This window comes from Lycium barbarum, chromosome 7, assembly GCF_019175385.1.
Source record: "Lycium barbarum isolate Lr01 chromosome 7, ASM1917538v2, whole genome shotgun sequence".
In the NCBI taxonomy this organism is placed as follows: Eukaryota; Viridiplantae; Streptophyta; class Magnoliopsida; order Solanales; family Solanaceae; genus Lycium; species Lycium barbarum.
Window position 1 is genome coordinate 129191187 of NC_083343.1, and position 71476 is coordinate 129262662.

Here is a 71476-nt window from a genome sequence, read left to right on the forward strand (position 1 = left end):
GGTTTGTCAAGTAAACTCAGAATAAATAGTGTCATAATTTGTTAAGTTGGCTGAGTTTTATGCCTTTTGAACATTTTTCATCTGTAAAATGTCCAAGTGCTATACAGGCTTTCTTAACTTGGACCAAATGGTAACGTCATCTCTTTACTAAGTTCTTATATGAAGGTTAGTTTATAGTATGTTATTATGATCAAACAATTTTTTTCGTGGTTTGTTGAAGTAGGTACAGCGCCGTGTCCAGCTTCGTATTGAAGCACAGGGCAAGTATTTGCAAGCAATTCTTGAGAAAGCATGTAAAGCTCTTAACTACCCGGCCGTGGAATCTACTGATCTGGATGCCGCCAGCGAACAGCTTTCTGAATTGGCAATCAAAGGTGCCAACAACTGTGATGGGATTGTCACAGTTTCTTCATTACCTGAAATAGTTACAGGTTTTGAGAACAAAAATGCTTCCGATATGCCTGCTAGAATTGGTGACTGCTTGCCATCAAATAGAAGCCTGGTTTCACCCACGCGCATCGGTGCTCTAAAGAAGAGACCACGAGCTTTTGCTAATGGAGACGCCTTGCCAGTGGAAAACAATATGGCGCAGGTGCAATGGATGATGACTAATTCCTGAGTAAAGTCAGTTATATGAATTTTTACTATCTATTTAAGCTCATTGCAGTTCAGTATTATATAAAATGTTCTTCTCCCCCTATCTGTTTTATCCAGAAAGATGAGACATGTTGAATTTCACATGCAACTTGTACATTCTTTATGTTTACTTGTTTGTATATTCTAAGTTAATCATTTCAAGTACCTTTTATTAGGAAGATCATTCATCTGTACTTGACTGTAGGACTTCCTAATGACTATGGTTGGAAAATACTATTGGGCCGGGTCCACTCATAAGTGGTGTTAGTCAACCCCTTAGTTAGCATTCAATTTAAACATTAAGAGGTCGTTTGGTTGGAAACAAGTTATCACATGATAACTTATCCTAAGATTAGTTATTTCATCCTTTCATAGGGATAAAATAACACTATAATCCCGAGATAACTAATCTCGGAATTAGTTATACCGTGATTTAATCCCAATAAAACATGGGATAAACTCATCTCAAATATAATCTCAAGATTGTTTATCCTTATCCCTCGTACTAAACGAGCCCTAACTGATTCCTTATAAATGCACCACTACGGGCGCAGGGGAAAAACTGCTTCGAGTGGCGATTTTATGAATGAAATCTCTGTTTTGGAAGAACCGCCCCATTTTGTCACAAGTATACTTGCAGCTGATCAAAGAGGAGAAGCTAAGCAGCGATTAATACCAGCTGGAAATACAACTAGTCATAGTATAGCACCTAGTTCTAGTCATAGTGTGGCACTTCGTTTTAATGTAATTTCTTATTCGCCACTTTCTCATCTTTTGTGTACTACTGACACATTGGGTTTAGACGGGCCACTGGCCAACTCTCCCTGTATTAATATTTAGTTAATATTACGTTTATCTTTCCTTACCCAAAAAAAAAAAAAAAAAAAAACAAGGAAAAAAAAGAATTTTCCTAATGTCTCTCGTGGAAGACGCGCCAAGGGTTAGCTATAGAAAAATATTCCTTGCATCTTTTAAAGGAAAATCTAGACTATGGAAACCAATTTGTGATAATCTCTACCTATCGGTAATTCAAGTAGTAGTTGAAATAGATCCGTTTTGGCAAGGAAAACCCCGTGTTTAAGGGAATGTTTGAATATCATGAAACAAAAGAACATCTACTTTTTAAATTATTAAAAGGAAAAAAAATGATTGACAAGAGGGTAAACAATGAAACCACTTACCAATAATTGCTCATTAAACTAGGATCATGTACCATATTGATTAAGTTGCCAATTCTCATTTATATTGGACAGTCAAACCTCTCTATAACATTATAGTTGGGTCCAAATTTTTTTAGCTGTTATAGAGAATGATTGTTATACACCTATAACAACATTGACATTTGAATAATATTTCATTGTTACATGCAAAAAAGATGCATAAAATCTATTTTTTTTAAAATTTTTAGTTGCCAAATTTTAAGGTTAATCACAGTTTGTATAACGAAGGAAAATCCTTTAATGATGAAAATATATACATTCATATAATATTCTTTATCATAAATAGGGTATTAAGTATCACATATTTGGTCAAAATATCTATACATATTATTGGTAATCATAGATAAACAATATTTATAAAGATGATAATTATTATATTACTAAAAAAAAAGGAAGATAGCTATTATATGGGGGTAATTTTACAAAGAACGTACTATTATAAAATTGATTATTGTTGTTATATGTAAAGTGTTGTTAGGAGAACTAAAATATAACATAAATAATCGATTTTAAAAAAATTTAACTGTTATAAAGAGTTGCTATTATATGTGAATGCTCTTATAGAGAGTTCTGACTATATAAGTATGATCATAATTCATCAATCAAATCTATTATTCTTTCCTTTTTAGAGAAACAACAAACATTAAGCTGAATCAATATTGTCTTCTCTCTGACCAAAATAATATCAATGCCAATAAATCACGATCCACATTTAATATAGTTTTGAGGAAAAAAAAAAGACTAAAAAAAGACAATATGTATGTAGTTATCTAAAATAATTGTTCTACAACAATTTATGTCGGATTGCTAGATATTTTTTCTGCTGGGAGAAGAAAAGAAAACGGCGTGAATGCAACAAAAGAAATGAAACACTTTGTCTTATATGTCATCACTCTTGGCAGTTCATCTTATCCACTTGACGAAACATTAAGGATCTTTTGATTTGAAATATATGAAAATTTAATCTCGATATAAAATATTGAATTACAGGTATAATGTTTGGTATAACAAATACAATGTCTGGTTTGTTATATCAAATTCCGTATATAATTTATGTAGAATTTGATGCGTGAAGCCTAACAATGTATTACTAATTGCAATAAGACATTTGAAAACTTATGTAATATTTTATGCGAGATATAGAGGGTATTTTAAGTGTTTGTTAGCTTTTAATTTTTTTTTCTACTTTTAAATAAGCTAAAAGTTAAAAATTTATTATGAATTTTAGCTTATAAACTACTTTTAAAAAGTCAATTCAAACACCCTTATATAATGTACGTAGGGCAATAATATGTGTCTTATCAATATAAGTTGAAGTCGTGTACTGTTCATCACTTTTCACATTATTATTCTAAGAAATATAAAATACTACTATATCATCTGGTTTGCATGGTCTCAAACGTAGCTTTCACATTTATAAGTGAAAAAAAAAGTTCATAATTGCAAGTAGTAATAGTTCATCATGCCTTTCTCTTTCTTCGAGGTTGGGAAGATAGATATTTAATCTTCTCAATTTAGTTGTTAGCTGAGGCTTATAACTCGTTTGGTCAGCTAACCAAGTCGTTAAATTGACATTAGTACAAAACTCCAAATGTTTCACAAAAAAGTAGTCAGACTTAAGTGCAAAGAAGGAATTAGCCCGCAAAATTTGAAGTCAATAGATTCTTAGAAAGTTGCGTTAAGATATAAAAATATATATTTCAATCCTATAATATTTAGAAGCAATAGTAAACTTATTTGTATGTGACCTACATGTAATGTGTTTGAGCCATACAAGCAGTTATTATTGTTTCTTTTAAGATAAACTGTCTATATCACATTCCTTGGGTGCGACCCTTCGCCGAATCTTTCTGCGATGCTTGCACACCCGTTTTTTTTCTCCCAATCTTATTATAGTAAATATATCGAGTCAAGGGTCTATCGGAAATAACCTCTTCTCTCAAAGTAAGGGTAAGGTCTGCTTACATTCTGCCCTTTTCAGACCCCATTGAATATGTTGTTGTTGTATAATACTCACTCCGTCCCAATTGAAGTGTCTTAATTTGACTAGACACGAAATTTAAAAAATAAATAGAGATACTTAAATTGAGACAAATCAAAAAATAAAAGTAAAACACTTAAATTGAAACAGGAGCAGTATAACTTTTTAAAGTTGTCATCAACGACCATGCACTTAATATATATAATTAAATAGACACCTCTATTTAACGTAATCCCATCACGCTGATATAATAAAATGTTACTAGTATCAATCTTTATTATTCAAAAAGGAATAATAAAGAAACTAAAAAGGCTCTAAGTTTATTATTCAAAAAGGAGTAATAAAGAAGCTAAAAAGGCTCTAAGAGAATATTTGGATTGACTTTTAAAAAATAGCTATAAGATAAAAATTAAAAGTCCCAAATAAGTTTTTTTTTTTTTTCCCACCCCATTTAGGAGGATTTATAGTGTTTTCACACTTCCCCTCCAGTGTGACTCGAACCCAGGACCTACCGGTCCACCCACGACCGGTAGGTCCTGGGTTCGAGTCACACTGGAGGGGAAGTGTGGAAACACTATAAATCCTCCTAAATGGGGTGGGGAAAAAAAGAAAAAAAAAAGTCCCAAATAATTAATTTTTAACTTTTAACTTATTTTTATACTTTTTAAACCTAAAAATAGACTCTTAAAAATATTTTTTATCTTTCCCAAACATTACAAAAACAAAAATGACCTTAAAAACCAATAATAATAAATGCTTAAAATGAGCACCCTCTAAAATGGATAGAAGTTGGCTACTATAATGATGACAATAATTTACGCACGTGGTATCTCCAGAAGCTACAATGAGCCGACAATAACATGACTAATAAAAAACATACTGCCATCATACGACATCGTTTAATCCTTCAAGAAAACAATATAAAAATACAATACAAAATACTTTCACCTGTGAGAAAAATAAAAAATAAAAAATCCTATGATCAAACCAACACAAAACATTCATTATTAAGGTACCCAAATCAAGAAACAACATTTTCCACTTATAAAAAGTTTAAATCTTTTATGGGATATTTTTTTTCTGGTTATTTTGTTCTTGGGTTTTCTTGAAGGAATCAATTAGTGATCCTTTAGTGGAAAAAGTTCAAGGTGACCCTTTAATTAGTTTACTAGTAAAGTTATATTTTTTGTGCAAGTTTATCAGGAAAAAAGTGGACTCTTTACTTTGTTTACTAGTAAAGTTAGAATTTTTGTGCAAGTTCATCAAGAAAAAGGTGACCTTATAATTAGTTTGCTACTAGTAAAGTTAGTATAATTTTTGTGCAAGTTTATCAGGAAAAAGGCGATTTTTTACTTTGTTTACAAGTAAAGTTGGAATTTTTACTAGTATTTTGGGGTAAAAAATATGGCTTGTGAAGGTAGTTAGAATCAATTGGTGATCTCTAAGGGAAGAAAGTTCAGATCTTTTGCAAGTTTATCAGGAAAAAAGTGGACCTACTAGTGAAGTTGAATTTTTGTGCAAGTTTATCAGGAAAAAGGTGAGACTTTTTTACTTTGTTTACTTGTAAAGTTTGAACTTTTACTAGTATTTTGTGGTAAAAAGAATGGCTTGTGAAGGTAATTATATGTGGAGTTTGAGTGGTATTGTGGCAGCTTTTGTTGATCTTGCAATAGCATATTTCTTGCTTTGTGCAGCAACAGTAGCATTTTTAGCATCAAAGTTTCTTGGTTTTTTTGGTTTGAGATTGCCATGTCCTTGTGATGGACTTTTTGGTACTTTCCCAAATGGGAATTTATGTTTTCATAGAGTCTTGATTGATTTCCCAGCTGAGAAAGTGTCTAATGTTCAACTCTCTATAAAAGCAAACTTCCCTTTTAATGATAATACTATTTTGGTAAAAGACCAGAATTGTGATTTGAATTGGAGATTAATTGGTGATAAAGAGAATAGTCCTCATGGGTATCTTGAAATGGGTGATGAGGATGGTTCACGTAATTCAGTATCAGATGCAAGAAAGTCACATAATATTGCTAGGATTGAGTTGAGTCCAAAGGGGAAAGGGGTGATGAATCAGAGACAAAGAGGAGGGATTCGTCGAAGAAGGCGTAAAGCAGCTGTTGATTATGGGAGATCTTCATCAGTTTCATCATATGACCCTCCATATGAAGACTTTCCACTAAGTCCTCCATCCCCTCCTAGTACCAACAAAGAAGGTAGTTGAATAATCCTCCATACAAATGCTCTCCTTTGAATGTTTGATGGTTTAGATGTCCTTGAAGTTTTTTTTTTTTTTTTCTGTGAAGTTTTTTCAAGCTTATTATTGCATCCTAAGCTGCCTTGGACTAGCTTGGGATTGAGGTTTAATAGTTGTTGATGTTATGGTTGCTTCCTAATGCTTTTGGGTGTCGTTAGGAGCCCTTGTTCCGCTGATAAGGGAAGAAAATCTGGAGACTTATTGGTGTTTGACTTAGGAACATGTGTCTGCATCTTTTATTCCAGAACAAAATGTTGAGTTATGAGATGCATTTCCTTTGTATTGCACTAACAAAATGCTTTATGCCACTTTTTCATATTTCTGTATAGTTATGTGACTTAAACGTCCCTTTTTGGTTATAAATGGTATTCAGAAATATTTATTTTACTATAAATCAAATGCTTCAACGCGAATATTTTGCCTCTTATGCCTTAGAATTTTTGGGTATAATTTGTTTATAGATAAAAGAAAAGGAGGAATTTTTTGTAACATTCAATTTGTTGAGCAGAATCAGTTACTTTTCAGTCAAATAACCATGGCAAAAAGAGGATACAACAGCAGCAACAACCTAAACTTCAACCCCAGACTAGTTGGTCAAAAGAGAAGATGCCTCAATTAAATATTAAGTTTTAATTTCCATGATTTGTAGTGTCCTGTATTTTACCTAATGTCAAAGCCTTGGGATTCTAATATGTATCAATCTAAGTGCTTCTCTTCGTGGTGAATATAGATGGTGGCAACCCTCCACTGGTTATGAGATTGGACCACAGAGACAGCTTTGAATTGAATGGACTTCCTGATGAAGTTGAGCACATTGAAAAGAACGCTGCATCCATTGAAGAGTTGAAGCATAACGGCCAACTGGTTTCCAGCTTCAATGAGGAAAACAGAACAAGACTCTTGGAACGGGCCTTAGAACACGAACAAGAAGCTCGAGATGCTCTTTGCCTTGAGCTTGAGAAGGAAAGAAATGCTGCAGCGAGTGCTGCAGATGAGGCTATGGCTATGATCTTTCGTCTACAGGAGGAGAAGGCATCTATTGAAATGGACGCCCGGCAATATCAGAGATTAATTGAAGAGAAATCTGCTTTTGAAGCTGAGGAAATGAACATTCTAATGGAGATCCTGATGAGGACAGAAAGGGAGAAACACTTTTTAGAGAAGGAACTTGAAGTATATAGGCAGATGACTTTTCTTGGAAATGAAGAATCAACAGTTGATAGTGGGAATGTAGCGGATGCTTCATCTGATCCTAACGAGGATCCAGTTCTTATGCTTCGGCAGATTAGTGCATCTTCTGACAAGGCACCGATTCACAGGCAGAAAAAAGATGTCAGCTCCCAGAAGCAAATTGACTTAGCAGTGTCCTCTTATAGCAGCCAAGAATTTCAGGAGAAAGAGATGGTGTTTACAGTTAACAACTTTGATGTGCCACCAGGGAATAGGCAAATACTGGACACTTTCTTGAAATCCCCTGAGGCAGGTCTTTCAAAACAGAAGCTTCCTGATCATGCCATTTCGGTAGAAGGGAAAGTACTAAAAGAAAATTCAGATATGGAAAGACATGACAGAGATTTGAAGTATCATGAGACAATTCGATATCAGGGATCAAACTGTCCATGCAATTTGACCTTGGATAAAGAACCTCAAGTTTATGATGTTCATGTGATTGTTGACGGGTCCAACTTTTGCAATGATGTCCCTATGGAAGCTTCTCCTACACAGGATGTAATTAGAGATCGTCCAAGTACTAGCACGTCTAATAGTCAAGTGGATCTTAAAGGCAGTGCGGACGCTGCTTCTGCGCTTCCGCCAGTGGGCCAATGTGGTAAAACTTTGCTATGTGATTTGCGGGGAAATCCCATGTCCTCAGTAGACAATGAAAGGCTGAACATTGAATCTAAATTGGGACGGCTTCGAGAGAGGTTAAAGATTGTGCAAAAGGGAAGAGAAGAACTTGACTTGTCTGCAGAGCATAGAGAAAGAGAAAAGATGCAGTTAAAGCTTTTGGAGGATATAGCACACCAACTTCACGAGATTCGTCAGCTTACTGAACCTGAGAAGGCTGTACGACAGGCTTCCTTGCCCCTGCCATCCTCCAAGGTATGAGACTTTCTTTTTTAGGTATGAGACTAGCATGTACAGATCTATTATGTTTGCGATGGTTAATAAGTTCATACATATATCTCTTAATTATATGCATGGAGGTGAATTGTTTTTCTTCGAGTTTACTGTGCCAAGAGCACTTTTTTTTTTTTTTTGATTAAGCACCGGGTGTCCGGGTCTCTTAGAGCCTCGACTAATCTCGGGGGTGCACAGGCCCTCGGCAGGGAGTTTCCCGCAAGTGCACCACGGTTAATTCAGGTTTTACCCAGTCCGATGGCCCTCAGAAATTGTTTGCACCCAGTGTACTGTGCCAAGAGCACTATGAATGTACAAATGTTCAAATCATCTTTAAGGAGTAATTCATATTAATATTGTCTTTGCATTGTCGCTGAAGTGTGATGTACAAATGAATGTCAACAAGTCATCATGTGATTATTTACGTCGTGGCCTCTGCTTGGAACTTTTTTGAGCATGGCTTCGTGGTCATTTTTTGTGTTGAACTTTCTTGATTGTCCACATAGGATCACTCCAAATTGGTCATGAAGATCCTGGAATCTGTATTCCTATGCTATTTCCTATCCTACTTGTCACACCCCGTTTCAACCCGGGTTTGATTTAGGAGTATGACATATTGGTGATTTCTAAATTGTTTATTTTAAGGAGTCGCCACCTAATTAATTTAACGGTGAATTAGGACACCTAGAGGTTAACTAAGGCAGAGTTAAAATCTAAACCTCAATTAATAGTCTGCTTAACCAATGTGATTCTAGGTAAGGGCTCTATATTATCCTAAAGGGAAGGGTTAGGCATCCTTTAGAATCCGTTAACTTACGGTTATCCGACCAAACTTAGGTTAATTAATTAATGGTGAGAATTTGTATGGGAGAGAATTTTGAGTGCTTACTTTAAATAAAACTTTACAAATATTGCTAAGGCTTTAAATAAGATGCTATTTTGAAAAATAAAACTTGTAAAAAACATTTTTGCATAAAGAGAGGATTTTAAATAAAGTCCACAAAATGTTGCTAAGATTCTGAAAGAAAATATAATAATGTTGTATAAAAATAGGCTTATAAATACATATTAATTGATTTTTCTACGATTTAAGAATATATTCAAAAGTAGCTAATAGGAATTTCTTTATCCTTTCATCATTTCTCATTAACTATGATAACTATGCTTAGATGAAAATATGCGTGATTGATTTGAATTTGAAAGAGTTATTTATAAAATATCCTTGAATTTATATTTGCGTATTAGTGGTGTTTTGAAATTAAGATCGCAAGAAATAAAATATGATTCCTCTAATGAAATATAAAGTCATGCTATTTTGCAAATCAATTATGCTAAATAAAATAAATATTAGACATTATAAATAGTTTTAACATAAAAGGTGAAAAAAGAGAGGGAATAAATTTTAGTCTTCCTTAAACTAACTACCCATTACTAAAACTAAATCTACTAATTCATTAAGATTCATCTAAGTTAAGAAAATAAAATAAGATAAGGTTAGTCATACAAAGAAAATAAAAATACACAACAATAAAATAAGAGAGAGAGAGAAAAAAAAAACAAAATGGATCCGGCCCATTTTAAGGCCCAACTGCTGGAACTGTTCACGTGATTGGGCTTAGGCCTAGTGAGTTTTCTTTATGTTGCTGCTGCGGATTAATCATGCTATTGGACTTTGGCCCAAAACTCGTTTCTTTCTTTTGAATATAGGTTGCGGACAGAACTGGACAGAGGGAGGAATAGGGTTTCGTTGGGCCTGGCCCCAACACCGAATGCGGAAGACGACGAATCTTGGACTCGTACGCAATAGCCATGCATAAAAAAAGAAAAGGATTAATATAATGAAGATATGCAAGACACGCTAAAAAAAGAGAACAAGTAATCGAAACAAAATAGACCATCACGTAAATAATAAACAAGAGTAGGACCTTGACGTGCCAATATAATAGAGCAATCTCAACAGACGACTGATTTATATGTGTATATATGTATATATTATGTATATACATATACATAATCAAACACCCTACACTTGCAAATGCACAAACATATACAGACTTAAACAAGGATAAACTCATCACAACATCCATATAGAGCTAAACTTTATTCCATTATTATTTAACACATTTTTAAGTATCAGCAGCTAACAAATGCACCAGCAACAGATCAACAAACCAAACAACAAGATAGCGACCCTTTTCATTTCAACAACTCATACATTTAAGGGGACACCAATATCACTGAGGCGAATTTCAATTCAAATCAATTTCTGGTTTATCAGAACCCACACTGAAGATGACAGGACACAAAGGTTACAAACATAGATTTCAAAGAAAAATTATACTTCAACCAAAATACACTTAGTTCTAATTTCAAGACTGGGAGTAACAGTCTACTCAACTGGTAAAACTAACATAACAAACAGTTGGTTTGCCTAATATATTTATAGAAAGGGATTATTTACTCTTGAATGTATTTAATCTTCAGAGATAAAACTAAAAAATGAGCAGCTAGACTGTTCGAGCAGCTAACTATTTTACCATTTAGACAATTGAACCAATTGGTGAAAGACATCTGAGATGGCACCTGAGGTAAATCAGTTCAGAAACTAAACTTTGTTTAGGCAAAATAAGGACATAAACTGACTTTCAAGTTTGAGTTATTTTGTAGTCTTTTACCAGAAGCCAGCAAGTACATTTCTTATTCTTTTCTTTAATCTCAACAATTTATAACACCTGACAGTATACAACAAGTATAGCAAAACCAATTTTACTTTCCCCATGACAATTTGATATTTCAAATAACAACAAAGGGACTTAGACTTAAGAAAAAGGAACTGATAACCATCTTATACCAAAAGAATATGATGTATTATATTTTTATGTCTTAATGTAAAGATAGTAGCCTCATTTTGTGAAAAACTTTGACATGGTTCATCAGTGATGTAACAAGTTTAAGAGATTTCTTAAAGAGAACTAAATCAGACATCATGATGCTACACTCAGTTCTAGATATTATAATGATGGGCCAATGACCAACACTAAGTGACCAACCAGGACAAGAAGTCTTAAAGCCATTTTTGCTAAAAGGGGGGAAATAAAGTTCAGAATTCACATACTAACAGGGGCAGAGTTAACTTCGAATACCTTTACCCATTTAAAAGAATGTATTTTGGGATATTTAGACACTAAAACCAAATAGAAAATTAACAACACAGGCCACAGAGTCATTAAAAGGAGCATTCGAAGGCCTTGATCAGTTTAATAACTCAAGTCACATGACTTTGACCTTCATGGGCACAGCCAAAAAGACTTACATCAAACTGGTACACAATTCATCATCATGGTTTAACATACAACAAAATTTAAACTTCCTAAAGCCAAACATCATTTGAAATAACAGCTCTATATTGACTAGCAACCAGATATATGCATGCTTAAAGAATACTTTATGCTCCTAAATACCAAACAGTTACTGACAAGTCATGTAGGGATCAGGTAAACCATCAAACATACTACATAAGCATTTTCAACGATTCTGACTAAACAAGATATTCAAGCTGGCACAATATGATCAAATTAATCACTTACACACGTAAACCAATATGCTAACAGGATCGTAATAGGAATATAACAAATGCCTGAGAAAGCTATACGCAGAAGTAGATCCAATCATGTACTTGATGAAATTTAAGACTAATAACATCAAAATCATGCCATATAGTAACTAAACGAAACAACACATAAAACACGATAACCTAACACATAATCAACTACAAATAACCAAAGAGACAGAACAAAATGCAAAGTAAAAAGAAAGGGGAATTACAAACCTTTTTGGGGTGCAGCGAAATGAATTAAATTTATGGCTTCCAATTGAGTTGACATTGAGAACCACTTCAACGAGAGCCGCATTATAAGGTGGGTGCCCGCATTCGGAGGTGGGTGCCTGAACTGAAATATAAGATATCCGCATTCGGAGGTGGGCGCTTGAACTGAAATATAAAATACCCGCATTCGGAGGTGGGTGCCTGAACTGAAATATAAGATACCTACATTCGGAGGTGGGCGCCTGGACTGAAATATAAAATACCCGCATTCGGAGGTGGGCGCCTGGACTGAAATATAAGATACCCGCATTCGGAGGTGGGTGCCTGGACTGAAATATAAGATACCCGCATTCGGAGGTGGGCGCCTGAACTGAAATATAAGATACCGGCATTTGGAGGTGGGCGCCTGGACTGAAATATAAGATACCCGCATTCGGAGGTAGGTGCCTGGACTGAAATATAAGATACCCGCATTCGGAGGTGGGTGCCTGGACTGAAATATAAGATACCCGCATTCGGAGGTGGGCGCCTGAACTGAAATATAAAATACCCGCATTCGGAGGTGGGCGCCTGAACTGAAATATAAGATACCCGCATTCGGAGGTGGGTGCCTGAACTGAAATATAAGATACCCGCATTCGGAGGTGGGCCTGAACTGAAATATAAAATACCCGCATTCGGAGGTGGGCGCCTGAACTGAAATATAAGATACCCGCATTCGGAGGTGGGCGCCTGAACTGAAATTTGAAATACCCGCATTCTAAGGTGGGTGCCTCAATTGAACATTGAAATACCCGCATTCTAAGGTGGGTGCCTGAATTGAAAATTGAAATACCCGCATTCTAAGGTGGGTGCCTGGATTGAAAATTGAAATACCCGCATTCTAATGGGTGCCTGATTTGAACATTGAAATACCCGCATTCTAAGGTGGGTGCCTGAATTGAAAATTGAAATACCCGCATTCTAAGGTGGGTGCCTGAATTGAAAATTGAAATACCCGCATTCTAAGGTGGGTGCCTAATTTGAACTTTGAAATACCCGCATTCTAAGGTGGGTGCCTGAATCGAAATTTGAATCCCCATCCACTTCCACAATACAGAAAAAATGTAAATCCACATCCGCTTCCACGTCCGTATTATACGGTACAAAATATAAATCCACGTCGACTTTCACGTCCGTATTATACGGTACAAAATAAATCTACTTCTACTTTCACGTCCGTATTATACGGTGCAAAAATAAATCCACTTCTACTTTCGAAAGAATAAATCTGTATCCACTTTCTATAATTATATGTATATTTTTTGTAATATAATTCTACTTCCACTTCCATGCTCACATCCACAATGTAAATGTAAATCCACGTCCACTTTAGAAATAGTATTGTAGAAAGGTATCCACATCTCAATCCATGTCCCGTTGTGACGGAAGTTAAATCTATAATTAACCCCCACAATTTGATATACGATGCAATATTCCGATCTTGTTATCTTATAAAAATACCTCATTCTAAAAGAATTTGATAACGATTTGAACATGTATGAAGTGATGACAAAATTGAGGAATTCTAACCAATAACCGGTGACCAAGGTCAGTGTCCATGATTATATGTATTTGATCCATCGAGGAATGTCACGAGCTAAAACAACTGTTAGTGATAAGAATATATAAATAGCTGGGTTTGAAAGAATTATACTCACAACCCTTGGTTGAGAAGATGAACTTGTGTCCACAGTTGCAATCGAAATTTCGTGACGAGTGGCATGACGCCCACTGTTCATACACAAACTGCTTTTACATCCATGTTGAAGAATATTTGTATTTGAAGAGAGCTAACTTTTGATCGTGTCCATAATCTAAATTTTAAGATGAGTCGAATATGCACAACCTTCATGTTAATTGAACCTTTTCATCAAAGAAAAATCGTGAGTTTAAAAAGAAAAGTGGTTGACTTGTGCATGTCGGGGAACTTGACCCTTGAGTTGATTCTTGTTTCGGTCGTATCCACGTTCTTCGATTTTCATCACATGTTTTGCTTTGGCCGGGGAGTTTCAGTTATACAAAGTGTATTTTGAAAATAAAAGTAATGAGATTTGGGTGACTTCGAAAGGAAATGCTTAGTGACTCTAATAGATAAAATGATTGTGGAGACTTGATTTTGAATTTATCCACATTTCCCGAAATATATTGGTGGACTTTTATTTAACATCGTTAAACGTTTAAGACCACTTTTATGCTACATCTAAAAATTTGTCCCAGTTTCAGTCTTGGAGACGCTTGATTCTGGACAATTGAAAAGTTAGAACTTATAATGAAAGTTTTTTGAAAGTGATTTGACCGACTTCAAAATTTTGTCCTAGTTTCAAGCCCTGGAGACACTTGGAAAAAGTGAGAAAGTTGTAATGAAATTTTTTGAAAGTGATTTGACCGATTTCAAAAATTTGTCCCAGTTTCAAGATACTAAGACACATGAATTTAAACGGTGGGAAGACCAAGTCTTGTATAAAAATCCTTATGTACTTTATAGGAACCAAAATGTTTGGACAAACCGAAGATATTAAAAAATTTAAGAATAGAAGGGCCGAACCCGCCTTGGGTTGCCTACGTATCTCAAAGGAATCAGGCCAGACGTAGTTCGTGATCAAAATAAAAACTTTTGAGTTTTGTTTTTAATAAAAGAGAGGACCGAACCCGATGTGAGTTGCCTAAATTGAAATGAGCTGGTCGAGAAGAGGTAAAATAGCTTGCTTGTTTTGAGAATCTGGCATAGGCAAAGTCTAACGAACCCCCTGAAATGGAGTCATATGTGGTGGAGTTTAAGAAAATGACCGATTTTGAAGTGCCATGTGGCTTAATTCAGCAAACTGCTATCTCCAAATGTGTTTCTGGTTCATTAAAGGATGTGGGATTACTTGTGATCGGTAAACTAAGAGATGACTCAGATGAAGTGGTTGCATTTATCAAACTTTGCTCCATTTTAGAACGAGTCTTTTTAGTTAACCAGGTGATTAGTGATGAGTCTGAGTCTGATTTCTTGGCTCTAGACCGTGTGAAATATGGATGCTCCGCCAGTTCTCCTTTAGCACAAGTCAACCTTTTGTTTTGAAAATAAGTTTAAAAAGAAAAAAAAGATAAAACAAGAAAAAGAAAAAGAAAATGAGTCAGTATACAGTAAGAACATATTATTGCATATAAACACATACATCGTGTTTTATAATGCAAGGGACCTCTTTATGCCAGAGGTAGGCCTAACGAACATTTGAAAGACAAACATGTCTTTTATGTATCATTCCACGACTCTTCCTAAAACTAATTTACGAGAATAATAAAAATTTATTACATGTCAGTTTAATAATACAATTCAAAGTTAATCTGAGATATCTAACACTTCATCTCCACTAATTTCTTTTAGTTGTCTTCAACTCTCCGACATTAATTGGATGCTCCACGACAACCTGCAACAAAATGTCAATTTTCTTGAAATATTTATCTATAGAGTCCTAGGTCCACATATTCCACATATTTGTCCTTCAAATAATGCACATAGATAGTGAATAGTGTCACTTAGAGTCATAGACTCATTTGGACATTTGGTAAGGTTGACTAATGAACTTAATACACCAAGGGTATTAAGCTTCCTAGGTTTGAAATGATGCATGTCCTTACAAGGTTTTGGTTTTCGCTCTACCTAGGTAGACTAAGAATGGTTTTCTTATGACACAAGGCTCCCCCAAGCGGACAACTTGGGAGTGGAAAGTCCGTGACCGTCGACTGCACCGCCGATCGACTAAATCCACAAGATAGATCCAACTAAAGGGGTAATTTAGTAGTGCACGGCCGCGAACCGCGAAACCGCTTTAAGTGTGTGAATTTGTGTGAATTTTCCAGGAGTGGAGGAAATATTAGCGGAATGCCAATTTATCAAAGCGGTAAATTACATAAAAAAATGCATATAAGGAATAAAATACGAACACTTAAAAGCATATAAAGCAACAATATAGGCAAAATAAAACAAAACAAACAAAATATCCCACAATTTATTTATTAACCTAAGTTGTTATGGTTAGAGCCTAAACTTCCCCAGCAGAGTCGCCAAGCTGTCACACCCGTTTTAACCCGGGTTTGATTTAGGAGTATGACATATTGGTGATTCCTAAATTGTTTATTTTAAGGAGTCGCCACCTAATTAATTTAACGGTGAATTAGGACACCTAGAGGTTAACTAAGGCAGAGTTAAAATCTAAACCTCAATTAATAGTCTGCTTAACCAATGTGATTCTAGGTAAGGGCTCTATATTATCCTAAAGGGAAGGGGTTAGGCATCCTTTAGAATCCGTTAACTTACGGTTATCCGACCAAACTTAGGTTAATTAATTAATGGTGAGAATTTGTATGGGAGAGAATTTTGAGTGCTTACTTTAAATAAAACTTTACAAATATTGCTAAGGCTTTAAATAAGATGCTATTTTGAAAAATAAAACTTGTAAAAAACATTTTTGCATAAAGAGAGGATTTTAAATAAAGTCCACAAAATGTTGCTAAGATTCTGAAAGAAAATATAATAATGTTGTATAAAAATAGGCTTATAAATACATATTAATTGATTTTTCTACGATTTAAGAATATATTCAAAAGTAGCTAATAGGAATTTCTTTATCCTTTCATCATTTCTCATTAACTATGATAACTATGCTTAGATGAAAATATGCGTGATTGATTTGAGTTTGAAAGGGTTATTTATAAAATATCCTTGAATTTATATTTGCGTATTAGTGGTGTTTTGAAATTAAGATCGCAAGAAATAAAATATGATTCCTCTAATGAAATATAAAGTCATGCTATTTTGCAAATCAATTATGCTAAATAAAATAAATATTAGACATTATAAATAGTTTTAACATAAAAGGTGAAAAAAGAGAGGGAATAAATTTTAGTCTTCCTTAAACTAACTACCCATTACTAAAACTAAATCTACTAATTCATTAAGATTCATCTAAGTTAAGAAAATAAAATAAGATAAGGTTAGTCATACAAAGAAAATAAAAATACACAACAATAAAATAAGAGAGAGAGAGAAAAAAAAAACGAAATGGATCCGGCCCATTTTAAGGCCCAACTGCTGGAACTGTTCACGTGATTGGGCTTAGGCCTAGTGAGTTTTCTTTATGTTGCTGCTGCGGATTAATCATGCTATTGGACTTTGGCCCAAAACTCGTTTCTTTCTTTTGAATATAGGCTGCGGACAGAACTGGACAGAGGGAGGAATAGGGTTTCGTTGGGCCTGGCCCCAACACCGAATGCGGAAGACGACGAATCTTGGACTCCTACGCAATAGCCATGCATAAAAAAAGAAAAGGATTAATATAATGAAGATATGCAAGACACGCTAAAAAAAGAGAACAAGTAATCGAAACAAAATAGACCATCACGTAAATAATAAACAAGAGTAGGACCTTGACGTGCCAATATAATAGAGCAATCTCAACAGACGACTGATTTATATGTGTATATATGTATATATTATGTATATACATATACATAATCAAACACCCTACACTTGCAAATGCACAAACATATACGGACTTAAACAAGAATAAACTCATCACAGCATCCATATAGAGCTAAACTTTATTCCATTATTATTTAACACATTTTTAAGTATCAGCAGCTAACAAATGCACCAGCAACAGATCAACAAACCAAACAACAAGATAGCGACCCTTTTCATTTCAACAACTCATACATTTAAGGGGACACCAATATCACTGAGGCGAATTTCAATTCAAATCAATTTCTGGTTTATCAGAACCCACACTGAAGATGACAGGACACAGAGGTTACAAACATAGATTTCAAAGAAAAATTATACTTCAACCAAAATACACTTAGTTCTAATTTCAAGACTGGGAGTAACAGTCTACTCAACTGGTAAAACTAACATAACAAACAGTTGGTTTGCCTAATATATTTATAGAAAGGGATTATTTACTCTTGAATGTATTTAATCTTCAGAGATAAAACTAAAAAATGAGCAGCTAGACTGTTCGAGCAGCTAACTATTTTACCATTTAGACAATTGAACCAATTGGTGAAAGACATCTGAGATGGCACCTGAGGTAAATCAGTTCAGAAACTAAACTTTGTTTAGGCAAAATAAGGACATAAACTGACTTTCAAGTTTGAGTTATTTTGTAGTCTTTTACCAGAAGCCAGCAAGTACATTTCTTATTCTTTTCTTTAATCTCAACAATTTATAACACCTGACAGTATACAACAAGTATAGCAAAACCAATTTTACTTTCCCCATGACAATTTGATATTTCAAATAACAACAAAGGGACTTAGACTTAAGAAAAAGGAACTGATAACCATCTTATACCAAAAGAATATGATGTATTATATTTTTATGTCTTAATGTAAAGATAGTAGCCTCATTTTGTGAAAAACTTTGACATGGTTCATCAGTGATGTAACAAGTTTAAGAGATTTCTTAAAGAGAACTAAATCAGACATCATGATGCTACACTCAGTTCTAGATATTATAATGATGGGCCAATGACCAACACTAAGTGACCAACCAGGACAAGAAGTCTTAAAGCCATTTTTGCTAAAAGGGGGGAAATAAAGTTCAGAATTCACATACTAACAGGGGCAGAGTTAACTTCGAATACCTTTACCCATTTAAAAGAATGTATTTTGGGATATTTAGACACTAAAACCAAATAGAAAATTAACAACACAGGCCACAGAGTCATTAAAAGGAGCATTCGAAGGCCTTGATCAGTTTAATAACTCAAGTCACATGACTTTGACCTTCATGGGCACAGCCAAAAAGACTTACATCAAACTGGTACACAATTCATCATCATGGTTTAACATACAACAAAATTTAAACTTCCTAAAGCCAAACATCATTTGAAATAACAGCTCTATATTGACTAGCAACCAGATATATGCATGCTTAAAGAATACTTTATGCTCCTAAATACCAAACAGTTACTGACAAGTCATGTAGGGATCAGGTAAACCATCAAACATACTACATAAGCATTTTCAACGATTCTGACTAAACAAGATATTCAAGCTGGCACAATATGATCAAATTAATCACTTACACACGTAAACCAATATGCTAACAGGATCGTAATAGGAATATAACAAATGCCTGAGAAAGCTATACGCAGAAGTAGATCCAATCATGTACTTGATGAAATTTAAGACTAATAACATCAAAATCATGCCATATAGTAACTAAACGAAACAACACATAAAACACGATAACCTAACACATAATCAACTACAAATAACCAAAGAGACAGAACAAAATGCAAAGTAAAAAGAAAGGGGAATTACAAACCTTTTTGGGGTGCAGCGAAATGGGATTCGAGCTTCCGATATACCTCGAAACACTTCGAAATTCGAACTCGCGTATGCTCAAATTCAAACGAACACTCGACAAGAACAAAACAAGATTTGATATTTTTGTGACGATACCGAGAAAATTGAAAACCGATGTTTTAAAAAAAAAGAACTGGAACAATCAAAGACTTATATTTTAAAGGTGAATCTGGCGATTCAAAGGCTTTGATTCTTGGGGATTTCCTAAAAAAAAAATCAATTTCTTTGGGGAATTTTGAATCGAGAAAAAAAAAAAGTTCTTGGGGGGTTTTCGCGATTCCAGAACCTGTCCTTAGAGGGTTTCTGCGATTCCAACGCTTCAATTCTTGGGGGAAATTTCTGAATCCAAAAATCCTCCCTGTGTTCATTCTAGGAACGATTATTTATAGCTAGATTTTTTAGGATTTGGGCTAGGGTTTTCCTTTTTGAGGAAGAGAGAGAGAGGAGCGTGAAGAGGGAAGGAGCGGGAGACAAAGATGAGTGGAGAGAGGGAGATGAGGCGCGGTAGGGACGAGGAGCGTGGTGGGGTAGCGGTGTGGGGGTCGTCGGCGAGGTGGGGACGAGGAGCGTGGGAGTGGGGTAGCGGTGTGGGGGTCGTCGGCGAGGTGGGGACGAGGAGCGTGGGAGTGGGGTAGCGGTGTGGGGAAGGGAGCGGAAGAGAAAGGAAGAGAGGGAGGGGGTGAGCGGCGGAGGTGATAAAGGAGAGAGAGAGAGAACCGAAGGAGGCGGAAAAAGAAAGGAGAGAGATAGGATTTTGGGTTAAAGAAAATAAGGGATGGGCTGGACCGGGTCGGGTTAAAAATGGGCTGGTTTGGCTAAAATATAGGCTGGGCAAAATTAAAAGAGTGGGCTGGTCCGAAAATGTTGGTTAATTATTTGGGCTGGGGTGAATTAAATGATGTCAGGTAAATCAAAATGTGGACTGGTTTTGTGAATTGGCCCGAAAATAGTATGAGTTGTGGGCTACTACATTTAAATAAAAGACCTATTTAAATAACTTGTGTTAAAATATTACTTAATATAAAATATGCAATTATTGGTGCTCAGATAAAAAATGGCGTTGTAATAGCCGTGCAATAATATTTCAAAAATCCACAATAAATAAACACTATTATTTAATTATGCAAAGATAAATGCGTGTGCGTAAGCTGGTAAAATGCCGAAATGATAAAAAATTGTGAATAATAATAATAATAATAATAATAATAATGGCTAGTAACTGTAAAGGAATAATGAAACGCCGGTATTGATAAGAGGCTAGTAATTATAGTAAAATACAATATATATATTTTTTAATTTTCCAAAAATATTAGAAGCGTAAATAGGTATTTTGGAGGAGAGGCGGGACAAAATTGGGTGTCAACAACTTGTCCCTCTTTGCCCGGTAATGATGAAAAGAGTTGTCGGGCAAAGACGTTGACTCAGTAGCCTATTTTGTCCCGGCTAAAGGAAACTTGAGAGGATTATGACCGAACTTCGGTCTATGAGTTGCCTACATATCTCGGGCTGCACGAGAATCAGGTCGAGTGTAGTTCTGGAACAATTACGACACCTTATGACTAATGAACCCCGATTGGCGCGAATCTTGCAAAATATTGTCCCAGTGTCGAATTATGATGACACGGGGTATTATGATAGAACTTGAAAATTGAATTGCTGGAATGCAAAAGAATACTGGTGATTAGAGACGAGTGTTCGAGGTAGATCTTTGACCCGTGTCGGGAAGTCTGATTATCCTTCCCGACAAATTTGCCCCAGTTCGCTGCCGAAGAAATAGTTCCACGATTTGATGTGTGATGCCAACTTCGATATTGTTCACAGCCACCAGCTAAAAACAATTGTTAGCAATAAAGAAATATATGTGTAAATAAGGCAAGGTTGGAGGAGTTGCACTTGTAACCCCTGTTTCGAAAGTTGAATCCACAATATGCTTTGGAGATGAATTAAATTTATGGCTTCCAATTGAGTTGACATTGAGAACCACTTCAACGAGAGCCGCATTATAAGGTGGGTGCCCGCATTCGGAGGTGGGTGCCTGAACTGAAATATAAGATATCCGCATTCGGAGGTGGGCGCTTGAACTGAAATATAAAATACCCGCATTCGGAGGTGGGCGCTTGAACTGAAATATAAGATATCCGCATTCGGAGGTGGGCGCTTGAACTGAAATATAAAATACCCGCATTCGGAGGTGGGCGCTTGATGACCGAGAGGCAAATGTATATAAGTATTTATGTTTCTATATAAAATATGATTTTCCTACAATTCGTGTATAAAATTGGTAAAAGGGCATTAAATGAGTAAGATGAGTATTAGAACGAGTGGTGCTCGGTGGCTAGCCCCGGGTATCCGTCACGGCCCCTAGCTGGGTCGTGACAAAAGTGGTATCAGAGCAGTTCAGTCCTAGGAGGTGTCTGCGAGCCGTGTCTAGTAGATTCTTGTTTATGGTGTGTTGCGCGCCACATTTATAAACAGGAAGCTACAGGACATTTAGGATGTTACCTCTCCTTCTTACTCTAGATCGTGCGATAGAGCTAAAAGATAGGAAATGATATCCCTTATATGCTGATCTTTGATTTCAGCAGGAGAGTGGTGTCGACAAGAGAAGGTAAATAATGCTACTGGAAGTTACAGAGTCTAATATTTCATTGAGGTTATGTATCAGAATTTGTATATACAGAATGGAAAACTAGTTATCATCAAGGTAAGTTACTGTAAGTATAGTAAAAAAAAATGGATTGAATATATATGTATTGTTGATAAGTTCAGTTATAAGGTGCCCACAACAGAAGCTGAAGGAATCAGTAACGGTAAGCAAAATATATGTTAGATATGGTATGAATGTTGCAGGTATGATTGAAATACAGCCAAAGATTAAAAGGAAAAAAAAACAGAAAAGTATAACAGGTACAGTTTGAGTTGGACATACGAGGTAAGTTCATTATTTCCATACAGTTGTTGATATTGGGAGCCCTGTGTGGCTATGATATGCTATATATATGTATATATGTTGGCCCTGTGAGGCATTGTTGGTATTTCCTGCGTGCAGGTTTTGGGATAGTAAGAAATACAGAGGAAACTCTGCCGAAATTTTCCTAGAATCCAAAGGAGATAAGATATAAGCTTGTAATATGTCCTAACAAGAAAAGATGATGTGCAAAAGAGTAATGGCAGAATGAGATTAAGCTAGGAGTATCGTTAATGACTACAAGAGTTGAGTTAGATACTATTGAATTGATAGTAATGGCAGTTATAAGAGTGGCATTGATACGGTAAAGAGAAATGATAGAGTGAACAAAGGAGATTAGTAGCACTAAAACATGACATGGAGGAGAAAGTGAAACTCCACTGGAGTAGCGATTGGATATATAAGCACAAGTAAAATACGATAAGTTTATTAGCAAAATAAAATAACAGCATCACGGAGATAGAGATACGAATATGAAGGGCTATAATGAATGTGAACACATTGCTGAAATGACTTATGTGGTAAGTGAAATAGGGATATATGAAGTAAAGATTTGAAGGTGAGACAACGGATTTGAGAATGGTACAAGTAGAACCCTAAAAGGGGGGAAGCGAGTAAAGATAATATAAGTATAGAGATTGAAATGATAGACTCCAAGATGTGACAGATATAGACTCTAAAACAAAGAGTGAGAGTTGTGCAGAAATAAGTCTAATGATGGGTAAATGAGTACGATTACGAATACGAATATGAATACAAATGTAGATACTTGTATATGTATTGAAATGTATGTACACAAATCATGCAAGAATGATTGTGTAACTTGCAAGTATTTATGCGTCGCCGATGAAACCAAGTGGGTACTCAAAAAGAGGAGTAAGAGGTAAGCAAGAATAGTGTGGTCATGGTACTCCGAGTCAGTTAAAGGAAAATATATGGAGAAATTTCGTAGAATCCCAAATAGTTTAACATTCGAGGACGAATGTTCCCAAGAGGGAAGAATGTTACACCTCAGAAAAAAAAAAAATTGAGTCCATGAAATAATTCTGCGGATGAACAGTACGGCGAACAGTAGACGCGGATGAACAGTAACACGGGAACAGTAGACGCGGATGAACAGTACTCGGTGAACAGTAAAAATCTGGAAAGTAAAAACCGAAAAATCTGATTTTTTTTCTTCATTTTTACCTCTCTCTCTCACCCTAAACTCTCTCTAAACCCTCCCAAACCCTCCTAAAATCTCTCTAAATTTTTCAAGTTAGAGTCCTCCAAATCAAACCAAGATTTCATCTTAGGAATTGGAAACTAGTTAAGAAAGGATTATAGTATTTGGTGCTTGATGTGTGGCTGATTATTGAAGCTTGGAGCTAGGATTTTAGTTGAGTATTCTGGGCAATAAGGTATGTAATATACTCTATTCTTGCTAATTAAGTTATTCATGGGAGAATTCTCTAGTTTAAAGTGAAGGGAATTATGTTATGAAGTCATAGATTAGTTGGTTGATATGATTGCCTTGAGGGTTGTTTTTGATTGGAACTTTGAGAGATTTCTAGGTGCTTATATTGCTATATGAGGTTGTTGATGTTGTTCTTGAATTTGGAAGAATAAAGTGTATAAAGATATTGTATACAAAGCGTATACCGGGCTGTTTTGTGCCGATACTTGGGGCTGTTTTATGTAATTTTCGTGGCTGTTTTATGACAATATTTTGGGGCTGTTTTATGTAATTTTCGTGGCTGTTTTGTGACAATATTTTGGAGCTGTTTTATGTAATTTTCGTGGTTATTTTGTGACTATATTTTGGAGCTGTTTGGTATAATATTTGTGGTTGTTTTGCGATGATATTTTGGGGACTATTTTATGGTCGTTATAGACTGTTTTGAGGGCTGGAATATCGTAGGATTGGCTGTAGTTGTTGTTGTTATATTATGGATATACGAAAATAAAGAAGTGTATACAAACATTGGCATCCGAATGTATATTGGGCTGTTTTGGGAGTAATTTAAGAATGGATTTAAGTCTAGTTTGATATGAAATTGTTGGTATTATTGTTGTTGGTATTTTGATTGATGTTTGACTAAGTTGGAATTTCGAGAATTGTTAAGTTTACAGGGGAAATGCTGCCCAATTTTCTCTAGAATTTACGACGCGTCCTTATAATCTATTAACTAATGTTAATACAAATTCTCCCGTGAAGGTAACGACGTGAGTGGGGTAGCGGTGTGGGGGTCGTCGGCGAGGTGGGGACGAGGAGCGTGGGAGTGGGGTAGCGGTGTGGGGAAGGGAGCGGAAGAGAAAGGAAGAGAGGGAGGGGGTGAGCGGCGGAGGTGATAAAGGAGAGAGAGAGAGAACCGAAGGAGGCGGAAAAAGAAAGGAGAGAGATAGGATTTAGGGTTAAAGAAAATAAGGGATGGGCTGGACCGGGTCGGGTTAAAAATGGGCTGGTTTGGCTAAAATATAGGCTGGGCAAAATTAAAAGAGTGGGCTGGTCCGAAAATGTTGGTTAATTATTTGGGCTGGGGTGAATTAAATGATGTCAGGTAAATCAAAATGTGGACTGGTTTTGTGAATTGGCCCGAAAATAGTATGAGTTGATTGGGCTACTACATTTAAATAAAAGACCTATTTAAATAACTTGTGTTAAAATATTACTTAATATAAAATATGCAATTATTGGTGCTCAGATAAAAAATGGCGTTGTAATAGCCCTGCAATAATATTTCGAAAATCCACAATAAATAATCACTATTATTTAATTATGCAAAGATAAATGCGATGCGTGTGCGTAAGCTGGTAAAATGCCGAAATGATAAAAAATTGTGAATAATAATAATAATAATAATAATAATAATAATAATAATGGCTAGTAACTGTAAAGGAATAATGAAACGCCGGTATTGATAAGAGGCTAGTAATTATAGTAAAATACAATATATATATATTTTTTTAATTTTCCAAAAAATATTAGAAGCGTAAATAGGTATTTTGGAGGAGAGGCGGGACAAAATTGGGTGTCAACACTACTTTCAGGCAATTCACATGGTTTAACAAGCAAATAATTGATATCTTATGATCAAGGATGTAATACTCTTTGTAGTAGCTGTCCTTATACCTGAATACATACTCTTTGTAGTAGCTGTCCTTAATATCGTATTAACAATCGAAATATGGACGAAATAAAAAAGCTCAATTTGATAGGTTTTTTTCTATACGGATGAATTCCATTAGACCCAGAAATGATACATTGGAAGAATCCATTTTTTTAACTTTCCAGTACCTTCTTTGTTCTAGCTTCAATAAATATCATTACCTTATTAGAAGACGGGAAATAGCAACAGGCCTTCTTTTTTCTTGCTACTAGCTTCAATAATAAACAGAACCAGTATTTACTGGATTTGAGCATCATTGGACATCAGAATGAATTTGGAATCTGGTCAACAACAACAACATACCCAGTGTAGTCCCACAAGTGGGGTGAATTTGGAATCTGGTCATCATTCATTAAGAATAAAGTAGTAGGAAGTAGAGCATGGTTTTTCCTATTGAGTCAAGTCTTTTGGGCCCGCTCGATCTATAAATTCTTCATCATTTGACTCATTTTATTTTGGAGTACCAAATCTAAGATTTGTGTAATCAAGCTCTGTTCAGTCCAACAAAACCACTTTCTTTTGTTTGTTTGTCATTTGAGATACAATAACAACAACAATCCAGTGAAATTTCACATCGTGGGGTCTGGGGAGGGTAGAGTGTACGCAGACCTTACTCCTACCAAGGTAGGACGACTGTTTCCGAAAGACCCTCGGCTCAAGAAAAGCATAAAAAAAAAGTCAGATAAGGCTAAGAAATTCAAAGCGACATGGAAAAGCAATAATATAAAATAAAATAATGCAATGCAATCGACACAGATACCACAGGATAATCAAAGTACAGGAAATAGCAGATAATAGCATAAATCGGAGCACAAGAAATTATATTGCGATACTGCGACTACTAGTAAGAACGGATAACGAGACTATCTACTAACCTTCTACCCTAATTTGGGTCCTCCAAACCCTCCTATCTAAGGTCATGTCCTCGGTAAGCTGTAATTGCGCCATGTCGTGTCTAATTACCTCTCCCTAATACTTCTTCGGCCTATCCCTACCTCGTTTGAAACCATCCATGGCCAACCTCTCACACCTCCGCACTGGGGCATCTGTGTCTCTCCTCTTCACATGCCCAAACCATGTCAATCTCGCTTCTCGCATCTTGTCTTCCACCGAGGCCACTCCCACCTTATCCCGAATATCCTCATTCCTAATCCTGTCGCTCCTGGTGTGGCCACACATCCATCTCAACATTCTCATCTCGGCAACTTTCATCTTTTGAACGTGGGAGATCTTAACTCTTAACTGGCCAGCACTCCGCCCCATACAACATAGTCGGTCTAACCACCGCTTTGTAGAACTTGCCCTTAAGTTTTGGTGGCACCTTCTTGTCACATAGCACTCCGGAAGCAAGCCTCTATTTCATTTGAGATGTTTTAGTTAAATGAAGTACTGAGGAAAAATGAAAAAAAATTTCGTCATAGGTTACACTTCACTCATATAAGTTGCAATTGATGGGTGTGACTGGCAAGTGTCACTATTTAACGAAGAACTTGGAGTAGACTGTGTAATGCTAGATCGTGAATGAGTTAATCAATTCATCTAGGCTTGAATTTGATCTTTGTGGAACTTGAATGGTACCTCCAAAAGTTTGGTGCTCATGACAAATTGCTTTCTTTAGTAACATTTAGGGTGTGTTCGGTATGGAGGAAATTTACAATTTTTCCATATTCGGTTAGTCAAAGCTTTTGGAAAGCATTTTCTCTGGGAAAAACAACAACAACAACATACCCAGTGAATCCCACAACGTGGGGTCTGGGGAGGTTAGAGTATACGCAGACCTTACCCCTACCTAAGGTAGGGAGGATATTTCCGGAAGACCGTCGGCTCAAGAAAAAGCACAGGAAAGGTTAGATACGAGCAAAAAATTCAAAGCAATTATGAAAATGAAAACAATGAAAGTGAATAAGCCATGATAAACCATTCTATGAAAACAGATAATCGCAGAAATCAAGGGACAAGAAACTATAGAGCAATGCAACTACTTGTAAGAAAGGATAAACGCGACTATCTACTAGTTCTCTACCCTAATCTGAGTCCTCCATACCCTTCTATCTAAGGTCATGTCCTCAGTAAGCTGGAAATGCGCCATGTCCTGTCTAATCACCTCTCCCCAATACTTTTTCGGCCTATTTATACCTCTTTTGAAATCGTCCATAGCTAGCCTCTCGCACCTTCGCACCGGGACATTTGCGTCTCTCCGCATCTCATGCCCAAACCATCTTAGTCTCGCTTCCCGCATCTTGTCCTCCACCGAGGCTACTCCTACCTTGTCTCGGATAACTTTATTCTTAATCCTATCGCTACTAGTGTGCCCACACATCCATCGCAGCATTCTCATTTCCGCCACTTTCATCTTCTGGACATGAGATTTCTTGACTGGCCAACATTCCGCCCCATACAACATAGTTGGTCTAACCACCACTTTGCGGAACTTGCCTTTAGGTTTTGGTGACACCTTCTTGTTACACAACACTTCGGAGGCAAGCCTCAATTTCATCCATCCTGCACCAATACGATGTGTGACGTCATCATCAATCTCCGGATTTCCTTGTATAATAGATCCAAGATACTTGAAACTATCTTTCTTCTGTATGACCTGGGTGCCAAGCTTCACTTCCACTTCAGCCACTTGCACTATATCACTGAACTTGCACCCCAAGTACTCTGTCTTGGTCCTACTCAACTTGAACCCTTTAGACTCTAGAGTTTGTCTCCAAACCTCCAGCTTAGCGCTAACTCTGTTGCGAGTCTCGTCAATCAGGACTATGTCATCCGCGAATAACATACACCATGGCACCTCACCTTGAATTTGCTGCATCAATCCATCCATCACCAAGGAAAATAAAAATGGGTTAAGAGCTGATCCCTAGTGCAAGCCCATCACAACTGGTAAGGGCTCCGAGTCTCCTCCCATAGTCCTTACCCTGGTCTTGGCCCCATCATACATGTCCTTGATCGCCCTAATGTATGCCACAGGTACACCTCTAGCCTCCAAGCATCTCCATAAAACCTCTCTTGGCACTTTGTCGTATGCCTTTTCTAGGTCGATGAATACCATGTGTAAGTCCCTTTTCTTCTCCCTATACTGCTCCACCAGTCTCCGTACAAGATGAATAGCTTCTGTAGTTGAGCGCCCCGACATGAATCCGAACTGGTTCTCTGAAATAGACACGCTTCTCCTCACCTTCATCTTCACCACCTTTTCCCACACTTTCATAGTATGACTTAGCAACTTGATCCCTCTATAGTTGTTGCAACTTTGAATGTCGCTTTTGTTCTTGTACAATGGAATCATTGTATTGCATCGCCATTCTTCAGGCATCTTAGCCGTCTTAAAGATGGCATTAAATAACCGAGTTAACCACTCCAAAACTGTCATGCCTGCAGTCTTTCAAAATTCCCCTGGAATCTCGTCGGGCTCGGTCGCTCTTCCGCTACTCATCCTACGAACAACACCCTTAACTTTCTCAACCTTTACACTCCTACAATATCCAAAATCACGACAGCTCTCGGAGTACTCCAAATCTCCCAACACAATGTCTCTGTCCCCTTCGTCATTCAAGAGTTTGTGGAAGTATGACTGCCATCTCCACCTAAATGAGAGCGTCCTCCACTAGTACCCTGCCATCCTCGTCCTTGATGCACTTCACTTGATCCAAGTCACGAACCCTTCTCTCCCTCGCCTTGGCTAGTCGGTACAACTTCTTATCCCCACCTTTGTCCTCTAGTTCTGTATATAGGCGCTCAAAAGCTGTTGTTTTCGCCGCTGTAACCGCTAATTTTGCCTCCTTCCTCGCCATCTTATACAATTCCCTATTCGTCCGCTTCTCCTCATCATCCTTGCTGTCTACCAACTTCGCATACGCCACCTTCTTTTCTTCCACCTTCTTTTGAACTTCTTCATTCCACCACCAGTCCCCTCGGTATCGACCATGGTTACCCTTCGAGACCGCCAGCACCTCTCTAGCTGCTTCCCTAATGCAACTGGACGTTCTATCCCACATGTCGGATGCCTCCCCACTACTCTCCCAAGTTCCCATAGCCCTCAACTTCTCCCCATCTTCCGGGCACCTGTCATGGTCAAACTCCCCCATTTGATCCTAGGCCTGTCATCCACGACCCTTTTTCTCTTCCTTATCTTGATCTCCAAATCCATTATTAAGAGCTTATGCTGGGTCGTAAGGTTCTCACTCGGAATCACCTTGCAGTCTTTACAGAGACCTTTATCGTCCTTCCTAAGGAGTAAAAAGTCTATCTGTGTCTTCCACCGAACTACGAAAGGTTACCAAGTGCTCCTCTTTCTTTGGGAAACTCGAATTGGCTACCACCAGCTCAAAGGTTTTTGTGAAATCTAACAGTGCAACTCCTCCTCCGTTCCTGTCCCCGAAACCACAACTTCCATGCACATTGTTATATCCCCTCGAAATTGACCAGATGTGTCCATTGAAATCTCCTCCTATGAATAGCTTCTCAGTGCGCGGTATACCTTCCATCATCTCGTCCAAATCCTCCCAAAAACGTCTTTTCTCCTCCTCGCCCAAGCCCGCTTGCGGCGCGTAAGCACTAATAATGTGCAAAATAAACCCTCCAACGACCAGCTTAATCGTCATCATCCTATCATTGACCCTCTTAACTCCTACCACCTGGTCTCTTAAGTCACTATCTACTAATATGCCTACCCCATTCCTATCTTTCGACCTACCTGAGAACCATAACTTATACTCGTCCACATCTTTAGCCCTGGATCCTACACATTTAGTCTCTTGGATACAAGCTATATTAATCCTTCTCTTTTTAAAAATCTTAACTAGTTCGATGGACTTTCCCGTTAAAGTCCCAATATTTCAAGACCCTACTCGCAAATTAGAAACTCCCTTAACCCACCTACTCCCTTTATCCCTCACCTCCGTTCGAGAATGTGACTCTAGTATGCCATCGTCTACCAAAGCCAGTAAAGCAAATATAAACTCCTCAAACAGGCAGGAATCAATACTAAAACACAAGTTAGCAATAATCTAGATGAAAGTTCTAACTACTACGACAAGAACGATATAAGTAATGCAAGAATTTAAATTAACTACAAGGATAAAAGACAAAATTAAAATTTAAAAAGAAAAAAAAAAGAGAAGCAACCGGAGGTACCAACTCCAGTTCGATAGAACCTGTTCACGCCGGATTCACTGTTCACGCCGAAAAACTCAAATTTGCCGGATCCGAATTCGTGGGTCCCAAGAGGCGGAAAAAAGGAGTGGAGAACACAAGAAAAAAGGAAGGAGAGAAGAGAAAGAAGATAGGAGAAGAATAAGGGTGGGTATAGGGCGGTCACAAACCCTAGGAGAGAGACAACTTACCTGGAGCGGCCTCCGGGAGGTTGCTGGCCGTAGTTGGGGGGTGGGGGTGGGCAGGGGGGTGGAGGATGAGAAGAAGACTGTTGGGTTATCTTCTTAGAGAGAGAGAGAGAGAGAGAGAGAGAGAGAGAGAGTCTCTCTAGGAAAATCAAGTTTCTTAAAAATGAGGAAAATGACTTTTCTAGTGGAAGTGGGGAAAACACAAGTTCCACAAGTGGCATTCCACATTGATTGTGTCCTTCTCATCCTCCAACACACCTTATCTTCACCCCCACCCCTTAGTCCCGCATTCCCACCACCCCACACCCCTACCCCACCTCCATATCCCATAGTATTTGTCGATTATATACAAATGATTTTAGGTTAATATTTTTTGCTAACTAACGAACACAAGAAAATAAGTAAAAAAAAAAAAACACTTATTTTTCTGGAAAACATTTTCTATGGTAAAGATTTTCCTTCATACCAAACACATCTTTAGTACCTTATGAGTGAATTTTTGACCTTATTTATGTTGTTATTTTTCACATTCGAAGTGTAGTCTAGTCACCATTTTGTTCCATCTTCATCTGTTCCTTAAGCATAGAAGTAATGACATGCAATTGTGTCCCAGAGCGTGTCAAAGAAAAGGCGTTCTCGAAGTGTTTCTGTAGGAATGCAACATAGCTCTTGAGGTATGGTAAATCTACACGACGATTAGTTGATTACTTGAAATTTCTCCCTTGTGACTTCATTAAACTTTGAACTGTGAATTTACCTTTAAACACAATCCAGGGGTTCAAATGGTTCGGAGCTTGGAGTTCCTAATGCTGAGCCTCAATACTTCCATCACATTTACTCGGATCCGGGGAAGACGATCCAAATAATATACCCCTATTGTTTTTTGAAGAGATGTTGTGCAGCCATTTGAGAACAAGTTTTTCTGGGAACGGACTCTCTAAAGCATGCAGCTGATGTTAACTGGATAAGAAGAAAGGTTATGACTAAGAAGGCACGCAATTGCTATAGTTCCGCGGCTGGTAACAACTTATCACTCTGCTATTTTGTTGATAGTGTTCAAATGTAAGGTCCGTGTTGTTTTAAACCTCTGTTGTATCTTCCATCTTTTTGTGGATCATTAGATGGTAGAGCACTGAATGTTAGCTACTTGTACAAAAATTTCTATATTTTGTTTCTAATAATATTATAGTGGGCATGTTGAATAAGTCCTAAAGTACTTATTGAGGATATGTTTTACATCAAATTAGAAGACAAAAAGCTGTAACCTTCACAAAGTGTGGCCTAGTGGCACAATGAATTGGGGGAGAACCTTGAGGTCTCGGGTTCAAATCTAAGTGGAGGGGAAAAACACTACGTGATCTCTTCCCATCTGCTTAAACTTTGGTGGACAGAGTTACTAGGTACCATCATTGGTTTCGTCATTTAGCACATTATCATTAGCAATAGCATAAAACATGAAACCTAATCTTGTATTGTGTTGATTAACTCATGCATCACAAGGGTAAACAAGTACCAGACCCTGGGTCTAAACTCACGGTTATGAGAAATATCTTTGCATCTCCTACTGCTATTTTTACGCTAGTGATGGCTTCTAAATACATGTCCATTATATCATTTATATATTTAATATAAATTCCCTTCTTCCCCAACTGCCACCAAAGTACCTTTCTAGGTACTCGATCATATGCTCTCTCTACGTCAATGAACACCAATCTTTTATTCCCTCGCAATGAACTTCCATCATTTGTTATGCGTTACTTTAGCCATGGTCTTTCGGAAACAGCCTATCTATCACTCTTTAAATGGACAAGCCTATCTATCACTCTTTAAATGGACAAGCTATAATCCAAAGTAAATAGAGCTTGAGCGAGGTTTGCCGTGGAGTAATCTTTTTATTTGCATTCAAGTCATATTTGGATAAAAAGTGATCCTTGAAAAGCTGAACTTTTTCGTTATTCAATAGGATTACAAATAGGGTAATACCTTTTCCGCGCTGTCTAGATATGATAATCCGATCTGGTTCTCTGTAACTCTTGTAGTGTCCCTAAATCTACATTCTATCAGTCTTTCAATGGACAAGCTATAATCCAAATTAAATAGAGCTTGAGCGAGGTTTGCCGGGGAGTAGTCATATTTGGATAAAAATTGATCCTTGAAAAGCTGATCTTTTTCTTTATTCAATAGGATTACAAATAGGATATTACCTTTTTCATGCTATCTAGATATGATAAGTTCCCTAAGACTCCTTTAAGGTCACATAAATTATCAAACAACATTTAGAAAACAAGGTATATGAAATCATGCAACAAAAGTGTAAGTTTATTCAGGATACGTAGAAAAATGATATCTCCACCTCGCGTCCTCTCGACGAATAAAAACACTTTCTTGAACTTGTCATCTTTTAACACAAAACAACCCAGTCTTATTTGGAAACTAAAGTAGGAAACCGTGCAATGCTCAGCTCTTGTCATAATTTCTATCTGTTTTAGTCCTCCTTTTCTTTACCTTCTTTCTTCTGATCTGCTACTGAGGAATCTGTATAGAACACCTTATAGCTACGAAGAGGCCGCTTTTGGATGTATGACCTTATGAGATCAACATAGAGAGGGAATTGAATTAATGCAAAAAACACCACGGGTATGCATGTTGCCGCATATATTGGAAGTGCCGCATTCTTGAACTTATCACGGAGGACAAAGAAATGGGCAGCACAGAATGAGATCAAGATTGTGGTTATTGATGCAAAAAGCGAAGTTAATCCAAGGAGCAACTTTCTTGGCAAGTCTTTCTCGAATTTATTGTGTTGGCATCGAGATGTGAGGATAGCCAAGGAAAACACCAGGGCCGTGACAGAGAAGCAAAGAGAAACAAGTGATGATATAGAGAACACGTCAAAAGCAGGTCGATTTTCAAAGTGTGGATAGCCACTGTCATCGGGACCGCCTGGGATTTGGGAAGACGTAGCAAATGCAACTGTAGCAATCAGTGCTGCAATGACAGAGAATGATTCGGCGGTTTTGACGAGCCATTCAGTTCCATCTTTGAGTAACGTTGCATGCGTCTCTATGAAGACCTGTCTTGGTGTCTGACCTTTCTTGTTATAACGAACATATGACTGTCGTGGCAAAGTTTGCTTTACATACTGCATTATGATAAGAAAATGTTTACATGTTAGTGTATTTTTTGATGAAAATTTACATGTTAGTGTATTCAAGTTAGAGATCATTACGGTCCAATGTCTTTCGGGGATATAACTTACAAAATAACCAGCAAATGTATAGGTTTTGTGTATTTAAGTATAAATATACATATAATATGCATATTGTATACGTAAATATACATATAATATACATAATCAGTGTATATGTTTTGTATATTTTTGTTAACACCAGTCATTAATTTTGGCCGACATTCCAAAAAAGGAAAAAGCCCTTTAAAGATAATCCTTTGTGATATGAAGAGATGGTTGGATGTTAAAGATCTCTTACCTTGTACCACTTCCTTTCGCCTTGCAACTGTAGAGCGGAACCAGGGATGCGCCACACATCCAGCTGCTGGAACTTTGCGGCTAGGTGCATCGCATTGTTTCCTTCTTTATCCACCTTATAAAACACGTGCTCTGGATACTTTTCTCCTATTAACCAATTATAGACCTCTGTTTGCCTATGCTCTACAGCCAAAAGCAGTAGGTTCTTCTTTTCAGAGTCCGTATCTTGAATGGCTATTGGGAATTCTTTAAGGATCTTCTTTACCATCTCTAGAATACCCATTCTTGATGCCACTAATAAGGGTGTCTCCTTGGTCGTCTTGGACAACTCTGTATTTAGAACTATAGTTATTCCAGTTGCTTTCAGCGCACGTATAGCTTCTGATTGATAGCCCGTTTGGTCAAGCGTCTCCAAGATCAGAAGTGTTTTTATTCCCCTTAAAAAGAGTTTTTTTTCCTTTCAAAATAGTGTTTTTTCCCTTTTTCAGAGTTGAGGTGTCGGGCCAAGATTTTAGGAGAAGAAAAAGTGCTATTGAGTAAAAGCAGAAGTAGAACTTGTTTTTGAGAAGTTGAAAAAAGTAGTTTTTCCCCCAAGTATTTTTTTTAAAGCTCTTGGCGAAAATACACTTAGAAGCGCTCTTACTTTTTAAAAGTTTGCCCAAACATTAATTGCTGCTCAAATGTGTTTCAAATTAATTAGCCAAAAACAAACGTCTTGTCATCAAAAGTACTTTTTGTTTTCAAAATAAGGTGATTTTAGAAATTTGGCCCAGCAGATTATATAACTGTTGTAAAAAGAAGAAAATTGATCATAGTTTGGAAATGCTAGAACAAATTTTCAGCATTTTTACGTGATAGATCTCGAGTTGTTAAAATTGCAAAGTCTTGATCACGCATAACAAAGTTTTTTGTGCCACACAAGTATTACCGGAAAAGTAAAAAAGATTCTTTTCCGGACTTGGGATCATCTTTCTTTTTCTCATCTGTGCTTGAAGTTGGTGATTGCTTGGTGGGTGCAATCTTACTCTGGTCTTCGTCCTCTTTATCATCATCCTCAACTATTGGGGGAGGTTTTGTAGGAGGTGCAGGGACTTGACTATGGTGGTCCCTATCTTCTGGCTTTTCCCCAGTACTTTTATTGTATTTGTAACGTTCTTCTTTCTTAATCATCAACTCCATAATTTGAACTCCCCTTTTATTTTTCTTTTTTGTTTCCTCTAATTTTTTAATCCTTTGGAGTCCTGCATGCAACAAGATTTGAGACCTGATGACATGATGTGGAAAGAAAAAAAAAAGAAAAACAAAAAAGGAGGCAAACTAAGTTACAGAAATTACTTCAAATTTAAAATATGAAAAAAGATGGGACTGTGTTTTATTTTTTATTTTTTTATTTTTAACTCAGTCCCTTAGATGTTCAATTTGTTGCGATAGATGGGACTGTTGAAGGATCATTTATGAGGGTCTAGGCCTTTGAATTGGTCAATCCACCTTCTTTCTTTCTTTGTCATAGAATTTTATGATTCTAATCTACAACTGTTCATGTTTGTTTGGGAAGGAAGAGAAAATATATTAGAAAGGGTTGAAGCAGAACATATATCAGAAAGGAATGAGAACTACATTCTTCAAAAGAATAGTGAGTCTTGATTCTTTTAGAATTACTATCGTTGCACTCAATAGTTAAGATATGTATGCTTGATAAAAGAGAAATTTTTAAGAATAATTCTTACCAATACCCAATACAATTAGTACAATCTTCATTAGACATTTGAGAAACTCGATAAAGATGGTGTAATTGGGTGGAAACAACTTGTTACTCTCCCCTTCAGCTGAAATTCCAGAGATGAGTTGTTAGCAGAAACATGTTGGAGAATTTCGTGTATTTTTTTTTATCAATGTTCTTCACATAGAAAATGTTCACATAACTTGGAAACAAACTAACAAAGGAGCTCAATGCTTTTATTTCGACAGAAAATCAGTATGATGGTATAACTTGTGTCTTTTTGCTAATATTTTATAGAGAAAACAGAATCTTATAGAGGGTAGGAAGTAGGTTCAACTTGGTTAACACTATCGTCCAAAAGCATAGTAAACATTACCATATCACACTTTTAGAAAGTACCCCATTATTTCTTTCTGATACTTTGTATGTGTATATTTAGAGGGATTATATCGAATCGTCATACCTGGAGACAATATTTAGTTTCAACTGTGCTACGTATATAGGTGTATGTATTCACCTTGAATTGGAGGATTCTTAAGATCATTTTGATGGCCTTGGTGTGGAGAAAATAAAGTATGCTAGCACTAACAAGAGTTATCCTCGTGATAAAAATCATATACCACAGTTTTCCTGCCTCGTGGTAACCTGCTTAAGTTGGGATAAGATAACCTAAAAGGTTTGTATGTGATCACATACCTGGAGGCTTCTTTTCTTGATTCTCATTAGTTGCTCCAGTAATATCTGGATAGAAAAGAAAACCAGTCTTTGAATGTGTAATAACCTAAAAGGTTTATATGTGATCACATACCTGGAGACTTATTTTCTTGATTGTCATTAGTTGCTCCAGTAATATCTGGATAGAAAAGAGAATCATTCTTTGAATGTGTAAAATTCCTAGTTACAAAGTGCCAACATTTAAAGAACACTCTCCTGATGAGATGCTCAAATTATTGTCAAAAAGAGATTGGTGTACTTCTTAACTCGATAAGAATGAGTTAATAAACCGGAAGGTTCCTGCGTAGTCACACACACCTCTTCTTCTTGATATTTTGTGTGCCTGTTTTGATGAATTATATCTAATCATCATAGTTTGAGGTAATACGTAGTTTCAACTGCAGTATATATTCATGTTTATGCATTCACCTTTAATTGTGGGATTCTCGGGATCATATTGACGATCACTTTGATGGCCTTGGTGTGAAGAAAAAGAAAAATAAGTTAGTACTAGTAAGAGTTATCCTCATGAAACAATATAATTCATAGCTTTTGCCTCATAAGTAACCTGCTTAAGTCCACATAACCTGAAAGGTTTATGACACATCACGTACCTTGAGACATCTTGTCTTGATTCACGTTAGTAGGATCTGGATAGAAAAGAGAATCAGTCTTTGACCATGTAAAATTCTTAGGTACAAAGTGCCAACAAGACTCTCCTGAGGCGCTCTGAATCATTTGGTTAGTTCATTTTCAAAAGAGACTGGTCTATTTGTTAACTCAACATGAATGAGTTAATAAACTATAATTAGTCTACGTAATCACGTACCTTGAGACTTGTTTTCTCGATTCCCAGTACAGACTCCAATAATATAATCTGGATAGAAAAGAGAATCAGTCTTGGAGTTGCTAAACTCTTAGGTAGAAAGTGCCAACAACAGTCTCTCAAAACCACTTTCTTAGTGCATTTTCAGAAGGAGATTGGTCTAGCGGTTTATATTAACCCCAAAAGCATATGAGTACCATTCTCGTTTTGATTGGAGTATCTGTTGGCATTTCCTACCTAATGAGTCTTTGTACTACTTCCCTGTTTCAGTTTATGTGATACTTTTCGTTTCCCGAGATTCAAACTGCATGACTTTTGACCAACATTTTTTTTTTGAAATGGTAAAGTTACCTTTGACCAACACTTTAAGACGTATTTTTTCACCAAAATTGATATGAGAAAAGTTGCAACTTACCAATACCCAATACACTTAGCACAATCTTCATTAGACATTTGAGAAACTTGATAAAGATGGCGAAATTGGCTGGGAACAACTGGCCCTTTCTCTTCCCTTCAGCTGAAATTCCAGAGATTAGTTGTGAGCAGAAATATGCTGGAGAATTTCGGGCATTTCTTTGATCAATGTTCTTCAGATAGAAAATGTTTACGTAGCACTGAAACAAAGGAGCTCAATGCTTTGATTTCGATGGAAAATCAGCATGATGATATATTTTGTGTCATAGCTAATATTTTGAGGAGAGAAAAAAGTCTTACACAGGGTAAAGAGAAGCTATTTATAAGACTTAAGTTTCTGTCATAATTTATCATATCACACTTTTAGAAGGTACCTCATTATTTCTTTTTGATACTTGTGTGTTGGTGTGTATATTTTATCTAATCATCGTAGCTGGAGGCAATATTTAGGTTCAACTGTGCTACATATACAAATGTATTTATTCACCTTGAGTTGGAGGATTCTTCGGATCATTTTGATGGCCTTGGTGTGGAGAAAAAACAAAGTATGTTAGAACTAACAAGAGTTATCCTCGTAATAAAAATCGTATACCATAGTTTTCCTGCCTCTTAGTAACCTGCTTAAGCCGACATAATTTGAAAGGTTTCTGTATAATTACATACCTGGAGCCTTCTTCTCTTGATTCGCGTCAGTTACTCCAGTAGTATCTGGATAGAAAAGAGAATCAGTCTATGAATATGTAAAATTCTTTGGTACAAAGTGCCAACAATACTCTCCTGATGAGATACTCAAATCATTTGGTAGTTCGTTGTCAAAAAGAGATTGGTGTACTTCTTAACTCAACAAGAATGAGTTAATAAACCGGAAGGTTCCTGCGTAATCACATACACCTCTTCTTCTTGATATTTTGGGTGCATATTTTGATGAATTATATCTAATCATCATAGTTTGAGGTAATACTTAGTTTCAACTGTAGTATATGCATGTGTATGCATTCATCTTTAATTGGGGGATTCTCGGGATCATATTGACAATCATTTTGATGGCCTTGGTGTGAAGAAAAAGAAAAATAAGTTAGTACTAGTAAAAGTTATCCTCGTGAAAAAATAGAATTCATAGTTTTTGCCTCTTAAGTAACCTGCTTAAGTCCACATAACCTGAAAGATTTATTACACAATCACGTAACTTGAGACATCTTGTCTTGAGTCATGTTAGTAGTAGCTCGATAGAAAAGAGAATCAGTCTTTGACCATGTAAAATTCTTAGGTACAAAGTGCCAACAAGACTCTCCTGAGGCACTCTGAATCATTTGGTTAGTTCATTTTCAAAAGAGACTGGTCTATTTGTTAACTCAACATGAATGAGTTAATAAACTATAATTATTCTACGTAATCACGTACCTTTAGACTTGTTTTCTCGATTCCTAGTACAGACTCCAATAATATAATCTGGATAGAAAAGAGAATCAGTCTTGCTAATGTAAAACTCTTAGGTAGAAAGTGCCAAGAACAGTCTCTCACACGCTTAGTTAGAGCATTTTCATAAGGAGATTGTGCTGTAAATCTACCCACCTCGAATTTTCTGAGTCCCATACCAAAGTAGTACCAAGAACTCCACCAGTGTTTGGTAGTTCTCTGGGAGATTCCGACTGAGTTTAAGTTTTAAGGAGTCTATGCGTTCAGCTTCATATGTCATTAGCTCTAGCTCATCGATATTTATGCCTGGAAAAAAGAACCCAGTATTAGCTATATAACCTCCACAAACGATGAACATGAACCAACATGCAAAAGTATTGGATGTTTATGACTTACAGAAAACAGTACTATGCTAGACTGAGACAAAGGATAAAGAAACTTCTAATGAACAACATGTAAATTCGCATTGGGTGGTGTAAAAACCACCGTTGTATATAATTTAAATCCATGATAAGAATGCTTATCCGTGCCAATCTTTGACAAAAAAGACTGCAGACTTACACAACAACAACATACCCAGTATGATTCCACAAGCGGGGTCTGGGGAGGGTGAGCTGTACGCAAACCTTACCCCTACCTTTGCAGGGTAGAGAGGCTGTTTTCGATAGACCCTCGGCTCAAGAATAGCGTTCTCAAAACAGGTTTGAGAAATATAAGAGTGAAAAGTTATGATGAAACTATCAAAGAAAATAAAAGTATTGATGACAAAAAAGAAGAAGAAGTAAAGATAGCCAAAGTAAAAGAAAACAAAAATTGAAGAATAAGATAATGATAGAATAATTGGAGTAATAATATCGGTAAGGAACAGACAGGAGACTTACAGTAGTAGATAATGCTATCTATGAACCGAAAATGGCTGCCACTTTTGAATACTTGAGGCATCCTGGAAAGGAAGTGTAGAGGAGACATGCCCTTTGTGTTGTAATGGTTGACAAGTAGCGGATAGTAATGTATTATCTGAAAAGCCAGCTCTGTTACAAGAGAAGTTGTTAATACTATTATCCTGTTCTATAAAAAAGAAGAAATTATAAACATATACAGTCAAACCTCTCTATAACAATATTTTACTATAACATTCATGTTTTGTGTTGAACCAATCTTGCATGTATGTTATATTATATGTTTTCTATGAAATAGAAAATGTGTGTATGTGGTTGGGGCGTGGGGGTGGGGGTAGGTAAGATTTTTTTTTTTATTTTTTATAATATTTTTACAAAAGTAAAATAAAATAATGAAATAGAAAATTCGGGGTTGTGGTAGTGGGGTGAGTGGTGACCTCGGAAAAATATTTTCTCTCAAATTTTTATGAAAAACATTTAGCCTAGTGAGTTCATATATGGGTATTCATATTTTATCCATATTTGCCCATATTTTTATGTCTTTAAAAGAGATTTAAACCCATATTTACCCACCTGAAATATGAGTGATCAACTCATTAAAATGTGGGTGAAATGGGTTAATTTTTTAAATATGGGCTGAAATTGCCACCAGAAGAGGTTTGATTCTATATAATCGAAATTAATAAGAAAAATATTTGTAGGGGATTGGCTCTTACCAAAGTACTCTCCAGAGATGGCGGCGTGTAGAATGTTATCCCCATCTTCCCTTCTACAAAGTTCAGTTGGACCTTCTCCGTTTTCATATTGAACACACTTATGTAGGTAGAGAAAAGCTTCTTGCACACCCAGATAAGCAGTTATGAATAAGGGGGTTTCCCCTTCTGAATTGGTCTCCCAGATGAGAGTAGGGTCTTCTGGGTTTACCAAGCACTCAATAATCGGGACAATCCCGAGTTCTGCTGCAAGGTGAAGAGGTGTGTTCCCTTCTGCATTCTTCTGTTTTAAGATACGTTGTCGATTTTCCTTTGGTTCCTTTGGTATTTTATCAATCATTTCCTTAATACAAGTAAGATGAGGATGCTGTAAAGAGTCATATCGATCTGGATGGTAAGAAGAGATAGCTAAGTGAAGAGCAGTATCTTCAGATTTGGTGAGTTTGGATTCATGGACAAACTCGTTGTTGATGTACAGTTGCTGAACTTCTGTCCACCTATTCCCCATTGATGCTTGAAATATTTGGTCTTCAATATCTTGCTTCGCCTTTTCTCCCGTTCCTTGTCCTGATGGCAGTTCTTGAATTTCTGGTTTAGCTATGTTGGGGTCCATTGGCACTACTTGTTTTTGCTGTGTTGATGCCACTCACCAGTCACCAATGGATTCTATATATACTGCTAGGAGAGACGTATTGTTGACAAATATTTCTTTACAAGCCTCTATGCTGGTGCATGTGTAATGGCTCTTCTAGTACCCAAAGTATTAAAGAATCTAATACTTCACTCTGACAGTGTAAGATAACTTTTGCCACTATCATATGACCTAAAAGAAAATTTAGCTTATATACATCAACAATGTAGAAAAATTTACATTATCAATATAAAAAAAACGTTTTTACGTGTCATTGCACTTAAGTTAAACTCTTAAGTGAAATTGGTGATCCGAAAAATAAGGCAGGTAACTTCATACAACAGGTTGAGGTAACCTAATAGTGTAAAGATCTTACATATTTCCCGTGCATATAATTTAAATCCATTATTAGGCAATCACAAAATATGCTCGTCGGCTGATTAACTTTAGACTGGGTTAAAAGCCAGAGTAGGTCGAATACAATTGAAATTGTGATACATAATTTACTTAATCGAGTCTTCAACACCCTCCTTCATGTGGGGGTATGGGTCAAGCATGTGGAAATTCATAAGAACAAAGGATGGCAGTGAGACTTGAACCATGACTTTTGCTTTCTCTAATACCATGTTGAATTATGTGACCATCTTACCTTAAAGTTTAAGCTATTACAAAGGTTATGTTTTTATTTACTTAATTATATCTTTAACATTGTCTAGTGTCCCCCATTGGTTGAGGAAATGAGTTGTGTGCCCGACAATCCTCACGTCGTGTACTAGCTTCTGGGGTAAGGCAGTTCACATGATGTCAGAGCTAGATCCATCTGTATTCATTAGTTTACCTCATGTTAGGATTTTATGTTATGTTGTCAATGCACAAGATGCCCAGTCCTAGGCATGAGGGGAGGGGCGTGAGTACTAAGTGTCCCACATTAGTCAAAAAAATGAGTTGTTATCTTCTTGTACGATCTTGGTCAATCCTCGCTTCATGAGCTAGTATTGGGATCGCGAGTTACACGCAAGGTCCATTTCCTTTACACTTATGCCATGCAAAACACGAGGGCAAGACCTTTAGTCATTTTGTTCGCTTCTTGCTGCTATCACCAGGCATCTCTCTTTTGCTTTTGCCTTTATTCTACACAAGAACTTTTACCAATAGAAACTCTTTTAGTTTTTGTCCTGCTTTTACCGCAAGCCTTCTTGCATTTCCATATTTGTACAAATCCTACCATTGTTTTTAGACATAACAACTTGTTACTAATACTGATTTAACCTCACATATATTGATCTAGTTAACTGTACTCATTTGATTAAAATTATCTCTTTATGTTGCAAAACGCGATTATTGTATTATAGTCTTGCAGATGCTGGAATTCCAGAAGTTGCCTCCTTTAGCAGTTGAAAATCTAGAGATTCTTATAGCGGTCTATACCCAAATAGCCGGCTCGATTTACTGTTTACTTTTCCTAGCCAATATACATAGACTATACACTGACTATATACTGTTACACGCATATTATACATCTGCAACCTATTTTTAGTTTAAGCGGTTGTGTGAGCAACTATTTAAATTAATTCTTTTTTAAATGATATCTATTGAGAAGAACTATATAAAAACGAAAATTTATTGGGTGACAAGTATGGATATGCAAATTGTGTGACTCGTGAATTTCATGGGAAGTACTGTTTTATTTTTAAGTTGTTAATCCATAACTGTGCGGGGCCAAAACTTGACTTTAGACTTGAAAGACATGCATTTTATTTGGTATTATATTCTTTGCTCAAATGTTGTGTTATTCTCTTTTTAGTTTTCTTTCTCTACATTTTCCTTTACTTTTAAGTCATTCTTCAAATAGTATGTGAGCTTGAACTCTCTGGTTGCACCTTTTTCTCCTCATTGTTAGTAGTTTTCTCTTGTACATTACAGTTTACAGCCCTTTCTTATCTGCGATGTAAAGAAAACAAAGGTTAAGGAGCATCCATCTTATCAACTATTTTGGTCTTTTGACCAAGGAGCGATGCAAAATATTTGTTACTGACGAAAAACATTTTTCAAAAAATGTTTTTAGGTGTTTGGTTGGAGAGAAACGCCTTTCGGTAAAGCATCCATAGATACAGAGGCAGATCTAGGATTCGAAGGTGGCAGGTGCTACAATTTTCTTCAATATACATCTTGTTAGGAACGTATATTTGGGTCGGGTTCAACTCTTTAGTTTATTCGGGTCAACTTACTAGGTTTTTTTTTATTTGCAAATATGAAAATTACATCTGAGAAATCAGGAAGCGAACATAATTAACATCTTAAACGAGGAATCACACTCATTAAAACCTATTAACAACAGAGGTAAAATCAACATTTTCACCAAAGGACTCGCATCTCTTATGTATATTAAAAAATGAATTTGCACAAGTAAAATAACATCTTCAATAAGAAAATTACACCAATCAAAATAAGAAAAATAATAGAAAAACTCTTCAGTAAATAAATACTCCCCATAAGTAAATGTAGAATTAGATAAACTACAAAGTTCTCAAAAATAAATCATAAATTTCATGTTTTTTCTAAGCAGTGCTTACGAAATTTCCATTACAATTTAAGTAGTAAAGTTAAATTGAATCTAACAATTATAGAATAACATAAATTTTTATAATACATTCCCTCCATCCATTTTTATTTGTCCATTATACTAAAAATATATGTCCACTTTTACTTGTGCGTTATGTAGTTTGAAAAACCAAGACATAATTTACCATTTTATACCTATTTTACCCTTATTATTAAGTACTTCAATCCATTTCTCGTTTTATTTATTGCTTATTAAGAGTGTCCCAAGTCAAATATAAACAAGTAAACATGGATGGAGGGAGTAATAAACAAAAGAAATTGTAAAATAAAAATAAAAATGAATTTTGATCTCAATCCAAAATTTCCATATAGACCCAAGTTTTCGATTTAAATACTTCCAGATTTGAGATTAAGAGAAATACTTAATTTAAGGAATTTTGAAGTTTCTATTTATGTGTTCTCGCTAGAGATCACAAATAAAATAATAGAAAAGAGGAAAATCAATATAAATAATAAAAGATAAATAGAAAATAGGAAGGGCCGAAAAGGGAATTACTGGTACAAAGGAAGTAAAAAGTGCAAAGGAAAACGGGAGTCGGAAAATGTTCAAGATAGATTCAAACTTGTGTCTATCAGCTGTGATATCTTTGTCTAGTTTACGACTGAGGGTGGCAGGATCAAATATTTAACTTAATTTAAGCAAATTACAACATAAGTATATAAAAAATTTATTAATTGAGGGGGTGACATGCCATTCCATGGTAAAGGGTGGATCCGCCCCTGCATATTGGTTGATACGGGGACCACACGATTTTTTTTAAATGCTTAATTGGTTGGTGTTTTTTTGAATTTTCTAATATTGGTTGGTGTATGTTGCTGTACAATAATTTCATTTGCCTCCACTAATGGGTTGATACACATGTGGCAATAAATTCATCATTATTGATTTAATTGTTTGATTTTCTAAGAATTTTTGTATTTAAGTATGTTGCTGTTCAATAATTTCATTTGCTCCCTTTAATGGGTTGATACGCATGTGGCAATGAATCCATCAGGCTATATGGGCCCACAATTTATTTTTTTAAAAAAAATTGGAAAACGGATATATATATATATATATATATATATATATATATATATATATATATATATATATATATATATATATATATATAAGTATTTTAAGTATGTTGATGTACAATAATTTCATTTGCTCCCACTAATGGGTTGATACGCATGTGGCAATAAATCCATCATTATTAATTTAATAGTTTGATTTTCTAAGCATTTTTGTATTTTAAGTATGTTGCTGTACAATAATTTCATTTGCTCCCTCTAATGGGTTGATACGCATGTGGCAGTGAATCCATCATTATTGATTTAATTGTTTGATTTTCTAAGCACTTTTTTTTAACATTGTTTTTTTTTAATATGGGATTCACTTTTTTTTTAATATTGCTTGATTTTGTTAATATATGATCCACTTTTTTTTTTTCGTGAGTTTGGATGTGGTGGGTTCCACTTTTTTATTTTTTTATTTTTTTATTGTTTTATTACTGGTTGGTGTTTAATATGAGGCCCACATTTTTTTTTAAATATTAGTAGTTGTTTAAAATATGTGGGCCACAATTTTTTTTTTTAAATATTAGTAGTTGTTTAAAATAGGAAATTTTACTTGTCATAACTACTTCTAAGACCTATTTATGAATAGTAACTACCTTTTATTTTATTTATTGTTCATAACTAAAATATTTTCTTAAATTACACATCATAACTAGTGTCCTATATTTCACAAGTTTCTCTTTTAAATTAGTTTTCTCTTACCTCTCAAATCTATTTCTCCCTTACCCTTCTCTTTCTCTCTCCGTTCCCTCTTCTGCCCCCAGATCTAGATCTGTGGGATCTACTTCCCTTGTCTGGACTTCTATTTTTGTTTTTTAATGCAGACTTCTAAATGTTTGCATATCTGAATTCTGTAAAGCATCAAATTACATCTTTATTTTGTAGTTGAAGCAACCAAGAAGTCACTTTTCCCCGAACAAAATAAGATTGTGAATGCAAATAAGAAAACAAAATGGTAGAGGAAGGAATAAGCAAAGCAGATAAAACAGAGTTCACAAATTGCTGGAGTGCCGTTTGGGAAACTCCATATATTATGAGGCTGGCTTTGTCAGTTGGCATTGGAGGATTTCTTTTTGGTTTTGACACCGATGTCATTTCTGGGGCGCTTCTTTACATAAAGGAAGGTTTTAAAGAAGTCGATGAGAAAACATGGCTTTAAGAAACTATAGTTAGTATGGCTGTTGCTGGTGCAATTTTTGGTGCTGCCTTTGGTGGTGGTTGGCTTAATGACAAGTTTGGAAGGAAATTTTCCATTCTCATAGCCGATGTTCTCTTCTTTATTGGTTCAGTCGTTATGGCTTTTGCTCCGGTTCCTTGGGTGATTATCCTTGGAAGGATATTCGTCAGTTTAGGAGTTGGTTCAGTCGTGATTTCACAAGTTTCTCATTACTGTAGGACAGTTCCTTGCGTATCTAATCAATCTGGCCTTCACTAATGTAATTACTCCACCTCCGATGAGAGTTGTGGAGCTTCATGCTCACCAAGTGTTTGATAAAACGTTTCAGTATATTTCAATGTACTGTTTCAGTATATTTCGTTGTATTTCAATGTATTTCTATTTTATGAAACAGTTTCTGATATATTTCATTATATTCCATTGCATATACACATACTATAATTTTATATTTCTTAAACAATCAACCATACTTCATTGTATTCCAGTGTATATTTTTCTGTATTTGGAAGTATTTCTAAACGTTTGGAATGGAATAATTTGGAGAGAGAAATGTGGGTTGTTATGGAACTTCAACAGTTATGCGTGATACATGATTAATTTAATTTGACTTACCATTTAAAATGAAAGAAGAGAATCTGTTCCATAAATACAACCTATTTTGACTCTGCCAGATTTTATATTTCAGTGTATTTCAAAAATGCGAACTCTGCCGGATTTTGTATTTCCGTGTATTTCAAAAACACGAAATACAATGGAATATAATAAAAACTAGCTACGATTTGTAAATATAGAAAAAATAGCTATAAATTGCAAGAAACTATTAAAAAATAGCTATTTATGTAAGTTTATGTGGGCCCATAATTTTGTTTGGGCTCACAAACGAACCACCAAAAAAGTGAACGGCCAAAAAGGTGCCCAACCCACCTTTCTATACAGTAGTGAAGTAATGCCATCACTCTTGGCAGTTCATCTTATCCACTGACTAAACTTATGTTTTAAGGAATCTTTTGATTTGAAATATATGAAAATTTAATCTCGATATAAAATATTGAATTACAGGTATAATGTTTGGTATAACAAATACAATGTCTGGTTTGTTATATCAAATTCCGTATATAATTATGTAGAATTTGATACGTGAAGCCTAACAATGTATTACTAATTTCGATAAGACATTTGAAAACTTGTGTAATATTTTATGCGAGATATAGAGGGTATTTTAAGTGTTTGTTGACTTTTAAATTTTTTTCTACTTTTAAATAAGCTAAAAGTTAAAAATTTATTATGGCTTTTAGCTTATAAATTATTTTTAAAAAGTCAATTCAAACACCCTTATATAATGGACGTAGGACAGTAATGTGTCTTAGCAACGTAAGTTGAAGTCGTGTACTGTTCATCACTTTTCACATTATTTATTCTAAGAAATATAAAATACTACTATATCATCTGGTGAGAAATTATCATCTGGTGAGAAATTATTTATTCTAAGAAATATAAAATACTACTATATCATCTGGTTAGCATGGTCTCAAACGTAGCTTTCACATTTGTAAGTGAAAAAAAAAGTTGATAATTGCAAGTAGTAATAGCTCATCATGCCTTTCTCTTTCTTCGAGGTTGGGAAGATAGATATTTATCTTCTCAATTTAGTTGTTAGCTGAGGCTTATAACTCGTTTGTTTGGTCAGCTAACCAAGTCGTTAAATTGACATTAGTACAAAACTACAAATGTTTCACAAAAAAGTAGTCAGACTCAAGTGCAAAGAAGGAATTAGCCCGCAAAATTTGAAGTCAATAGATTCTTAGAAAGAAAGGAAAATTGCATTGTTCCGTTTTTTTTTCCGGTTGCGTTAAGATATAAAAAAATATATTTCAATCCTATAATATTTAGAAGCAATAGTAAACTTATTTCTGTCTGACCTACGTGTAATGTGTTTGAGCCATACAAGCAGCCATTAATGCTTCTTTTAAGACAAACTGTTTATATCACATTCCTTGGGTGCGACCCTTCGCCGAATCTTGCTGCGATGCTTGCGCACTCGTTTTTTTTTCCCAATCTTATTATAGTAAATATATCGAGCCAAAGGTCTATCAGAAATAACCTCTCCTCTCAAAGCAGGGGTAAGATCTGCTTACATTCTGCCCTTTCCAGACCCGACTGGATATGTTGTTGTTGTATAATACTCACTCCGTCCCAATTGAAGTGTCTTAATTTGATTAGATACGAAATTTAAGAAATAAATAGAGATACTTAAATTGAGACAAATCAAAAATAAAAGTAAAATAATTAAATTGAAACGGAGGGAGCAGTATAACTTTTTTAAGTTGTCATCAACGACCATGCACTTAATATAATTAAATAGACACCTCTATTTAACGTAAACCCATCACGCTGATATAATAAAATATTACTAGTATCAACCTTTATTATTCAAAAAGGAATAATAAAGAAACTAAAAAGGCTCTAAGAGAATGTTTAGATTGACTTTCCCAAATATTACAAAAACAAAAATGACCTTAAAAACCAATAATAATAAATGCTTAAAATGAGCCACCCTCTAAAATGGATAGAAGTTGGCTACTATAATGATGACAATAATTTACGCACGTGGTATCTCCAGAAGCTACAATGAGCTGACAATAATAACATGACTAATCAAAAACATATAAGCCCATACGACATCGTTTAATCCTTCAAGAAAACAATATAAAAATACAATACAAAATACTTTCACCTGTGAGGGGAAAAAAAAAAAAAATCCTATGATCAAACCAGCACAAAACATTCATTATTAAGGTACCCAAATCAAGAAACAACATTTTCCACTTATAAAAAGTTTAAATCTTTTATGGGATATTTTTTTTCTGGTTATTTTGTTCTTGGGTTTTCTTGAAGGAATCAATTAGGATCTTTTAGTGGAAAAAGTTCAAATCTTTTGCAAGTTTATTAGGAAAAAGGGTGACCCTTTAATTAGTTTACTAGTAAAGTTATATTTTTTGTGCAAGTTTATCAGGAAAAAAGTGGACTCTTTACTTTGTTTACTAGTAAAGTTAGAATTTTTGTGCAAGTTCATCAAGAAAAAGGTGACCTTTTAATTAGTTTACTACTAGTAAAGTTAGTATAATTTTTGTGCAAGTTTATCAGGAAAAAGGTGATTTTTTACTTTGTTTACTAGTAAAGTTGGAATTTTTACTAGTATTTTGGGGTAAAAAATATGGCTTGTGAAGGTAGTTAGAATCAATTGGTGATCTCTAAGGGAAGAAAGTTCAAATCTTTTGCAAGTTTATCAGGAAAAAAGTGGACCTACTAGTGAAGTTGAATTTTTGTGCAAGTTTATAAGGAAAAAGGTGAGACTTTTTTACTTTATTTACTTGTAAAGTTTGAACTTTTACTAGTATTTTGTGGTAAAAAGAATGGCTTGTGAAGGTAATTATATGTGGAGTTTGAGTGGTATTGTGGCAGCTTTTGTTGATCTTGCAATAGCATATTTCTTGCTTTGTGCAGCAACAGTAGCATTTTTAGCATCAAAGTTTCTTGGTTTTTTTGGTTTGAGATTGCCATGTCCTTGTGATGGACTTTTTGGTACTTTCCCAAATGGGAATTTATGTTTTCATAGACTCTTGATTGATTTCCCAGCTGAGAAAGTGTCTAATGTTCAACTCTCTATAAAAGCAAACTTCCCTTTTAATGATAATACTATTTTGGGAAAAGACGAGAATTGTGATTTGAATTGGAGATTAATTGGTGATAAAGAGAATAGTCCTCATGGGTATCTTGAAATGGGTGATGAGGATGGTTCACGTAATTCAGTATCAGATGCAAGAAAGTCACATAATATTGCTAGGATTGAGTTGAGTCCAAAGGGGAAAGGGGTGATGAATCAGAGACAAAGAGGAGGGATTCGTCGAAGAAGGCGTAAAGCAGCTGTTGATTATGGGAGATCTTCATCAGTTTCTTCATATGACCCTCCATATGAAGACTTTCCACTGAGTCCTCCATCCCTTCCTAGTACCAACAAAGAAGGTAGTTGAATAATCCTCCATACGAATGCTCTCCTTTGAATGTTTGATGGTTTAGATGTCCTTGAAGTTTTTTTTTTTCTGTGAAGTTTTTTCAAGCTTATTATTGCATCCTAAGCTGCCTTGGACTAGCTTGGGATTGAGGTTTAGTAGTTGTTGTTGTTATGGTTGCTTCCTAATGCTTTTGGATGTTGTTAGGAGCCCTTGTTCCGCTGATAAAGGAAGAAAATCTGGAGACTTATTGGTGTTTGACTTAGGAACATGTGTCTGCATCTTTTATTCCAGAACAAAATGTTGAGTTATGAGATGCATTTCCTTTGTATTACACTAACAAAATGCTTTATGCCACTTTTTCATATTTCTGTATAGTTATGTAACTTAAACGTCCCTTTTTGGTTATAAATGGTATTCAGAAATAGTTATTTTACTATAAATCAAATGCTTCAACGCGAATATTTTGCCTCTTATGCCTTAGAATTTTGGGTATAATTTGTTTATAGATAAAAGAAAAGGAGGAATTTTTGGTAACATTCAATTTGTTGAGCAGAATCAGTTACTTTTCAGTCAAATAACCATGGCAAAAAGAGGATACAACAGCAGCAACAACCTAACTTCAACCCCAGACTAGTTGGTCAAAAGAGAAGATGCCTCAATTAAATATTAAGTTTTTAATTTCCATGATTTGTAGTCTCCTGTATTTTACCTAATGTCAAAGCCTTGGGATTCTAATATGTATCAATCTAAGTGCTTCTCTTCGTGGTGAATATAGATGGTGGCAACCCTCCACTGGTTATGAGATTGGACCACAGAGACTGCTTTGAATTGAATGGACTTCCTGATGAAGTTGAGCACATTGAAAAGAACGCTGCATCCATTGAAGAGTTGAAGCATAACGGCCAACTGGTTTCCAGCTTCACTGAGGAAAACAGAACAAGACTCTTGGAACGGGCCTTAGAACACGAACAAGAAGCACGAGATGCTCTTTGCCTTGAGCTTGAGAAGGAAAGAAATGCCGCAGCGAGTGCTGCAGATGAGGCTATGGCTATGATCTTACGTCTACAGGAGGAGAAGGCATCTATTGAAATGGACGCCCGTCAATATCAGAGATTAATTGAAGAGAAATCTGCTTTTGAAGCTGAGGAAATGAACATTCTAATGGAGATCCTGATGAGGACAGAAAGGGAGAAACACTTTTTAGAGAAGGAACTTGAAGTATATAGGCAGATGACTTTTCTTGGAAATGAAGAATCAACAGTTGATAGTGGGAATGTAGCGGATGCTTCATCTGATGCTAACGAGGATCCAGTTCTTATGTTTCAGCAGATTAGTGCATCTTCTGACCAGGCACCGATTCACAGGCAGAAAAAAGATGTCAGCTCCCAGAAGCAAATTGACTTAGCAGTGTCCTCTTATAGCAGCCAAGAATTTCAGGAGAAAGAGATGGTGTTTACAGTTAACAACTTTGATGTGCCACCAGGGAATAGGCAAATACTGGACACTTTCTTGAAATCCCCTGAGGCAGGTCTTTCAAAACAGAAGCTTCCTGATCATGCCATTTCGCTAGAAGGGAAAGTGCTAAAAGAAAATTCAGGTATGGAAAGACATGACAGAGATTTGAAGTATCATGAGACAATTGGATATCAGGGATCAAACTGTCCATGCAATTTGACCTTGGATAAAGAACCTCAAGTTCATGATGTTCATGTGATTGTTGACGGGTCCAACTTTTGCAATGATGTCAATAGTGGTGAATCTAGGAAAACTAGTTTCCCTATGGAAGCTTCTCCTACACAGGATGTAATTAGAGATCGTCCAAGTACTAGCACGTCTAATAGTCAAGTGGATCTTAAAAGCAATGCGGACGCTGCTTCTGCGCTTCCGCCAGTGGGCCAACGTGGTAAAACCTTGCTATGTGATTTGTGGGGAAATCCCATGTCCTCAGTAGACAATGAAAGGCTGAAAATTGAATCTAAATTGGGACGGCTTCGAGAGAGGTTAAAGATTGTGCAAAAGGGAAGAGAAAAACTTGACTTGACTGCAGAGCATAGAGAAAGAGAAAAGATGCAGTTAAAGCTTTTGGAGGATATAGCATGCCAGCTTCACGAGATTCGGCAGCTTACTGAACCTGAGAAGGCTGTACGACAGGCTTCCTTGCCCCTGCCATCCTCCAAGGTATGAGACTTTCTTTTTTAGGTATGAGACTAGCATGTACAGATCTATTATGTTTGTGATGGTTAATAAGTTCATACATATATCTCTTAATTATATGCATGGAGGTGAATTGTTTTTCTTCGAGTTTACTGTGCCAAGAGCACTATGAATGTACAAATGTTCAAATCATCTTTAAGGAGTAATTCATATTAATATTGTCTTTGCATTGTCGCTGAAGTGTGATGTACAAATGAATGTCAACAAGTCATCATGTGATTATTTACGTCGTGGCCTCTGCTTGGAACTTTTTTGAGCATGGCTTCGTGGTCATTTTTTTGTGTTGAACTTTCTTGATTGTCCACATAGGATCACTCCAAATTGGTCATGAAGATCCTGGAATCTGTTTTCCTATGCTATTTCCTATCCTACTTTCAGGCAATTCACATGGTTTAACAAGCAAATAATTGATATCTTATGATCAAGGATGTAATACTCTTTGTAGTAGCTGTCCTTATACCTGAATACATACTCTTTTGTAGTAGCTGTCCTTAATATCGTATTAACAATCGAAATATGGACGAAATAAAAAAGCTCTATTTGATAGGTTTTTGTCTATACAGATGAATTCCATTAGACCCAGAAATGATACATTGGAAGAATCCTTTTTTTTTAACTTTCCAGTACCTTCTTTGTTCTAGCTTCAATAAATATCATTACCTTATTAGAAGACGGGAAATAGCAACAGACCTTCTTTTTTCTTGCTACTAGCTTCAATAATAAACAGAACCAGTATTTACTGGATTTGAGCATCATTGGACATCAGAATGAATTTGGAATCTGGTCAACAACAACATACCCAGTGTAGTCCCACAAGTGGGGTGAATTTGGAATCTGGTCATCATTCATTAAGAATAAAGTAGTAGGAAGTAGAGAATGGTTTTTACTATTGAGTCGAGTCTTTTGGGCGCGCTCGATCTATAAATTCTTCATTATTGACTCATTTTATTTTGGAGTACCAAATCTAAGATTTGTGTAATCAAGCTCTGTTCAGTCCAACAAAACCACTTTCTTTTGTTTGTTTGTCATTTGAGATGTTTTAGTTAAATGAAGTACTGGGGAAAAATGAAAAAAAAAATTCATCATAGGTTACACTCCACTCATGTAAGTTGCAATTGATGGGTGTGACTGGCAAGTGTAACTATTTAACGAAGAATCTGGAGTAGACTGCGTAATGCTAGATCGTGAATGAGTCAATCAATTCATCTAGGCTTGAATTTGATCTTTGTGGAACTTGAATGGTACCTCCAAAAGTTTGGTGCTCATGACAAATTGCTTTCTTTAGTAACATTTAGGGTGTGTTCGGTATGGAGGAAATTTACAATTTTCCCATATTCGGTTAGTCAAAGCTTTTGGAAAGCATTTTCTCTAGGAACAACAACAACAACAACAACATACCCAGTGAATCCCACGGGTCTGGGGAGGTTAGAGTGTATGCAGACCTTACCCCTACCTTAGGTAGGGAGGCTGTTTCCGGACGACCCTCGGCTCAAGAAAAAGCACAGGAAAGGTTAGATACGGGCAAAAAATTCAAAGCAATATGAAAACAGATAATCGCAGAAATCAAGGGACAAGAAACTATAGAGTAATGCAACTACTCGTAAGAAAGGATAAACGCGACTATCTACTAGCCCTCTACCCTAATCTGAATCCTCCATACCCTTCTATCTAAGGTCATGTCCTCGGTAAGCTGGAAATGCACCATGTCCTGTCTAATCACCTCTCCCTAATACTTTTTCGGCCTATTTCTACCTCTTCTGAAACCGTCCATAGCCAGCCTCTCGCACCTCCGCACTGGGACATTTGCGTCTCTCCGCATCACATGCCCAAACTTAGTCTCGCTTCCTGCATCTTGTCCTTCACCGAGGCTACTCCTACCTTGTTTCGGATAACTTCATTCCTAATCCTATCGCTCATAGTGTGCCCACACATCCATCGCAGCATTCTCATTTCCGCCACTTTCATCTTCTGAACATGAGATTTCTTGACTGGCCAACGTTCCACCCCATACAACATAGTTGGTCTAACCACCATTTTGCGAAACTTGCCTTTAAGTTTTAGTGGCACCTTCTTGTCACACAACACTCCGGAGGCAAGCCTCAATTTCATCCATCCTGCACCAATACGGTGTGTGATGTCATCATCAATCTCCCCATTTTCTTGTATAATAGATCCAAGATACTTGAAACTATCTTTCTTCTGTATGACCTGGGTGCCAAGCTTCACTTCCACTTCAGCCACTTGCACTATATCACTGAACTTGCACCCCAAGTACTCTGTCTTGGTCCTACTCAACTTGAACTCTTTAGACTCCAGAGTTTGTCTCCAAACCTCCAGCTTAGCGTTAACTCTGCTGCGAGTCTCGTCAATCAGGACTATGTCATCCGCGAATAACATACACAATGGCACCTCACCTTGAATTTGCCGCATCAATCCATCCATCACCAAGGAAAATAAAAATGCGCTAAGAGCTGATCCCTGGTGCAACCCCATCACAACTGGGAAGGGCTCCGAGTCTCCTCCCATAGTCCTTACCCTGGTCTTGGCCCCATCATACATGTCCTTGATCGCCCCTCCAAGCATCTCCATAGAACCTCTCTTGGCACTTTGTCGTATGCCTTTTCTAGGTCGATGAATATCATGTGTACGTCCCTCTTCTTCTCCCCATACTGCTCCACCAGTCTCCGTACAAGATGAATAGCTTCTGTAGTTGAGCGCCCCGACATGAATCCGAACTGGTTCGCTGAAATAGACACGCCTTTCCTCACCCTCATTTTCACCACCCTTTCCCACACTTCCTGATGGACGCCTGGCGTCCGATGGTGTCTGATCAGCAGGGAGGACCTCCAACGGAGGTATTATCAATGGGAGCGTCGCAGCATCACCCTCCCTCCCGGGTGTCAATATCTCAGGCCCCACAGACGGGGGCAATCGTGTGTCAGCAGGAGGAGCGGTGGATGAACTGGCCTCACCCGCCCTCGGGGGTCGAGAGGCCCCCCTGGATTTTATGCTCGCCTCAAGGGACTGCTGCATGGCCACATATGTGTCTATCTCGTCTTCAGCGATACCAGCAGCTCGGGCAGAAGTACGTGCCTTCTCAACAGCTGGGTCAACCTCCAGCTCCTCATCAAACTCTTCCTCGCTTTCTTCCCCCTCTTCTTCCTCAGTTTGTTCGTCCTCCCCAGCTGACTCCTCCACCCCTTTTTCCGAAGGCATGGCAGGCGCTGTGGGTCCAGTGGAGAATAAGGAGGCACCAGATGGTAGAATGGGTGCACTGAGCTCAATGTCATGGGCTTTCAATACCCGAATGTCCTTCTTGACTTTAGCTAGGTCCGCCCGAATGGCAGGAAGGCCGCCTGCACTGCCCCCCTCAATCTGCTCCAACCGGCGATCAATGTGGCGAACATGCTCCTTAATTCTGTCCTGCTCTTTTCTAATATCTGTGATCGCCTGAGTGTAGGGTGCCATTGCTGCCTCAATTGCCTCCTTCACAAAATTGGGGAGCCGCTCAACCAACCAATTAACTTTAGCATCTGCTGCCCGGAGCACTCGCATACCCTCGGCAGACACTCCATGAGCTGCTGTGGTGGATGGCGGAACCGTATCAGTAGGAACTGTAGTGGAAGAACTCGGAGGGTCAGACCTCGGTGCTCGAGGGGTTGTGCTAGGAGTGGTCTCCTCATCATCGGTGGCCAAGTCTTCGGACTCAAGAATATGAGCATCAAGTGGTGTCCCCGAAGCTCTCGGCTCTGTGCTCACCCGCTTTCGCTTCCTAGTTTCCGGTTCCAATTTGGTGTAATCAATCATTTGATCAGCCGGTACATTTCTGTCCACCCGAGGAATATCACGAACCTCTGTCCGGCGGCATAATTCAGTGATCAAACAGGGGAAAGGGAGCGATGTGCCCTTTTGAGTGGACGAATTCTTGATGTGGTCTCGGATAATTTCCCCCACATTGACAAGATGCCCCGACATGAGCGAAGCAATGAGAATACACTTTGCAATAGGTATGTTGGTGTTGTTCTTGGAAGGAATCACCCGCGATGATACGAGAGATAGCCAAAACTTGGCTTCGCGGTTGAAAGTGTTCTTCTCAATTGTGACCGATGGATCTAGCCATGGTGGAGTCCCAGAGGCAATCACTGAAGCAGCCCACTCTCGATGCTCCTCCGGGTTCTCCATCTTCAAATCATTTTCCGAACTCACCGGAGGCCAACCTTCAACAGGGTCTGTTTCGCTGCGTTGCTCATATAGGATCGATGTTATGGTATCGGCAACACAATCAATCTCTTTCCCCCGAACCGGAACCTAACACAAATGTGCCAAGTTTTTCTTTGGTTGGCGGCGCGACATCTTTGCATTCAATATGGCTGCATAAGCTGCGTAGAATTCCATTACCAGGGCCGGGCAATATACAGCGGGCTGCATGAAATAATTCCATCTCAAGGTTTCAAGCTTGCGAATGATGCCCGGACATTGGTCGTGCAGCCCCTGGAGAGTGACTCTCTTTTCGACAATGAAGCCCCGAACTGGATTCCCATCGGGCTTAATTGTATTCCAGGTCTTATATAGTTCCCTAGATCCAGGCACGGTGAACCGTTGCTCCATTGCTTCCCTCCGTTGACCTCTGGTGACAGCATCCTTGGGCTCAGGAGAGGAAGCCCCATGTGTCCCCTCTTCAGACTGGGGGACGGGATCAGCAGGTGCCTTGTCTTTTCCTTTAGAGGCGGAGGTGTGTTGTGTTGCTCGTTTTCTTCCAGCTTGAGCTTGATTTGATCGAGCCATCCTGCACAACATACAAAAATATACCCATTATTTATGATGTTTCTTTAGCAACGATAAGAAATAAATAAATAAAAAAAAATAAAAAAATAAAGCATTGAAGGTGGCACCACATGCGAAGCACCACATGCGACTCACATGTGTGACATGCGACTCGCATGTAGTGTCGCATATGACACCACTTGTGATTGTCTCACTGTCACCACATGCTGCAGCATATGCGATTCGCATGTGCAACATGCTCATCGCATATGATGCTCGCATGTGAGTCACTTGAGAGTTTTTTTTTTTTTATTATTATAAAAACAACACAGATGCACACAAACAAAAACATGTTTACGTAACTTTTTCCCTTAAGTGCATTGTCCTCTCGTCTATCATTGGAAAAATCTATTCAATTACTCGCACCTATGTTCGATGATTATTCGTCACAACAGGCAATGACACTTTGTAAGTCAAAAGGCATCACGGATCCTATTTCACAGGTAATGTGCCATGGGTACTCAAGAATTCCCCATTTTGGCGAACGATCATATTTCCGCAACATCTAAACACTCAAAGGGTCATTTAGGCATTTAATCACATGAGTTGTGAGCTAGCGTCAACTAACAGTTCTTATAACAAATGGGTACTCAAGAATTCCCCAGTCGCTATCTCATTCGTCATCAACAACTAATTCCTAGAAGGGCTACACAAACATGGGTACTCAAGAATTCCCCATTTTCCATCAATTTCCAACAACCCACAAAATCCATAAGATAAATTTAATCAACTAACTAATTACATCACGTGTTATGGCATGACAATACATGGGATAGAGCAGTTCCTAAGTACCAATTAACGTAAAGAAAAGCAAAGTTGACATACCTTGAGAATTAATGAAAATTGGAAACCTTGAAATCTTTTTCAGGGTAACAGGAATGGGATCAGTATTCAAGATTTGGTGATGTGAATTAGAGTGATTGGAGTGTAATTGGTATTATGGGATGATGTAGGAGAGAAGAGGGAAAAGGAGGAGAGGGAATCGTGAAGATTGTAACTGAAACAACAAAAAAAAAAACACCGTTACCCTCTTTTATTTAAAACAAAACGATTTCTGCCGGGTCGGGTCGACCCGCGATTTTTCACCTACCTGCACAACATGCGATTCGCATATGCTGTCGCATGTGCAACATGCGAGTCGCATGTTGTGACACTCTGTCGCATCCGCTGACAGAAAGTTGGGTTCACATTGACTGAATTTTGGCATCAGATGCGAGACGCATATGCAATGGCAGACACCACATGCGAATCGCATGTGGTGTCGCATGTCATGCCTGTTGGAATTTTTCCAATTCTTCTTCTTTGTGCACACTTTATTCCTACACACTTGGACACACATCAAAACATCATAAAAGTAAGAACAATAAACACATGAAAATAAAACTTGGGTTGCCTCCCAAGAAGCGCTTGATTTTACGTCGCAGCACGACGTTGGTACCTGTTTAACCCTTTTATGGCTCGTTGAGGATGAAGACCTCGATAATCTTTGCTTCATTCTGAGATCCCTAGTAATGTTTCACCCTTTGTCCATTCACTTTGATTTTATTACCACTTGGGCAAACAAGTTCAATTGCTCCAGATGGGAACACTTGTGTGATTTCAAACGGGCCGGACCATTTGGACTTCAACTTTCCGGGAAACAACCGGAGCCCGGAGTTGAACAGCAATACCCGATCTCCGATGCTGAACTCTCTTTGCAAGATCTTCTTGTCATGGAAGCGTTTCATGCGGGCCTTGTAAAGTGAAGAACTCGCATATGCCTTAAGTCGAAATTCATCGAGTTCGTTAATTTGCTCCAACCTCAAATTTGAGGCATCACCCCATTCTAGATTCAACTTTTTCAAGGCCCACAATGCCTTATGTTCGAGTTCCACCGGAAGATGACAAACTTTTCCAAATACCAGTTGATATGGAGACATGCCAATTGGTGTCTTGTAGGCTGTTCGGTATGCCCATAGAGCATCATCCAATTTCCTTGACCAATCAGTCCGGTTAGCATTCACTGTTTTGGAAAGGATGCTCTTAATTTCTCTATTTGAGACCTCAACTTGGCCACTTGTTTGGGGATGATACGGGGTGGCAACGTTATGCTTAACCCCATACTTCTCAAGAAGAGTCTTGAATAATCGATTGCAGAAATGAAAGCCCCCATCACTAATGATTGCTCTTGGAGTTCCGAACCTTGAGAAGATAACCTTTTTCAAAAATGCAGTGACACTTCTTCCTTCATTGTTGGGGAGTGCGACGGCTTCCACCCATTTGGACACGTAGTCTACTGCCACGAGAATGTACTTGTTGCTGTAGGAGCTTACAAATGTACCCATAAAATCAATGCCCCATACATCGAACAATTCAACTTCGAGAATCGGTGTCATTGGTAGCTCATGCATTCTTGATATGCCCCCATGCCTTTGACATTGATTACAAGCTTTCACAAAGTCATGAGCATTTTGATGGATTGTCGGCCAATAAAAACCACTCTGAAAAACCTTAGCCGCCGTTCTTGAGCTACTATGATGTCCACTAACCGGTGATGAGTGACAAGCTTCGATGATGGGCATCATTTCTACTTCGGGTATGCACCTCCTTATGATGTTGTCGGCGCAAACCCGGAATAGATATGGTTCGTCCCAATAGAATTTCTGGGCATCACTCAAAAATTTCTTCTTTTGGTGGAAGTTCAAATCCATCGGCATAATGTTACTTGCATGGAAGTTAGCAAAATCGGCATACCACGGAATCAAGTCATGCGACCCTGCCATTACTTGCTCATCCGGAAGTGACTCATTGATTTCTAGGCCATCCAATGGACGCCCACCCTCTTCAAGACGAGACAAGTGGTCCGCCACTTGATTTTCACACCCTTTTCTATCTTTGACTTCAAAGTCAAACTCTTGCAAGAGAAGGACCCAACATATCAACTTCGGTTTTGCATCTTTCTTTGTCATGAGGTAACGTAAGGCTGCGTGATCGGTGTGAACAATCACATGGGTGCCCAACAAATAAGCCCGGAACTTCTCGAAGGCAAACACAATAGCCAGCAACTCTTGTTCTGTGACAGTGTAATTCATTTGGGCACTGTTCAAAGTCTTGCTCGCATAGTAAATTGGGTGAAAGATCTTATCACGCTTCTGGCCAAGAACAGCCCCCATGGCAAAGCCACTTGCATCACACATAAGCTCAAAGGGTTGAGACCAGTCCGGGGCAATGATGATAGGAGCCGATGTGAGTCTCTCTTTCAGAGCCTCAAATGCCTTCAAGCAAGCATCATCAAATACAAACTTCGACTCCTTCTCCAACAGCTTGCATAGCGGGTTGGCTATTTTCGAGAAATCCTTGACAAATCTTTTATAAAACCCAGCATGCCCAAGGAAGCTACGAACACCTTTAACGGAAATTGGAGGGGGAAGCTTAACAATAACCTCAATTTTAACTTGATCGACTTCAAGCCCCTTTTCCGAAATCTTGTGCCCCAAGACGATGCCTTCTCTAACCATGAAGAGGCACTTCTCCCAATTTAGAACCAAATTTGTCTCTTCACATCGTTTCAATACTTGGGCAAGATTCTGCAAGCAATCATCAAAGGAATCTCCAACCACGAAAAAGTCATCCATGAAGATTTCAATGGACTCCTCAACCATATCGGAGAAAATAGACATCATGCAACGTTGAAATGTTGCGGGTGCATTACATAACCCAAAAGGCATTCTCTTGAAAGCAAAGGTCCAATAAGGACAAGTGAAGGTAGTTTTCTCTTGGTCCTCGGGTGCAATGGTGATTTGGTTGTACCCGGAATACCCGTCAAGGAAGCAATAATAATCTCTGCCCGCAAGTCTATCAAGCATTTGATCCATGAATGGCATTGGGAAGTGGTCCTTTTTGGTCCACTTATTCAGCTTCCGATAATCCATGCAAACACGCCATCCGGTAATCTTGCGAGTGGGAATCAACTCATTTTTATCATTCGCAACCACGGTGATCCCACCCTTTTTTGGCACGCATTGAACCGGACTCACCCATGAGCTATCCGAAATAGGGTACACAACCCCAGCATCTAACTACTTGATTATTTCAACCTTTACGACCTCTTGCATGGGAGGATTTAACCTCCTTTGATGTTCAACGCTTGGCTCACAGTCTTCATCAAGCTGAATTTTATGCGTACAAATACCGGGTGGAATCCTTTAAATATCCGCAATACTCCACCCGATAGCTTTTTTGTATCTTCTCAAGATCACCATCAACCTCTCTCTTTGCTCATCCGTCAACCGGGCAGATATAATCACAGGCAATGTGTTGTTGAGTCCAAGAAACTCATACCTCAAATGTGAAGGAAGAGGTTTGAGTTCCAAAGTAGGAGGCTCAATAATTGAAGGTTTTGCAGGAGGAGTTGCTCGGTTTTCCAAGTCAAGATCGAGTCTCTTTGGATTGAGGTGGTAAGACCCCATTCCAATCAGTGCATTGACCATCTCCTCAAATTCTTTTTCGTCGTCCCATTCATAATTCATTATCACCGCAGCCAACATATCACCTATATGCTCATGTTCTATGGTGTTCTCCATTGCTTCATCAATTGTGTCAATAACCGACACAACACTCATATCCGCCGGTTGTTTCATTGACTTGCAAATATGGAAAGTGGTCTCTTCATCATTCATTCTAAATTTCAGATCACCTCTTTCCACATCCACGAGGGCACGCCCCGTGGCTAAGAATGGTCTTCCCAAGATTATGGGAACTTCAAAGTCGACTTCACAATCTAAGATCACAAAATCGGCCGGAAAAATAAATTTATCCACTCTTACAAGCACATCATAAAGAATACCAATGGGCCTCTTTACGGTTCTATCCGCCATAAGTAATCTCATCGTTGTAGGACGGGGGGTGCCCAATCCCAACTTGTTGAATATAGAAAGCGACATCAAATTGATGCTTGCTCCAAGATCACATAAAGCTTTAGCAAACTTGTATTTACCGATGATGCATGGAATTGTGAATGCTCCGGGGTCTTATTTTTTGTGCACCAAAGCTTTGGTGACGATTGCACTATAATGATGAGTGCCCCCCAATGTTTCGATGCCAGGACTCCTTCTTTTGGTAACTAGATCTTTCATGAACTTCGCATAACTGAGCATTTGTTCAAGTGCCTCAACCAATGGGATATTTATTGAGAGATCCTTTAATCATTCGATGAACTTGAGGAACTTTCCATCTTCCGCTTTCTTTGCCAATCGTTGGGGAAAAGGAGGGGGAGGCCTCATAATGGGCGGTGAAGCCCTTGGTACCTCCTCCGCCGCTTCCTTGCTTTCCGAGGCATCATTGATTTCCGGAAGGTCCTTGTTAACGATGGGCTCTTCAATACCAGCCCGCATATTCTTTGGGTTTGCTTCTTCTTCAATAACCATGGGTTCTTCAACCATTTTCTCTTCATCACCCAACACATTCTCGTTCACCAACTCCTTTTCCCCAATTGTTTTGCCACTCCTAGTAGTAATTGCATTGCATTTATGTTCACCATCGTTCCTTGGATTTGCAACTGTGTCACTAGGGAGTGAGCCTTTCTGCCTTTGGTTTAAGATTGCCGAGATTTGGCCAAGTTGAGACTCCAATTGTTTAATGGAGGTGGAGTGTGAACTTACAACTTGACCCATGGATTTGACCTCATCTCTAGTCTCCTTGCAAAAGGTGTCGGTGGACTCCACTTTCCTCAGTACCTTTGACAACATATCTTCAATTTTTGAATTAGCGGAGTCGCTATTGGGCGGTTGACTAGAGCTTGGTTGATTTCCCTTTGGAGGGACATACGGATTTGTGCTCCGATGATTGTTGTAATTGCTATTGTACCCCCCTTAATTGTTGTCACGATTATCTCTCCAATTAGAGTGACCTTGTTCTTTGTTCCAACCTTGATTCCCTTGACATTGCCGCCAAGATCCTTGATTTGGACCTTGGTAGTTCGGACGGGAACCCTCCCTCAGATTGTTGACATAACTCGCCTCCTCATCATACATTTGGAAACATTGCTCATCCGGAGGAACCCATTCAAAGGATTCTCCGCGTTCACCTTTTTGCTTCCGCCACCCATGACATGTTTTGTCAGAAGGTCCATTTGGGTGACAAGTTTGGCCATGGACTCATCTCTCTCTTCCTCCTTCTTAATCATCTCACGAGTGAGCACATGTTTGGAGGAACTTCCTCCACCCACTTCCGAATCCCTAGTGTGCCATGCTTCATTAGTCTCGGTCAATTTATCCAACCAGTGTTCAGGAAAGCGGGCGCTTCACCGCTACGCTTCGCTTAAAGCGGTGAAGCGAAGATTTGTCGCTTCAGGTAAGTGGAGCGGAGGCTACCCAATTAAGCGGACGCTTCAGAGACCGAAGCGGTGAAGCGGCTGAAGCGTCCGCTTTATGTTGTGGGCTGTTTTCTGAAAGGCTAACTTTAATAAAATAATAAGTCCAGGTCAAAATTTTAATACAATAATACATCCAGGTCAAAATCGTAATAAAATAAAAAGTCTGGGCCAATTTTAATAAAATAATTAGTCCAGTTAATTGAAATCCTCAGCGCCACTTTGAGACATTTTATTTGCACAATCAGCTAGGGTTTTGCAGCAGCTCTTCTTCTCCACTTTCAGGTAATTTCTTTCCTCCTTCTTCTTCATCTTCTTCTTCTTCTTCTTCTTCTTTCAAGCTCTCTTCTTTGCTCTGTTTTTTTCTCCACATTTGCTCTGTTTTTTTTTTCTCGAATTATAGGGTTCTGCTCTGCCTTTCTTCTTTCTTTCTTTCTTCTTCTGTTTCTTCTTCTTCTTTCAAGCTCTCTTTTTTGCTCTGTTTTTTTCTTCACATTCGTTCTGTTTTTTCTTTCTTCTTTTTTGCTGCTGATTTTTTCTGCTCTGGTTTGCTGCTATATATGCTCTGTTTTCAGTTCTGCCTTTTTCTTTCTTTTCCAGTTCTGCTTTTTTCTTTCTTTTCCAGAGTACTTTTTCTGCTTTGTTTGGCTGTGTTCTCTGCTGATTTTGTATCAAAAAAATATTTGCTCCTGATTATTTTTCTTAAATCTTAACAGCAATTAAAAAATGTCCGAAGACTTGGCTTGGAAGTATGGGAAAAAACTTAGTGAGACCAATCGGACTGCAGTTATGTGTTTGTTTTGTGATAAGATAACTAAAGGAGGAATCTTTCGCCACAAACAACATCTTATTGGTACCTTTAGCGATGTTGCACGCTGTCTAAGATGTCCGGAGAATGTGAGGGAAGAAATAAAAACATATGTCGAAGGAAAAAAGGAACTAAAACGTCAAATGTTACATCAACCAACTGTAACTAATCTTGACGACGACGATGATGAAACAGAAGAAGGTGAAGCTGTTGATTTGTCCGTTCGTTCAAAATCACAAAAACGGACAACTTATGGACCAACCTCCGGTGTGAAAGGTCCTTTAGATTGCTATTATCAACCGAAGCCAACTGATAATGCAGGGACAAGCAGTAAAAAAAAATTGAAAGACACCGCTTTACGGCTTTTGAGGGAGCGTGGAGTTGCGGATTTTTCACGATGGATGTATGATGCAGGGCTCCCCTTCAATTGTGTCAACCATATTGACACTTTTGGAGCCTTCCTTGATGCCGTAGGCCATTATGGTGTTGGAATGAAGCCGCCTATGTATCATGAAGTTAGTACCTCATATCTAGCTAAAGAAGTGGAAGCGACACAAAAAATAGTGGAGGATCATCAGGTAGAATGGAAGCATTTCGGATGTTCCATTATGATGGATAAGTGGACGGCAAGAACGGGAAAAATGATCATTAATGTGTTGGTGAATTCTCCAAAAGGAAGCTTATTTCTTGAATCTATTGATGCGAGTGACTCGTCTACTGATTCCATCAAGATGTTCTCCTTGTTTCAGAGCACCGTTGAGAAGATTGGACCAGAGAATGTTGTTCAAGTTGTTACCGATAATGCAGCTGAAAATGTTAAAGCAGGTGCTATGTTGAAGGGAATGTTCCCGAACATCTATTGGACTCCATGTGCAGCTCATTGTATAAATTTGATGTTCGGGGATATTTTCAAGGAAAGACCCTTTAGAGGAGTTTTCACTAAGGCTGTTAGAGCGCATTCCTACATTGTTCAAAGGCCTTTGTTGTTGAACATGATGAGGAGATTCACAAAACAAAAAAACTTGGTGAAACCTGGCAAAACTCGATTTGCTACTGCTTTCTTGACCTTACATCGTATGCATATACAAAAGGCCAATTTGAGAAGCTTGTTCATTTCGGATGAATGGAACAATAGTAAATTTGCAAAAGAAGTCATGGGGAAAGAAGTTGCACGCATAATGATGTCTTATACTTTTTGGAATAATGTTGTTCATGCTCTTAAAATTGGTGGGAGTACAAGATTTTGACAATCTTGTAGAAGAATAAGAACTAGATGTCGAACTATTAGTAGCTTTGATTTTGTTTGTCCTATGGTCCGGAGGATTTTGTGATATCCACTTTAGTTTTTTATTTGAAATTTTAGTCTATGGATATCTACTTTAGTTTTGGATTTGAACTTTTGCTTATATATATATTCTCTATTTATTTTGCTCTTTTTTTAAAAAAAAATTGCGCTTCACCTCAATGAAGCGGGCGCTTTGCTTCACGCTTCGCTTAAAGCGTGAAGCGGGACCTTGTCGCTTTTTTCCGCTTCACGCTTTCCTGAACACTGTATCCAACAATTCACAAACGGTGGCATAAGAGTTATCCATAAGAGACCCCTCTGCAATGTTGTTCGCCACTGATTTGTTGACCGAATCTAGAGATCTATAAAATGTTTGTAGAAGCACACCATCGGGCAACCCATGCTTGGGACAGCTTTTGACTTTCTTTTTAAAACGAGTCCAAGTTTCATGGAGAGCCTTATCCGGAAGTTGACGAAAGTTGTTGATTTCGTCACGGAGTTGTAACATCCGCGACGGAGGGAAGAACTTCTTGAAGAATGCTTCGGTCAGTTCCTCCCAAGTAGTGATGGACCCGGAAGGAAGATCATCTAACCAAGCCGTGGCTTCCCCCGTTAAGAAGTACGGGAAGAGCCGTAGCTTGACTGCTTCAATTGAGACGTCCGGATGCACATTGGTAGAACAGACCCCAAGAGAGTTTCTAAGGTGCCTATTCGGGTCATCTGTGGGTAGACCACCGAACAGGCCCTTAGTGTTGAGCAGGTGCAGCATGATGTTGGTTATATGGAAACTTGAATTTCCAATTAAAGGGGGAGGCTGAATTGCAGCTTGATGTTGGTTATATGGAAACTTGAATTTCCAATTAAAGGGGGAGGCTGAATTGCAGCTGCATAGCCTGCCCCCGCAGCTTCTTCACCAACCGCTACTGGTGGATTTTGGACAGGGATATCATCCTCATCCATATTGCCTGCACAACACACGACAACAAAAAGGAAATAAGAAAAGAAATAAAGACTAAAAGTAAAGTTTTACACTAGTTAGTAAATTTCTAGACCGTATTCCCCGGCAACGGCTTCATTTTTGATAACGTCCAAATCCACTCCTCAAAGAGAAAGTGTAAACGGTCGTATGCAATATATTTTACCCAACTATGAGTCGGGGTCGATCCCACAGGGAATACAATGAAGAAATATACTCGATAAGTGTAACACCCGACTATTAGTCTATATTTCAAGGGGGAAAGAAATATAATAGGAGTTTGATTGTTGTTTGTTCATTAAAAGCTAAGAATGGTTATAGGATGTAAATAATTGGTAAATGGGACTAAGGTTGTGGTTCCAATGGAGAGTAATGCGTTTGGGTATCAATTCAACTTATTTATATACCTAGGTGCATTAAGCCAAAGGTCACGCGATTCTTGCCAAAAGTTTTCCAACCAAATCAGCAAATTTCATCCTAAGCTTTTCCAAGCCCTAGGATGTTTTATAAGAAAGCACCCATGTAGCCTCAACTAGCTTTCCTATTCCTAGCTCAAGCTATTAGATGGATTTAATGACCCAAATTGTTGCTATTAACTCTTTTCCTAACCTCTACTTTCTTTTCCAAGCGAAGTAATGGTATTAAGGCACAAGTAATGTTGTACAGCATCATAAGACATTGATGCTTGAAGAGTTAATAGAAAACACCATTAGCATATAAACATAGTATGAATATGAAACCCAATCACATAACTAACACATTGGATACCACAACCTTAGCTGAAAGATTAGTTACTAATATTCATTAAAAGTAAAGCAATCAAGTAAAATGTATTCATAAATCTTACAAAAGTGTTGGATGAAGAAGATGACAAAGCTAAAAGAAATCTCTTAAATGTTTCAACAACCAACAGTAAATGACTCCACAAGAATCTATGCCAAAAACTGCAGGATAATCTGAACCAAAACCCTAGAAAATCTATTTATAGCATGTCCAAAACGGGAACAATTTTCAGACAAAAATGCCCCTGTGCATCAGGTGCGAATCGCACTTGGTATCGCAAGTGCAACATGCGAGTCGCATGTTGCACCAAATCATCGCATGTGTGACATCTTCATTCATCTGTTGAGCAGCATATGCGACACCATATGCGATTCGCATGTGCAACATGCGACTCGCATGTGGTGTCGCATGTGCAACATGCGACTCGCATGGTGTCGCATGTGGTGTCACCCATGGTTTCTTCTTTAGCCTTTTCTGTCAGCAGATGCTGCATCACATGCGATTCGCATGTAGTACATGCGACTCGCATGTGATGCCCTTGTTCAGTTCAGCTTCCTTTTTGCTTCATTTTCCTTCATTTTGCTTCCAGTTACTTCCGTCACATGTTTTTGTACAAATTGTCACAAAAACACGAGAAACGACATCAAAAGTACTTGGGGATGTACAAAAGACTAAGTAGTTGGTGTCGAATATGCCGTAATTTCACGACTCATCACTTCCATAGTGTGACTTAGCAGCTTGATCCCTCTATAGTTGTTGCAACTTTGAATGTCGCTTTTGTTCTTGTACAATGGAATCATTGTACTGCATCTTCAGGCATCTTAGCCGTCTTAAAGATGATATTAAATAATCGAGTCAACCACTCCAAAACTGCCCTGCCTACAGTCTTCCAAAATTCCCCTGGAATTTCGTCGGGCTCGATCGCTCTTCCCCTACTCATCCTATGAACAACACCCATAACTTTCTCAACCTTTACACTCCTACAATATCCAAAATCACGACAGCTCTCGGAGTACTCCAAATCTCCCAACACAATGTCTCTGTCCCCTTCGTCGTTCAAGAGTTTGTGAAAGTATGACTGCCATCTCCATCTAAATGAGAGCGTCCTCCACCAGTACCCTGCCATCCTCGTCCTTGATGCACTTCACTTGATCAAGTCACGAACCCTTCTCTCCCTCGCCTTGGCTAGTCGGTACAACTTCTTATCCCCGCCTTTGTCCTCTAGTTCTGCATACAGGTGCTCAAAAGCTGTTGTTTTCGCCGCCATAACCGCTAACTTTGCCTCCTTCCTCGCCATCTTATACAATTCCCTATTCGTCCGCTTTTCCTCATCATCCTTGCTGTCCACCAACTTTGCATACGCCACCTTCTTTTCTTCCACATTCTCTTGAACTTCTTTATTCCACCACCAGTCCCCTCGGTGTCGACGACGGCTACCCTTCGAGACCACCAGCACCTCTCTAGCTGCTTCCCTAATGCAACTGGCCGTCCTATCCAACATGTCGGATGCCTCCCCACTACTCTCCCAAGCTCCCATAGCCCTCAACTTCTCCCCATCTTCCGGGCACCTGTCATGGTCAAACTCCCCCATTTGATCCTAGGCCTGTCATCAACGACCCTCTTTCTCTTCCTCATCTTGATCTCCAAATCCATCACTAAGAGCTTATGCTGGGTCGTAAGGTTCTCACTCGGAATCACCTTGCAGTCTTTACAGAGACCTTTATCATCCTTCCTAAGGAGTAAAAAGTCTATCTGTGTCTTCCACCGAACTACGAAAGGTTACCAAGTGCTCTTCCTTCTTTGGGAAACTCGAACTGGCTACCAACAGTGCAACTCCTCCTCTGTTTTTGTCCCTGAAACCACAACCTCCATGCATATCGTTATATCCCCTCGAAATTGACCAGATGTGTCCATTGAAATCTCCTCCTATGAATAGCTTCTCAGTGCGCGGTATACCTCCCATCATCTCGTCCAAATCCTCCCAAAAACGTCTCTTCTTCTCCTCGCCCAAGCTCGCTTGCGGCGCGTAAGCACTAATAATGTGCAAAATAAACCCTCCAACGACCAGCTTAATCGTCATCATCTTATCATTGACCCTCTTAACCCGTACCGCCTGATCTCTTAAGTCATCTACTAAAATGCCTACCCCATTCCTATCTTTCGACCTACCTGAGAACCATAACTTATACTCGTCCACATCTTTAGCCCTGGATCCTACACATTTAGTCTCCTGAACACAAGCTATATTAATCCTTCTCTTCTTAAAAATCTTAACTAGTTCGATGGACTTTCCCATTAAAGTTCCAATATTCCAAGACCCTACTCGCAAATTAGAAACTCCCTTAACCCACCTACTCCTTCCATCATTCACCTCCATCCGAGAACGTGACTATAGTCTACCATCGTCTACCAAAGCCAGTAAAGCAAATATAAACTACTCAAACAGGCAAGAATTAATACTAAAACACAAGTTAACAATAATCTAGATGAAAGTCTAACTACTACGACAAGAACGATATAAGTAATGCAAGAATGTAAATTAGCTACAAGGATAAAAGATAGAATTAAAATTAAAAAAGAAAAAAAAAAAGAGAAGTAACTGGAGGTACCAACTCCAGTTAGATAGAACCTGTTCACGCCGGATTCACTGTTCACGCTGAAAAACTCAAATCTGCCGGATCCGGATTCGTGGGCCCCAAGAGGCGGAAAAAAGGAGTGGAGAACACAAGAAAGAAGGAAGGAGAGAAGAGAAAGAAGATAGGAGAATAATAGGGGTGGGTATAGGGCTGTCACAAACCCTAGGAGAGAGACAACTTACTTGGAGCGGCCTCCGGGAGGTTGCTGGCCGTAGTTGGGGGACGGGGGTGGGGGTGGGGGTGGGGGTGGGCAGGGGGGTGGAGGATGAGAAGAAGACCGTTGGGTTATCTTCTTAGAGAGAGAGAGAGAGAGAGAGAGAGAGTCTCTCTCGGAAAATCAAGTTTCTTACAAATGAGGAAAATGACTTTCGTAGTGGAAGTGGGGAAAACAAGTTCCACAAGTGGCATTCCACATTGATTGTGTCCTTCTCACCCTCCAACACACCTCATCTTCACCCCCACCCCTTAGTCCCGCATTCCCACCACCCCACACCCCTACCCCACCTCCATCTCCCATAGTATTTGTCGATTATATACAAATGATTTTAGGTTAATATTTTTTGCTAACTAACGAACACAAGAAAATAAGTAAAAAAAAAAAAAAAACTTTATTTTTCTGGAAAACATTTTCTATGATAAAGATTTTCCTTCATACCAAACACATCTTTAGTACCTTATGAGTGAATTTTTGACCTTATTTATGTTGGTATTTTTCACATTCAAAGTGTAGTCTAGTCACCATTTTGTTCCATCTTCATCTGTTCCTTAAGCATAGAAGTAATGGCATGCAATTGTGTCCCAGAGCGTGTCAAAGAAAAGGCGTTCTCGAAGTGTTTCTGTAGGAATGCAACATAGCTCTTGAGGTATGGTAAATCTACCCGACGATTAGTTGATTACTAGAAATTTCTCCCTTGTGACTTCATTAAACTTTGAACTGTGAATTTACCTTTAAACACAATCCAGGGGTTCAAATGGTTCGGAGCTTGGAGTTCCTAATGCTGAGCCT

At 37.8% G+C, this 71476-nt stretch overlaps 5 protein-coding genes across 15 annotated transcripts in view; 3 read left to right on the forward strand and 2 right to left on the reverse strand.

The window, feature by feature from the left end:
• Positions 1 to 820, forward strand: part of LOC132604376 (protein PHR1-LIKE 3-like) — a 6987-nt gene extending 6167 nt beyond the window's left edge. For both annotated transcript variants that reach the window (XM_060317859.1, XM_060317860.1), the window contains exon 6: positions 224 to 820. In XM_060317859.1, coding sequence (XP_060173842.1) covers positions 224 to 619 — 396 coding nt within the window. In that variant the 3' untranslated portion in view covers positions 620 to 820. The remainder of the gene's footprint in view (positions 1 to 223) is intronic.
• Positions 821 to 4780: 3960 nt separating this feature from the next.
• On the forward strand, positions 4781 to 41220 carry LOC132604377 (uncharacterized). Of its 6 annotated transcripts, XR_009568707.1 has the most exons (5): positions 4781 to 6050; positions 6822 to 8194; positions 31483 to 31575; positions 31676 to 31920; positions 41079 to 41220. XR_009568707.1 is itself a non-coding variant. In XM_060317861.1 (4 exons), exons 1-3 carry the CDS (start codon positions 5441 to 5443, stop codon positions 31552 to 31554), a joined length of 2055 nt encoding a protein of 684 aa, XP_060173844.1. In that variant the 5' UTR covers positions 4781 to 5440; the 3' UTR covers positions 31555 to 31575; positions 31676 to 32125. The 6 variants fall into 6 exon arrangements, 5 of the variants coding, with proteins under 5 accessions (XP_060173844.1, XP_060173846.1, XP_060173849.1 ...); XM_060317861.1 differs by lacking the exon at positions 41079 to 41220 and having other exon boundaries at positions 31676 to 32125; XM_060317862.1 differs by lacking the exon at positions 41079 to 41220 and having other exon boundaries at positions 4782 to 6050; positions 31515 to 31575; positions 31676 to 32125.
• On the reverse strand, positions 33387 to 34671 carry LOC132601949 (ankyrin repeat-containing protein ITN1-like). Its single transcript, XM_060314994.1, has 2 exons — positions 34390 to 34671; positions 33387 to 34043 (listed from the first exon to the last, which is right to left on the reverse strand). The coding sequence occupies exons 1-2, from the start codon at positions 34669 to 34671 to the stop codon at positions 33387 to 33389; spliced, it is 939 nt and encodes a 312-aa protein (XP_060170977.1).
• LOC132601950 (uncharacterized) lies at positions 35201 to 41703 on the reverse strand. The gene is made up of 14 exons (XM_060314995.1): positions 41094 to 41703; positions 40360 to 40509; positions 39635 to 39784; positions 39464 to 39511; positions 38726 to 38770; positions 38550 to 38585; positions 38064 to 38165; positions 37652 to 37699; positions 37437 to 37472; positions 37252 to 37299; positions 36917 to 36961; positions 36805 to 36849; positions 36116 to 36214; positions 35201 to 35629 (listed from the first exon to the last, which is right to left on the reverse strand). The coding sequence occupies exons 1-14, from the start codon at positions 41701 to 41703 to the stop codon at positions 35313 to 35315; spliced, it is 1779 nt and encodes a 592-aa protein (XP_060170978.1). The 3' UTR covers positions 35201 to 35312.
• A 7609-nt stretch (positions 41704 to 49312) lies between these two features.
• LOC132604380 (myosin-binding protein 7-like) overlaps positions 49313 to 71476 on the forward strand; it is a 22553-nt gene continuing 389 nt past the window's right edge. The window contains exons 1-4 of one of the 5 annotated variants that reach the window (XR_009568708.1): positions 49313 to 50605; positions 51371 to 52773; positions 71246 to 71333; positions 71434 to 71476. The exon at positions 71434 to 71476 is cut by the window's right edge and continues 76 nt beyond it. Coding sequence is in view for 4 of the 5 variants with exons in the window: in XM_060317868.1 (XP_060173851.1) it covers positions 49996 to 50605; positions 51371 to 52773; positions 71241 to 71312 (2085 nt within the window). In the remaining variant the exon portion in view is untranslated. Of the gene's footprint in view, positions 50606 to 51370; positions 52774 to 64698; positions 70011 to 71240; positions 71334 to 71433 lie in introns of those variants that run through there. The other 4 variants (XM_060317868.1, XM_060317869.1, XM_060317871.1 and 1 more) reach the window with 4 other exon arrangements.

What these genes read in the sequence shown, in the direction of transcription:
- LOC132604377 (XM_060317861.1), top strand. Translation starts at nt 5,441, where the DNA reads ATGGCTTGTGAAGGTAATTATATGTGGAGTTTGAGTGGTATTGTGGCA. An exon ending in TCCTAGTACCAACAAAGAAG is followed by an intron (nt 6,051 to 6,821) that starts GTAGTTGAATAA and finishes TGGTGAATATAG; the next exon opens with ATGGTGGCAACCCTCCACTG. An exon ending in TGCCCCTGCCATCCTCCAAG is followed by an intron (nt 8,195 to 31,482) that starts GTATGAGACTTT and finishes CTGTTCCTTAAG; the next exon opens with CATAGAAGTAATGACATGCA.
- LOC132601949 (XM_060314994.1), bottom strand. Translation starts at nt 34,671, where the DNA reads ATGGGTATTCTAGAGATGGTAAAGAAGATCCTTAAAGAATTCCCAATA. An exon ending in GCGAAAGGAAGTGGTACAAG is followed by an intron (nt 34,044 to 34,389) that starts GTAAGAGATCTT and finishes ATCATAATGCAG; the next exon opens with TATGTAAAGCAAACTTTGCC.
- LOC132601950 (XM_060314995.1), bottom strand. Translation starts at nt 41,703, where the DNA reads ATGGACCCCAACATAGCTAAACCAGAAATTCAAGAACTGCCATCAGGA. An exon ending in AGATAGCATTATCTACTACT is followed by an intron (nt 39,785 to 40,359) that starts GTAAGTCTCCTG and finishes TCTTTTTTCCAG; the next exon opens with GCATAAATATCGATGAGCTA. An exon ending in GCTAAGTGTATTGGGTATTG is followed by an intron (nt 37,700 to 38,063) that starts GTAAGTTGCAAC and finishes TTTTCTATCCAG; the next exon opens with ATTATATTATTGGAGTCTGT.